The sequence below is a fragment of the Moschus berezovskii genome, chromosome 14 (assembly GCF_049115385.1).
Source record: "Moschus berezovskii isolate FMDL1 chromosome 14, NW_MosBer_1.0, whole genome shotgun sequence".
NCBI lineage: Eukaryota > Metazoa > Chordata > Mammalia > Artiodactyla > Moschidae > Moschus > Moschus berezovskii.
Genome location: NC_142473.1, coordinates 50,198,421 through 50,267,604, shown reverse-complemented (window position 1 = coordinate 50,267,604; position 69,184 = coordinate 50,198,421). Strand labels below are relative to the sequence as shown.

Sequence of the window (69,184 nt, the reverse complement as noted above, 5' to 3'; positions counted from 1 at the left end):
CTGAGACCCAGCCTGGAATCCTCTAGAGTGAATGGCGCAGGCCCAGCCCAGAGCTTCTCTGGAGTGACTAACACTGCACAGCTCAGACTGCTTCACAGCTGCTGGCCCCTCGTAGCTAGCCGCAGTGTCTGAGACACTGGGATGAAGCTTCTCTGAGAATGTGACAAGGCAAACCCGAGTTCACCAGCAATGTGGACCAGGACAAGCACGGGCCAGAGTGTCTTTGGAATGACTGGTACAGACGCAGTACAGGACTTTTCTGGAGTGGTGTGCACAGACATCACCACAATTTAAAACTCCCCTGGAGTCAGCCATTCAAACTTAATCCAAAGCTGTTCTAGAGCGACTGACACAAACCAGGGCTTCTCTTCAATGTGAAACAGACAAACCTCACTCACAGGAGGTAAGTGAAGGATGAGAAGGCAGGGTTCAAACTTGAAATCTCCTGTAAAGAGGATGATGGCTCACCACCAACAAAGGTGTCCTCTTTGACACATTTCTGAGAGATAAGAAAGGTGATCAGAAGTCTCAAATAAAACATATGGGGTTTTATAGAATTTGACCAAAAAAAGTAGAACAAAGGGAATCTGCTTAAGAATAGAAAACAGTGATAAAATGTGTACTGTGCTTTAGACTGTTCAAAGTGTTTGCACATGAACTATCTCATTTCACACCTACAACTATTCTGTCAGGTGGGTAGGGCATTTATAACTGTCATTTTATAGTTGGAAAGAAACATAACTCAAAAAATGTCATGTCAGTAGCTCTGTGTCTCACATCGAAACACATAATAACCAGAACTTTAGCTCCCCCCAGATCCTTGCCATGATAACTATGTGGTCTCAAAGTATCACTTAATGTGGTAGTTTCACAAAGTTCTCTTAGGTGTATTAACTAGCTCTTCCTTGTTGAAACAAAACACAGAATCTCCAAGATGTCATCCCTGAAAGGAGACAATCTGGATAGAGACATGGCTGGTCACACCACCTCAACTGAGAGGAGCAGGATTTCAAGTTTCCCCATAATGTCCCCTTCCCCTGGGAAAGGGACTGTCTTCCCCTCTATCACCCCTTCCTTACTTACAGGGAGAAAGCAATATTACAAACAGAAGAGAAAGGTGAAAGACATGGAAGAGAAAGAGAAGGAAGTCTAGGTCCAAAGAAAGAAATATAGAGAAAGATCAAGGCAAATGAGGGATAGTGTGACATGAAAACTGTGGGAGGGAGGCAGACACAAAACCAAGAATCCTGCTTTCATATTGTGTTTGATGCAGCCCCAGGGTCCTAAGGAGAGGCTTGAGGGGGACTTTTCAGGGGCCAGGAGAAAAGTGAAAGCCAAGCAAATGGGTCTCTTAGCCCCAGTCCCTGCCCTAGTTCATCCTCATTTAACTTCAAGTCTTGAGAGTTCCCGAAAGACTTGATTTGAAATAAAAGGGGAGGAGCTCCTCTGCTTTAAAAGTCAGAAAAACTACTGCTATGCATATGTAAGTTCCCTCAGCATCATTAACTAAGTGTTCAGAAATTCTTTTTGATAACTTCTGAATTCAGAGCCCGAGAAGCTTTTCTTTTCTGAACTCTTGTCACATACTATCCAGTGTCTAAGTAGTGTCATCAGGAAATTCTCAAACTATGTATGCTGCAGTATTCATCTGGTTTCAACTGTCATACGACTTGGCCACACCTCATTGGATTGCTTTCTATCTGCTTAACACTGCTTTACCAAAAGTTTGGATTTAGAGGCTTCTTGTAACTATAGAAACTGTAGTGTATATTTTTATATATGTGTATATAAATTATATATATTTTTATACATGTATATGTAAACTATATAATGGGCTTCTCTGGTAGCTCAGCTGGTAAAGAATCCGCCTGCAATGTAGGAGACCCTGGTTCAATTCCTGGGTCAGGAAGATATGCTGGAGAAGGGATAGGCTACCCACTCCAGTATTCTTGGGCTTCTCTGGTGGCTCAGCTGGTAAAGACTGCCTGCAAAGTGGGAGACCTAGGTTCAATCCCTGGGTTAGAAAGATCCCCTGGAGAAGGGAATGGTTACCCACTCCAGTATTCTTGCCTGGAGAATTTCATGGAGAGAGGAGCCTGGAGGACTACAGTCCATGGAGTTACAAAGAGTCAGACACGACTGACTAACACACATATTATATATAGTATCAATAGTAATAATGGCTAATAATTCAAATGTTTTATAATTTTACATTTATTTCCATATCTCTTAAGTTCAGTTCAGTTGCTCAGTTGTGTCAGACTCTTCACAACCCCATGAACTGCAGTATGCCAAGTTTCCTTGTCCATAACCAACTCCCGGAGCTTCCTCAAACTCATGTCCATTGAGTCGGTGATGCCATCCAACCATCTCATCCTCTGTTGTCCCCTTCTCTTCCTGCCTTCAATCCTTCCCAACATTAGGATCTTTTCCAATGAGTCAGTTCTTCTCATCAGGTGGCTAAAGTATGGAGCTTCAGCTTCAGCATCAGTTCTTCCAATGAATATTCAGGACTGATTTCCTTTACAATTGACTGGCTTGATCTCCTTGCAGTCCAAGGGACTCTCAAGAGTCTTCTCCAACACCACAGGTCAAAAACATCAATTCTTCAAAGTTCAGCTTTCTTTACGGTCCAACTCTCACATCCTTACATGACTACTGGAAAAACCATAGCTTTGACTAGACAGACCTTTGTTGACAGAGTAATGTCTCTGCTTTTTAATATGCTGTCTAGGTTGGTCAAAGATTTTCTTCCAAGGAGCAAGCATCTTATAATTTCATGGCTGCACTCACCATCGGCAGTGATTTTGGAGTCCAAGAAAATAAAGTATGTTGTTGTTTCCATTGTTTTCCCATTTATTTGCCAGGAAGTGATGGGACTGGATGCCATGATCATTGTTTTTTGAATGTTGAGTTTTAAGCCAGTTTTTTCACTCTTCTTTCATTTTCATCAAGAGGCTCTTTAGTTTCTCTTTGCTTTCTATCATAAAGGTGGTGTCATCTATATACCTGAGGTTATTGATATTTCTCCTGGCAGTGTTGATTCCAGCCTATGCTTCATCCAGCCTTGCATTTCGCATGATGTACTATCCATGTAAGTTAAACAAGCAGGGTGACAATATACAGACTTGACCTACTCCTTTCCCAATTTGGAACCAGTCCGTTGTTCTATGTCTGGTTCTAACTGTTGATTCTTGACCTGTATATAGATTTCTCAGGAGGCAGGTCCGGTGGCCTAGTATTCCCATCTCTTTAAGAATTTTCCACAGTTTCCTGTGATCCACACAGTCAAACACTTTGATGTAGTCAGTATAGCAGAAGTAGACATTTCTCTGGAACTCTCTTGCTTTTTCTAACCAATGAACATTGGAAATTTGATCTCTGGTTCCTCTGCCTTTTCTAAACCCAGCTTGAACACCTGAAAGTTCTTGGTTCACATACTGCTGAAGCCTGGCTTGGAGAATTTTCAGCATTACTTTGCTAGTGTGTGAGATGAGTGCAATTGTTCAGTGGTTTGAACATTCTTTGGCATTGCCTTTCTTTGGGATTGGAATAAAAAGTGACTTTTTCGAGTCCTATGGCCATTGCTGAGTTTTCCAAATTTGCTGGCATATTGAGTGCAGCACTTTAAGAGCATCATCTTTTCAGTTCAGTTCAGTTCAGTCACTCAGTCGTGTCCGACTCTTTGCAACCCCATGAATCATAGCACACCAGGCCTCCCTGTCCATCACCAGCTCCCGGAGTTCACTCAAACTCATGTCCATAGAGTTGGTGATGCCATCCAGCCATCTCATTCTCTGTCATCCCCTTCTCCTCCCGCCCCCAATCCCTCCCAGCATCAGACTCTTTTCCAGTGAGTCAACTCTTCGCATGAGGTGGCCAAAGTATTGGAGTTTCAGTTTTAGCATCAGTCCTTCCAATGAACACCCAGGATCGATCTCCTCTAGAATGGACTGATTGGATCTCCTTGCAGTCCAAGGGACTCTCAAGAGTCTTCTCCAGCACCACAGTTCAAAAGCATCAATTCTTCAGCGATCAACTTTCGTCACAGTCCAACTCTCACATCCATACATGACCACGGGAAAAACCATAGCCTTGACTAGACGGACCTTGGTTGGCAAAGTAATGTCTCTGCTTTTTAATATGCTATCTAGGTTGGTGATAATCATCTTTTAGGATTTGAAATAACTCAACTCGAATTCCATCACCTCCACTAGCCATGTTTGTAGTGATGCTTCCTAAGGTCCATTTGACTTCACATTCCAGGATGTCTGGCTCTAGGTGAGTGATCACACCACCATACCATATCTCTTACCAGCTAATAATTTAAAACACTGTTAAAAGGATTTTTACAGATACCAAAAAAGATCGTGATGAATTTAATCCATCATGGAATCCCTAAGAATTTCATGATAAAGAGCTCCATTAACTTTTTAAGATATTAGTGCATGTGAACATGTTCAGTTGCTCAGTCTTTGGACTCTTTGCAAACTTATGGACTGTAGACTGCCAGGCTCCTCTGTCCATGGGATTCTCCGGGCAAGAACACTGGAGTGGGTTTTCATTCCCTCATCCAGGGGATCTTCCCAACCCAGGGATTAAACCCGTGTCTCCCCATTGCAGGCAGATTCTTTACGATCTTAGCCACCAGGTGACCCCAAGATGTTAAGCCAATTAACTGATGGCATTAAGATAAATGCTAACTGCTCATTCAACAAACATTTACTGTTACTTTGTGGGTACTAGATAATGTAATGCGGATATAGAGATGGATACATTTTGGTTTGTGGCTTAAAGAAGTGTACAATTTGCAGGCAAGGACACGTATAAAGATAACTGTGAGACAAAACCATTATTATAATAGGAGTATTTTAAAATACTGGAGGAACACAGGGAAAGAGTAATTAGTTATATCCAGTTAGGGGTGGGAATGATCAGAAAAGGTTTTATTAGGAACTTGACATTAGACTTTGGGTTACAAATAAGTATTTATATGATTTACCTGTGTTTCACCTAAGGCATTTGATGAGCTTTTTCTGAGACCTTTGTTACTATTTTAAAGAGACGCATTCCAGATGACAGTACATATAACTGTGTTTATTTATACCCAACCATGTCCAAAATGATTTAAAGTCACTGATAAAAATATAAGGTAGCTTTGCAATTTGTTTAAAGAGTAGAGATTAAAAATTAGTTTCAAACCATTTGGGAATAAGCCTTAAGTTATATGCCCTAGAGTCCTGGCTCTGTCCTAAGAAATATTTTGATTAAATATGTGAGGGAACCAGACTTTTATGGCACACTGAGTAATGCAAAGCTGTTATAATGGAGTAAAGCTTTAAAAATATCTTCAGTTCAGTTCAGCTCAGTTCAGTCGCTCAGTCATGTCCGACTCTTTGTGACCCCATGAATCACAGCACACCAGGCCTCCCTGTCCATCACCAACTCCCGTAGTTCACTCAAATTCATGTCCATAGAGTTGGTGATGCCATCCAGCCATCTCATTCTCTGTCGTTCCCGTCTCCTCCCGCCCCCAATCCTTCCCAGCATCAGAGTCTTTTCCAGTGAGTCAACTCTTCGCATGAGGTGGCCAAAGTATTGGAGTTTCAGCTTTAGCATCAGTCCTTCCAATGAACACCAAGGATTGACCTCCTTTAGAATGGACTGGTTGGATCTCCTTGCAGTCCAAGGGACTCTCAAGAGTCTTCTCCAGCACCACAGTTCAAAAGCATCAATTCTTCTTACTACACAGCAAAAATAAAAATAAACAAAGCAAATATAACTTGGAAGATAAAATCTAATCTATCAGCTAGGAAACACACACACACACACACAGGCCTTATATGACTATTGGTTCAACTAGACATCCAATAGTATCATCAAACTGCTTTGAAACCTTCAGTTCAATTCAGTTCAGTCACTCGGTTGTATCCGACTCTCCGCGACCCCATGAATCACAGCACCCCAGGCCTCCCTGTCCATCACCAACTCCCGGAGTTCACTCAAACTCATGTCCATAGAGTCGGTGATGCCATCCAGCCATCTCATTCTCTGTCGTCCCCTTCTCCTCCCACCCCCAACCTTTCCCAGCATCAGAGTTTTTTCCAGTGAGTCAACTCGTCCCATGAGGTGGCCAAAGTATTGGAGTTTCAGCTTTAGCATCAGTCCTTCCAATGAACACCCAGGATTGATCTCCTTTAGAATGGACTGGTTGGATCTCCTTGCAGTACAAGGGACTCTCAAGACTCTTCTCCAGCACCACAATTCAAAAGCATCAATTCTTCGGCGATCAGCTTTCTTCACAGTCCAACTCTCACCTTAGGCAACATTAATTATTAAGCACTTAGAGTTAAGAACTCTGCTAGTTGCAAAAGATACAATGATGAATGAATATATTTGTCCTCATGATGTTAATAATTATATAACATAAATAGATGCACACATACACAATTATAAAGATGCTCTAATAGCAGTTTACACCGTGTTAAAAGAGTAAAAGAATAATCCCTTGATCTGGCCTAGGGAGGACAGGGAAACTTCACAAAGAAGATGATGTTTCCACTGAGACTTGCAAAATTAGCAGAAAGTTATACATAGCTGCAGGAAGAGGTTCCCAGAGTAGAGAACCACAGGCAGAAAGGCAAGGAGAGGTGAGAGAACACCATGTGTGCACAGAACAGGAAGTATTTTGGTGTGATTAGAGCATCAGCTCTGTGGGGGTTCAAACTGGAAAAATAAGCAGAAATCAGAGAAAAAGACCTTTTAAGAATTTTACTTATTCCAAGAACAGTACGGAGTGACTGAAAAATAGTTAGCAGGTAAATAACCTTGTTGGAGCTGCTGTCAGATCACATACAAGTCAAGAATGATGGCCTGAAGAGAATGAGATGGAGTCAGGCTCCTGTAAGATTCGAGGCCAAAGGAAATAAGAGCCAGAACCTAACGCCATGGTGATAGAGATGGAGAAGGTGATGTTGAATCAGTGTTCAGGAAGAAAAATAATCAAGTTTGGGGGGTGAATTAAGAATTTTTAACTCAGTTCCCGGGGACACAGCCAGGTGGCATCACTTCCCGAAATGAGGTAGATTAAAGTGGGGAGGAGAGGGTGGTGGAGGTTGGGCAGGAGGAAGAAATGAATCACCAATCTTTACATCTAAGGCTGTACTGTTGATGTATGCAGTCTTTTGTGTCTAAATTCCTTATGAATATGGCTCACTGTGCCTACACACTGCCTATATAGGTATCCCTATTTTCATATCTTCTTCATTCTTCAATTAATAACAAATTACTGGGCATCTGCCTTGCAAGGTGTTGGGATAAAAAGTTGAATAACACAATTTCTGCTCTCAAGGAATATACCCCCTAGAATATGAGATGGAGACATATTCATGATTATTCTAAGATAAGGACTGTGAAAGTGGTATTTCAGGTCTCCAGTGGTGCTAACACCTCAAAATGTTCTGCCCTTCTAGAAGTAATCTTGCTTCTTTTCTCCTTTGCTACCATCCTATGCCAAGAGCTCTAGCTTAGTCTCACCTGTGAGTTCAGATTCATTTCCATTCTCAGAGAGGGGGTGAAAGTGCCACCTAACAGGCAAACCCATGATTTGGAGTCAGATGCCAACACTTGCTGGCTGCCTAACTTTAGGAAAATTACTCCCTTCTTTGGGCCTCAGATTCCTTGGATGTAAACTGAAACTAGTAATAGTCCCTACATCTTCTGGTAGTTGTGAAACAACCATAACACTTGCAAAACACTCAGCGTACTGTCTAGTATTGACTTGGTGCTCAATAATGCTCATTTTTACTATGAAAATAAACAAGATTTCCAAAAAGTTTCTATAAAGTAAGTGATGCCCAGCTTGAGATTTTTAAAATGAATAGGAATCAGGAAAAAAAATTTAAAAGACTTTCTCACTGTTTTTGCTCTTTACCTCCCTCTTTCTTTCACCACCTTGACTTACTGTCTTGCACCTGCTCAGGATTTACTCAAAAATCATCTTCTCAGTGAGACCTTCTGTGACACGCCCCGCACCCTAAATCCTGTCTTCTCCACTGCTTTATTCTCATCATCGAACAGAACAAACATTCTATTCATATAACTTAATATAACCCACATTTCCTGTTAAAAAGTGAGTTATATGAGGGTGGAGATTTTTGTTTGCTTTATTTGCTAGTATATTATATTCAATATCTAGAGCAGTGTCTGGCACACGAAAGATAATATTTATTGAATAAATTATTTTTTCTCTTAGGGATTGAAAATAAAAGGCTATACTGATTTGGGGCAATAGATTATATAAGAAGTAGATTTTAGAAGGTAGATCTAGCTTTAAATCATTATAATTGTAATGATTAGCATTCACTGTGTGTGTATTATAGGCCAGTCTCCATGCTATGTGCTTTAGATTTATTCCTTCATTTAAGCTTATAGTCATTGAAAAAACTTTCAGGGTTCCAAATTTGAAGCTTAGTTATTGATACAATGGTGAAACCTTCTGATTCTTTTTCACAGGATTTAACATGATTCGTCACATTTGCATACTTGATTTTGTCTTTATTAATGTGTAAAATTTGTTTCATATTTCCTGAGAGTCAAGACACAAGATAACCAGGAGAAGCTAATGAAAGGGTTCATACATAACACACCTGGATGCTGTCGATGGTCTGACAGTGTTTTGAGTCTGTGTTCTCTTTGTCTGATCACATATAGCCTCATGCAGAGTATTTAGTCCTGCGATCAAGATAAACCACAGTTCCTACACTGTTCATCTTCTTGTTTAAACTACAATTGTCTGAGTTTAGAAATTATTCTTCCAGTATACTGAACACTCTTCCCAAGTATGAGCTGCTCCAAACTGGGACACATTCATGTTTCCTCCTCAGGGATCATTGGTAATGGTTGACTCACTTTCCTTGACTTTCTCCTTCCCTCTTTCATTTTGCAGAAAACACACACTCACCATCTTTCTGTGCATTAAGACCCTTCTCTTCAGAAATGGTTGGCCTGGCTTCTTTTCTAGCACTACTGACTGTTGAAGAGAGATAGGATAGAAGAACAAAAATGAAGCTGTGTCGTTGACCATCCTCTATTGAGTAAAGAAAAGTTAGGACATGTATAGATATACATGGTATGCCTCAGTTCAGTCTGAAAAAAAAGTTGATATTCTTCAAAAAAAACAAGTGAATCCCATAATCAGACTTGTTTTTACCATTGGAAAGTATAGCTGTTTGAGCTTCACCAATAATAACGAGAGGATGAAGAATGAGACCATGGGAATTTCCCTTTCAAAGGGTGTAATAAAGTCTAAATAACATATGGAGACTGCCTCCTTCCTGGGGTGTGAATGTCCAATGAAATCCTGAGCAGAGGAATGATGTGGGGAAACTGGACAGTTGTCAGTGAGTTTGTTCTTGTGAGCTTCTCATCTCTGTCCTCTCAGCTACAAGCTCTGTTGTTTCTCCTTTTTTTGACCATTTACCTTGTTACCCTGATGGGAAATGTCCTCATAATCCTGGTTACTACAGCTGACTCTGCCCTCCAAAGTCCTATGTACTTCTTCCTCAGGAACTTGTCTTTCCTGGAGATAGGTTTCAACTTGGTTATTGTGCCCAAGATGCTGGGGACCCTGATCATCCAGGACACAACCATCTCCTTCCTTGGCTGTGCTACCCAGATGTACTTCTTCTTCTTCTTTGGAGCTGCTGAGTGCTGCCTCCTGGCCACCATGGCGTATGACCGCTACGTGGCCATCTGTGACCCTTTGCGCTATCCAGTCATCATTGGTCGCAGGGCCTGTGGCCAGCTGGCAGCTGCCTCCTGGTTCTCAGGATTCCCAGTGGCTACCGTGCAAATCACATGGATTTTCAGCTTCCCTTTTTGTGGCCCCAACAGGGTGAACCACTTCTTCTGTGACAGCCCCCCTGTCATTGCACTGGTCTGTGCTGATACCTCTCTGTTTGAACTGGAAGCTCTAACAGCTACTGTCCTATTCATCCTCTTCCCTTTCTTGCTGATCCTGGGATCCTACGTCCGCATCCTCTCCACTATCTTCAGGATGCCCTCAGCCGAGGGGAAGCGCAAGGCCTTCTCCACCTGTTCCTCCCACCTTCTGGTTGTCTCCCTCTTCTACAGCACTGCCATCCTCACATACTTTCGACCCCGGTCCAGCAACTCTCCTGAGAGCAAGAAGCTGTTGTCACTCTCCTACACGGTGGTGACTCCCATGTTGAATCCCATCATCTACAGCTTGAGGAATAGTGAAGTAAAGGCTGCACTAAGGCGGGCCATCCGCAGGACCTTGGGCTTTCAGAAACTATGACCGACTTAGATGGAAACTGAGGGGGTAGAACACATAGACAAAGGAAAGAAAAGCACGTTCCTCAAATACGTCTTTGGTCTCTGTTCTTTCCAAGAGCCACAGTATACACACTGGGACTTTGGACTTTCCATTGGGATCCATTAATGAATGAAAGAACATGAGTGATGCAATAAAGAACTTCAGTAGGCCCAGTATTCTCTGGGACTGGGGTACTGAAGTCTCTGAGGATGCTATATTAGTTTACACAGATTAACAGTCTGATGGTTGACAACTTCATTACTTTTTGTCATTTCTTATTTGCTTTAACTTTTCTTGAACTTCATGTCATTTTATAATTTTCTGCTTTATTTTCTTTTGTATGTCCAAAAATTCCACCAGTAGCTTTCAAAGAGATAAATTAATGATAATTGTGATAATAAATAGTAGAGTTTGCTTCATTCTTTCACTCACTTTTTTTTTTTAAATCTTTGGGTTTAGAATCAAACTTTCAAAAATTTAAGAACTCAAAATGTCAACAAATTTTTATTCAGCATATGTCAGACCTTATTTAGACCCTGAAGACACATGGGTGAATAATACAAATGTCTTGCCTCATGGAATTTATATTCTAGTGAGAAAGAGAGAAAATAAAATACTTTAAATCCTCCATTTACTTGTAAAGTACCCATGTTTAGAAGGGTATGATTTGAGGACTTCCTCTGCTACCATAATTGGTCTGTGCCTCATATGGGGAAAACTAATTCACTACATGGAAAACTGCCTTAATCTCAAACTATCCACCTTGGATATGGGAGTTGCTTGATAGAAAGGTTGTAAAAGAATCCCAAGTTAAGTAGATGTGGACAGATTATGGGAAACTACTATGAATAATCCAAAGATTTTTTGTTTCTAGATTTTTTTGGGGGTAATATTATTATGATTGGATGGAATCAACTGTCCTTCTTAAGCTTGCATATCCTTCAACAAATTTTTCTGCCCCTTTATGACTTTGTCAGTGAACATAGTTCAGTTCTAGACTCTTGGCAAAGAGCAAACTTGGGACATGGGCGCCTTAGCTTTATGTAAAGTATTCATAAGAATTTATTGATAATTCATTCATATATTTATTGATATAAAATGGGAGCGTTTCTCAGGTGATTTTTTTAAAAGACCAAGCAGAAGGCAGCAGAGCATCCTTCCTAATACTCCATTAATTATTATCTTTCTTCTTCTACAAAGGGAGTGCTGGATAAAGGATGGAGTGTGGGTCCAAAGACAAGTACCAAGGATGAAAGTTAGCATATTCCAGTCTTGCATAGGCACCTACTCAGCCAGTCTTAGAAGTAGACAACCAGGAGATTCTCGGTGTCAGTGGAAAACTCCAAACCTGTGTGGGAAGTTCCTTGTGGCTACTTTCCTCAGAGCTCCCTTCACATCCTTGTTCCTCAGGCTGTAGATGAGGGGATTAAGCACGGGGGTCACCACTGCATAGAACACAGACACCAGCTTTTCCTGTTCTTTGTAAGACTTGGGTGTCATGTAGGTGACAATTGCTGACCCATAAAAAAGGATGACCACCACGAGATGGGAGCCACAGGTTGAGAATGCCTTGAGCTTGCCCTCAGCTGACCTCATCCTGACCACAGTCACTAAGATGCGGCCATAGGACACCAGGATTAGAGAAACCGGTATGAGGAGAATCACAACCCCCATGAGGAAAATGGCCATCTCTGAAGTGTGTGTGTCTGTGGATGCCAGGATCAAAATTGCAGGGGCCTCACAAAAGAAATGAGAAATACTGTTGCTGCCTTGGTAGGGCAGTCTTAGTGTGAAGGTGGTGTCCACCACAGACACCAGAATGCCACTGGTCCATGATCCTACAGCCAGCTGGATGCACACCCTCCAAGTCATGGTGCTAGGGTAATGCAGAGGGTTGCAGACAGCCACATAGCGATCATAGGACATCACTGCCAAAAGGGCACACTGTGTACACCCAAAAATGAGGAAGAGTAGAAGCTGAGCTGCACAACGTGTGAATGAAATCACTTTCTTTCTGGATAGTAGGTGGACTAGGGCTTGAGGAACGATGTTGGTAGAGAAACAGAGGTCAGCCAGAGATAAATTGCAGAGAAAAAAATACATGGGTGTGTGAAGCTGAGAGTCAGCCTGAATAAGGAACACGAGAAGCAGATTTCCAAGCACAGTGGCCAGGTAGACACCCAGGAATAAGGTGAAAAGTAGCTGCTGGGTGTGTTGGTCATCAGAGAGTCCCAGAAGGAGGAATTCTGTCACCTGTGTCTGATTTGTCTGTCTCATAGTTTTATCAGTGTGAAGTCACTGTACAGCATATATAGGTGGGTATAGCCTATAAGATTGTAAAATTCAGAACTGGAAGGCTTAGAAATTGCCCCCAATCATACCAACCATTTTAAGAATTTCCTTTATTAGGCTGTTAGAAGATGACTATACTGCTTTTTTGGAATGTTTTCAATGTTGCAAAACTTAATACTTCATAAGATGGTACATTCATTTCTAGTGTCATCTGACAAGCATATTGTAGATCAAAAGAATCATCTTCATCATCTTCTCTACCCAAACATCATACTTCTAATGATAAAAACAATAGATTGAATTCACCTGTAAAGTCATGAAATTTAATTTCTCTTTATTATCAGCAAAAACATTTGAGTCTTATTTTGCTCTTGTGACACCTCCCCCATCTCATGATGGTATAGATTTTTTTTTTTTAGTTTTTCAAACATACAAATCTTCCTATTGTTTCTCCCCTGGAAAAAAAAAAAAAAACAAACCAGTCACTCACCAAGGTATAAGTAAAAGAACCAAAGTACCTTGTAGAATTGATGTTTTTTCTTGGACAAAATAACCTATTTTGAAAGAGCTAAGAAACCAAGAGATAACTCTGCACAGTGTGTTATAATCCTTATGACAGTCCTGTCCCCCACTTCAACTGAAGCTCCTGAATATAAATCTTAGCCATCAGTGAACTTCCAAAACACCATTATAACATAATTTCCATTTTAAGCCAGCACCCTGTCTGGTTTTGTTCAGACTAAACAGCTCTAATCCACCACTTCCAGCCCATAATCTCTCGCTTATTATTGCATTATCATCTGTCTTGCATTTTCTGTCTACTCTTCTCAGAGACTAAAAACTCCTTTGATAACTATGTCTATGGCTTTTTCATTTTTGTGTTCTTTAAAAGACATAGCATAGAACTTTATTCAATAAATTATGTTTCATAAAGTAAATAAAAATAATTTGACCACATAGTTTTTAGTCGAGTTCTTTATAAAGCCTAGAGAGACTTGCAATAGTGTGGGAACAATAATAATTTTTTTTGTGGAGCTGTTGCAAAAAAGAAAGGAAAGAAATTTACTTAAGACTAAAGTTTAGAACCCTATGCAAGTTTTGGGCTACCAGTCCTTTATGTGTTTGGTAAAGGTGATTCAAAGTATTTTTAAAAATATATCACATTAAAAATAAATTTAAAAATACATACATCAAATAGAATGCATAAGATTACCAACGAAACAGTTACCAAAGTGGTTTTTAAAAAAAAAACCACAAAACTATGTGATATAATAATACGTGTGGCTCTTTAACACGTTAAAACTTAGGCAGATCTAATAATCACCTTAGTTTCAAAATGATGAGCTTAAATAAGATTTTGAGGTAACTTCAACAACTGCAATATTATTTTAAAATACTTCTAATTTCTGTTGGTGATAAGGCTATGGATACTGCTACATCCAAACAAGAAAGAAATTTCAGGTAAAGTAAAAACAAAGAAGTAGCATTTATATCTAAATTGAAGAACCCTCATGGAATTGAAGAATTTCAAGTTAGGAAGTTGTGGGCTAAAGGAATTCCCAGGAGTTTTCTCAAAAAGTCATAATTACATTCTACGTTATCAGATAATGGAGGCTTAGGTTTCTGGATGGTTCTAGATGGGTCAATATGATGAAAGATTTCAATTCAACATTGAAATAATAAGTGAACAAATAAAACATTAATAAGAACAATCTCATCTCTGCTTGATGGTCATTTATGGCTTCCTTATCTGAACCCAAGTCATTTCTCTAGCTATTTTTTCTGCCATATACCCAGGACACACTGCATTTTTAAACTTCATTGATTTTTGCTCAGCGTAGTCTATTAACAGGTAAGCCCACTACACAGAGATTACATTGTTTTCCTTGAGCATTCAACACTTTTGCAATATTCAATTACCTGATTTCTGAGCAAATATTATTGGCCAATTACATGCTTAGTAAAGGGGATACAGATAGAAAACCCAAATCCAGAGGCCGTAAGATAGGAGGGACCAAATTATAGTCATGTTTCATCCTTAGTATCATAGTCGTCCCTAGAACAACATAGATTCACAGCATATCGTGGTTTAATGAATGAATGTACTGGGCCAAGTGAGTCTGTATCACCTAACAATTACTTACATCAAACTGATATAGAATTGCTTCTAAAGGGAAATATAGTCTGTTGTAAAAACAGCTGACATAAAAATAAATTTTGAGAACACAAGCTATGTTAAGATAGATACTTTTAGAATTGTCACCCATTTAGTGGAAGTTATTACTTCATAGGTTCATAGTCTCCAGGATATAGTTCAGTTTGGGTCCTTTCTGCTGCTGCTAAGTCACTTCAGTCGTGTCTGACCCTGTGTGACCCCATAGACGGCCTCCTACCAGGCTCCCCCGTCCCTGGGATTCTCCAGTCAAGAACACTGGAGTGGGTTGCCATTTCCTTCTCCAATGCATCAAAGTGAAAAGTGAAAGTGAATTTGTTCAGTCGTGTCCGACTCTTAGTGACCTCATGGACTGCAGCCTACCAGGCTCCTCCGTCCATGGGATTTTCCAGGCAAGAGTACTGGAGTGGGTCCTTTCAGTTCAGTTCAGTTCAGTCGCTCAGTCGTGTCCGACTCTTAGCGACCCCCAAGAGTTCACTCAAACCCATGTCCATCGAGTCGGTGATGCCATCCAGCCACCTCATTCTCTGTCGTCCCCGTCTCCTCCTACCCCCAATCGCTCCCAGCATCAGAGCGATTTTCCAGTGAGTCAACTCGTGACATGAGGTCCTTTAGACTTAACTTATTTCCTTGCCACACATCCTTCCCAGAATAGAAATTAGTGCAACTGTATCAATCATGTGACTAGACCTCAGGGAAAATTAAATGGTAAGCAAATATCTGTTTTGATGCAAAGAAGTAGAGAGCATAGAACTAAACACTTGTTGCAGAGTTCAGTGATGCCTACAATCAGTGGTTAACTTATTGAATGGGCAGTTACAGGATATTGGTAATTTCTGTGCCTTCTTCATCTGCTATAGATTTTTCAAGATCCCGTTTGGGAAAAAATATTATTTTGGAACATTTTCTTTACTGACCCACACATTTTCCCCACCCCCCACTCCCAGCCACTCCCAACAAAACAGACATAGGCACACACACAAATACACACATTCTCAAACATCTAGTCTATCCCAGATACATAAGTGTACCTATAGCATCATAACTCTTAATGAATTATATTGAAATTATTTTCTTTCTCTGAGACTGTAAGATGTTCGAAGGCAGGGACCTCAACTGAATTATCCTTATTTACAGTAAATAAGATAAATCCTGGTACAGAAATAATTAACGCACCTTTTTTGAATTGATTTGACCTGAGCCAAAGTAGCAGGAGACAAAGAGGTCAATGTGAGTCAGAGATGCGTGTGAACTGTCAAATGGTAGCAGCTCTCATGGACCCTGGGAGTGCAGCATTAGAGGGTTACATTCTGACCTTTCTTGATTTGTTTTTAAAAGCATATTATTCTCCCATACAAGCATAGAGAAGAAAATGTTCCCCCAGGTGACTGCAAATCTCCCCCTAGGGTCAGGAAGCCTTTGTAAGAAAATGATGTTTATTGTCAATCTTTCTCTTGTATTATTGTGCCTTTTCCTCAGATTCAACATAAGATTATAAGTTCATTTCTCTAAAAATGACATGTGTTACTGGATGTGGAACAGGACAATAGGGTCACAGAGCCAGCCATTGTCTAATCTGACATTTCTTTTAGGAAGAGGATACTGAGGAAATCTATAGGAACCAACAGCAACAAAAAATACTACATTTATTTTCTGAGCCCAAGATCTTTTGGGCTCAGAATCACCTAGTCCCTATTTCCCATACCTATTTACTGTCTTCCAAGCCCAGCTCAACAGAAGCATGAGAAGTGTAAGAATCCCCGTGGAAGTTCTGCTTATGTTTCCGTCAGGTGAGAACACATCTAACCCACATTTAATCTCGTCACAAAGAATTTGACATTGTAATTGTGGTTTGATAAGTTAAATTTAGTGTGGAAAAAACCTTGCCTAGATCTATGCCAGAAGATTTAGCAGTAAGAATCATACTGTTGGGACAAAATTATTAATAGTTGAATTTTAAAAATCGAATCTATGAAGAGATTTATATCAGTTCACTCCCAATATATGCCAAGTTATCCCCTCTGTTCAATTCACACCTTCTCTTTTCCTCCCTCTAACAATCATATCAGCATTTTCTCATCCAGTGGAGAAAAAATGATCATGTTAGAATGTTAAAGCCAGTAAAAACATCTCACTGTTGAGGGGAAAATTCCTGCAGGTGTATTTCTTGCAGAATTAGAAGAGCAGAGACTGGGGTATTTTGTTATCAAGTTAAATTGCTCAGTAAAATCTCTGAAGTCAAGATCAAGGACAAAGCAGGAAAGGGAATCCCCACATCTCCTTGTGTCCTCCTGCTCTATCCAAAGTTCTTATTGATCTGGGGGCATATTGTGCAACAGTAGTTCCTTTTAAATGAGTTAAACACCGGGATACCAGGAGCAGCCTCTGGAGAGGCTGAAGTGCTCAGGAGAATTTGAACCATTAGGGTGGATCCTGAGCTGCATTCCTCATAAGGAGGACAGAAAATAACATTTAGTAAGCACCCACATCTCTATTTACAAGCCACATTACCAGTTCTTCTAACATGTCTTTTCTTTGGAGAAGTGTTGTATTTTGCAATTAAGTATTGTTTTCTGGAGGAAAACTTATCAGGTTGCAGCCCCAGGTCTATCATAGTCTGTGTATGATTTTGAGGAATTTTATAATTTGCAGAATGCAAATGTAGTATGCCTCCAAAAATAACTAGATCCTTTAATTGTTAACATTTAATAATACTTTCTTTATTTACACATACAGCATTTTAATAATTTCATGGTAAGCTATAGACATGATGCCCAGAATATATAAAGAACTTCTACAAATTGATTATAAAAGTCAGAAAATTCCAGTTTTTAAAACGGGTAAAAGACTTGAATATGTGCTTGCAATATAGAAAATAGTTCATAAGCACATGAACAGCATAATTAGACACAGAGTATATAAATTTAAACCATAGTGAAATACCACTAGCCCTTAATAAAAATCCATAACATGACTGAGGATGTGGTAAAATTTTTATTGCTGATGGGAGCATAAATTGGTACAATGAATTTAAAAAGTCCGTTTGGAAGTATCTTTGAAAACTAACCTAAGCACATGTCTTCCCTCCAACAACCTAGTAAATTTTTTCCTGAATATGTACCATATAGAGATGCATGTTTATATTTATCACGAGATATTTATATGGATGTCATAACTCTATTCATAATAGTCACAGGTGGAAACAATATAAATTTCCATAGACAAAAGAAAAGATATACTGTGGTACAGTCAAGCACTGGAATACTATTAAATAATTTTAAAAGAAAGAACAACTGCTATATACAACCACACAGATGAAACTCACAGCATGATGTTCAGTAAAAGAAGCCAGGCATACAAAGAAGTATGTACTGCATGGTTCCATTTATTTGAAGCACAAGAACAGGAAAACCTAACCTTTGCTTTTAGAATTCCAAATAATGGTTACTGTTGAAGGAGTGTTGACTAGGTGCATTTTGATATGCTGTGCATGTTCTACATTCTGACCTACATAATGGTTATGTAGGTGAACACATACGTAAAAACTTCTTGAACTATACTTAAGATTGGTTCACATTACTGTGTGTAAGTAACACCTCATTAAAAGAGAGGTGAAAGAGAGAGGAGAGAGACAGGAGAGAAAAATAAAGTGATGTATTTAATTAAAGCTGCTGGGGGCAGAGGTGTGAAGTGGCAGAGCAAATCCAAATTCAAAAGAGGAGATCAATGAAATAGACAACAAAATATAAACATGATAAGATTATCAAAATACCAAACTGGTTCTTTATAAAGATTACTAAGATAGTCAAAGTTCTGTCCAAAATTATTTTTAAGAGTGAAACAGTAAAATAGAGGATCCCAAAGGGCCATTCCGCCAAAAGAAATATAAAAGAAAAAAAGGCAAATACTGTCAAAAAAAATTTTTATCTGGACTCTGGAAAATACCAAAAGCTTACAATAAACAGTTGCACATTTAATCAAGAAAAAGACAACTGGAATCCAATTAGGAGAGCTTTGTGCTATTTTAACCAAGAAACTGAAAAGGACAACCTATAGAATAGGAGAAAATATTTGCAAAAAAATATAGCTGATGACTATATACATTAGTATCCAGAATGTATAAAGAACCCATTCAGCTTAAGACAAAAACAAACAACCTAATTTTAAAGTGGACTAAATAAATAAAGCAAAAATGCACAAAGCACTTAAAAGGCATGTCTCCAAAGAAAATGGCTAAGAAGAATATGAAAAATGCTCAACACCATTAGGCATTTGGGAAATGGAATTTAAAACCACAATGAGATATCACTTGACACCCACTAGGATAACTATAATAATAATAAAGACACAAAGGAAGGAAGATAAGAACAAGGATTGGTGAAGATGTGGAGAAATTGGAACCCTCATGCTTTGCTGTTGGGAATGTAAATTTGTGCAGCTGTTGTGAAAAAGTCTGGCAGGTCCTCAATAAGTCAAGTATAGAACTACCATACGTCTCAGCAATTCCACTTCTTGGTAAACACCGAGAGACCTGAAAACAAGAACTCAAACAAATACTTGTGCATAAATATTCATAGCAGCACTGGTCAAAATACCCTGAAGTTAGAGACAACCCAAATGTCCACCAACTGAGGACTGAAGAAGCAAAATGTGTTATAACCACAGAAGGGAATTAAGTACTGATATTTGCGACAACATGGAAGGACTCTGAAAACAGGCATAAGGCTCTAAATACCCTTATCAGCCTATTGTTTGCAAATATTCTTTCCCACTCTGTGATAGATTCCTTTGGGGGAAAGAATTAAGAAGCCCGTATTCCACTCGTTACATCAAAATAAATTCTGGATGGAGCAAGATATAATGTAAGCAAAAATATGAAAATCTTAGAAGAAAGAAATTAATATTTTTTAAAAGCATAATGATTTAAAATATAAATAGAGACCTTTTAAATATTAAAGACTGATTGATTTCGCTAAATTATAAAAACACATGTGTGACATAAAAATCCAGAAAGTAGGTCAACCAACAAACTGGAAAAATACTTATTTCTGAGGGAAAATAGAAGAGTCAATTTTTCAAAATATTCAAGGGTCTTACAAAGCAGTTAAAGATAATTGGGGTTTCCCTGGTGGCTTAGCAGTAAAGAATCCTCCTGCCTACGCAGGAGATGCAGTTTTGATCCCTGGGTCAGGAAGATCCCCTGGAGAAGAAAATGGCAATCCTCTCCAGTATTCTTGCCTGAGAAATCCCATGGACAGAGGAGCTTGGCAGGCTATAGTCCATGGGGTTGCAAAAGAGTCGGAAAGTACTTACTGACTTAACAACAGAAAGAAAGTTGAACACCTAATAAGAGAAAATGAGTAAATAGTCTCTTTACAGAAAAGGAAATGAAAAGGATGAATAAACATATAAAATTATGCTCATCTTCAAATATAATTGAAGATTATATAATGAAATAACAGTTAGGGTTTTTTCCCTAATGGATTAGCAAAATTGAAGAGCATGATAATACCAACTGTAAGGAAAGATGTAACTAAATAGGAACTTGAATGCAATTTTGATGGATGTTTAAATTAATGCAACTGACAATATTTGTTAATATTTTAAAGGAATATACTTTTAGACCCAGCAATTAAGCCTCAGGAAACTCACTCATCAAATATATTTGAAAAGGACACAAAGATATGTATTCAAAAGTATTCATCATAGCACTGTGTTGATCTAAAGATTGGAAATAACCCAGAAGTTCATTAACGTGAATATAGTTAAATAGATTACAGCATATTGATACCACAAAACAAAATCCATTTTTTTTTAATGAGTTACATTTATATGTTCTGTGAAACCTCAACTAAACTACCAATAATGTCTAAGCCAAACCACAAAGCTAGTAAAACTATAGAATTCAAATCAATAGCATTTCCTTAATGTGACAGATGATGTCTTGCTGAAGCTAAATTGCCACTTGAACTATGACTGGAGAACTAACAGCTTCAGGACATTCTCTTGAATCTTATATGCCTATACCTTCCTTTGATAACTAGATTCTTCCATCATTTTTATCTTGCTTTGCTTGACCTTTAGATAATACGTGTGCTTCATTTAGATATATTTACATTTTTTTCATTCAGTTCAGTTCAGTCGCTCAGTCGTGTCTGACTCCTTGAGACCCCATGAATCACAGCACGCCAGGCCTCCCTGTTGGTCACCAACTCCCGGAGTTCACTCAGACCCACCTCTATCAAGTCGGTGATGCCATCTAGCTATCTCATTATCTGTCGTCCCCTTCTCCTCCTGCCCCCAGTCCCTCCCAGCATCAGTCTTTTCCAGTGAGTCAACTCTTCACATGAGGTGGCCAAAGTATTGGAGTTTCAGCTTTAGCATCAGTCCTTCCAATGAACACCCAGGATTGATCTTCTTTAGAATGGACTGGTTGGATCTCCTTGCAGTCCAAGGGACTCTCAAGAGTCTTCTCCAGCACCACAGTTCAAAAGCATCAATTCTTCGGCGCTCAGCTTTCTTCACAGTCCAACTCTCACATCCATACATGACCACAGGAAAAACCATAGCCTTAGCTTGAGAGAATTGTAGCAGTAGTTCCATTTTCACATAATCAAACGAGTCTTAATAGTTTAAGAAACAAAGCTAAAGTTTCATTCTACAAAACTGTCTTTTGATTGTAAATTTTCTCCACAAAAGAAAAGCTTTGACTTTGTGTTCAATAAAAGTATAAAATTTTAATATAACAGCACACCCTGTTCTCATGTGATATCAGACAGCACTAACCAAATTAAACTCTACCACTTAAGGTGATCACACAGCACCTAAACAACCACAAATTGAAATGAAAATGCAAGCCCTTCAGCCAAGTTGCATAACTCAGTTAGAAAGCTGGCATCTGCATAATTCAGTATCTGCTCATTTTCATTTCTATTTAATTATCATACAAATGAAGACACAATTTTTGATGACTTATGAACCTTTGAGACTGTACGTGCTGACATTATTTGAATAAAATTATAAGGTTTAAGAGAGATGATTATGATTTGAAGGCTTTAGTCTGTGATTTCAAATATAACATGAAATGCCCTAGGGTGCCTCAAAGGGTGGAAAGTATTGAGAAAATAACTTTAAAAGGTTAAGGGTTCTTGAACTCCAGGGATTGCCCTATTTACATCACTTTCAGGACCTCACCTTTAAATATTCCCTGGAAGGAAAATCATCTGTTGAGAACTGAGACAGAGAATTGGAATTTGTACCTTGAATTAAGTAAGGCAGAGAAGCTTGGGTAGAAACTCACAGGATGACTCTAGTGCAGACCTTGAGAGACATTGCTTAAAAGCCTACCTACAACTGGTGATGTTCTTCAAGAATGGCTATGCAGGCTATAGGAATCACTCCCTCTGGCACTTGATCCTCATTTCCTTTACCAGTGACTCCTCAGCCTTTTTCTATTTTCTCTCTGCTCTCAGGTGAGAGTAGGAAAGTCTCTGATGGACCTCGGTCTACAGTTCTGCGATATAGGTTGGAGACTGGGTTGTGGGCATGGTGTTGGGAAAGATGAACTCTGTCACCCTCTTACCCATTAATTTTTTCCTTGCTAGACTCCCAGAGACAATTCTATTTCCAGTCTTCTCCTCCAGAATCCCAGCCCCAAATCCTCTTCCAGAATTTCTCCTTCTGGGATGAGGTTGTTTCCAGAGATGTCACATGACTTCCCTCTTGCCGTTGAAAAATAACTCTGTTTGATTCTCCCCTGCCCTCTGCTGTTCCCCCAGCTTGCATTTTTTCCACCGTCTCCTCTTGAATAGGCAGGGAGCTGGAAGGATACTGGGAATCTTGCTCTGAAGAAGCCCTTCAATAGTTTCTTGTCTGTGAACACGCTCTGGGTGTAGGAGATGTGAAGGAACCTGGACTGTATGATATGCTGTTCTAGGAATGCTAGCACTGCCGCTTCCAGTCCCCTCAATGAGTCAGAGCAGATGGAGGAAAGCTGCAGTCAGCACTGTCCTTCCAGTCTGGAGGAGGACACTAGCCTCCTCTGCTGGACCATCACACATATACCTCATATTCCAATATTCTTCTCATACGAGTCAGGCATGGTGACTTCCTATATGACCCAGCCTTGGTCAGTATCCAGTTGGCCCAATACTTACTCTGTGACTGCTTTTGTTATGGTAAAGCTTTGGGGGCTCTGAGAGTGAGTATATAAGAATACAAAATGCTCATGTGAGTCTGTCTGTGATGTGTTGCTGTCTGTGTGTTTGTGTGAAATATTGCTTGTGAAGTTGACTGAGTAGGTATGCATAGCATCGTTATCTGTCTATGACAAGGAGTCAATCCCAAGTTTGCAGTTGTATGTACATAAGATTAAATCACTAAGAGACAATATCTGGAAAGACCATACTGGTTATGATGTTTTTGGGGCCTCAGAGGTATAAAAGATTCACTGCCTGTCTTTTTTGTTTGGGAAAACAGCCAGACTTACAGATCTCCTCCTGTAACTCCTTCCTCCTTTTGCTTTTCTCCACATCTCTGGCTTTCTGTCCTCCATGTTCAGCCTCTCCTCCCTACTTTCTTCTAACTTATATTCCCATTAATATTTTTCCCTTCCATTTTTGCTTCCTCATTTTCTATCTGTACTTAAGAGAATTATTTAGTCAATTTGACAAAGCTATGTGAAAATTTAGAGTGTAAAAGAATAATTTTCCCTGACTTTCCTTGTGATATAAACGATACTACATTCCATCTTATTTGGCTGTTTTTTTCACTCATTTATTACTCTCTCTTTCTGCTTGGAGATTAAACCAAATTCTTCCCCAACCCACATATATACACAAACATATGTTAAATGTACAAATCCTACCTTAGAGAGATAACCATTCTTCATATATACTGTACAGTTTCTACCTGAATTCTTAGTTTTGTTGTGTGTTGTTTATCAAGGTGATAAAGGTATTTTTAAAGGATTCATTGAGATACACACACATGTTATTTTGCAGCCTATTTATTTGATGCAACAGCGTTAGACATCTTCCTACGGAAAATATAGATCTACTTACCTTTTAATGGTTTATTGCATCATCATCATCACCCTAACGGTAGGCAGGCATTTCTTTAATGTAGTTGCCAGACATTGAGGAAACTATTTTCCATTAAGTTATTTATTTAATCTTTATAATCATACAGTGAATTTGTGTTATGTCCATTCTACGTTAGGAAACCGTCACATGCAAGCAAGAGATATTTAAATAGTCCAGGGATACAGACTTAATAAATAAGGGGAAAAGGATCCAACCTACATCTGTGTGACTCAGACATCTTTACTCTTACCTGATTCTCTGTGCTGTATTGATTACATTAAATAGTAAATCTAGAATTTATTTAATATATCACCCATCGTTAGACTTTGTTTTTTTTTTTTCTGGAAACAATTCTATATGTTAATATCATTTGAGACAAGGATTTTGAATATCTATAACGATTTGCAAAATATAAAGACCTAAAATTAGCATTGTTCAGAAAAAAAGATAAGCTTATTTTAGAATTTTGTAATATTTTGAGATTACCTTCCAGAGAGACTTTGGTAAATGTACATGCTACATACTTCAAATCTGTTTGCCCCACTCTCCAATACAGAGTGGGTGGCTTCAATCTATTTTCACCTTTTCTAATCTTTTATACAGGATTATATTCTGAGTTGGCTATTGTCGAAAGTCTGAAAAATGATTGTCCTATATTTTGTTTTATATTTGCTTCCAGCAAGATGACTAGTTCTATACCAATTATTTTATCAAGCCTGAAAGTAGAAGCAATAAAGTGACTTTAGTTTAAAGCATCCTCAGTTAAATACTGAGATTTTCCTATTTTCATATTTTTTCCTATATTGTAACTACATGGCCTTTTAAAGAACAACTTTAAAGCATCACAGTATTAGAAAAGAAGAAAAATAAGCCACCTATAATTCCAGTATCTGGAGTAAACTGCTCTCAACATTTTGGAAAATTGTGTTCAATATTTTCTATACATTTTGAATGTGTGTGTGTGTGTGCACGCTCAGTTGCTCAGTTGTATCTGACTCTTTTGCAACCTCATGTTTTGTAACGCACCAGGCTGCTCTGCCCATGGAATTTTCCAGCCAAGAATACTGGAATGGGTTGCCATTTCCTACTCCAGGGGATATTCCCCACCCAGGGATCGAACTTGCATCTCCTGCATTGGCAGGCAGATTCTTTCCCAGTAGCACCACCTGGAGGATATTCTTTCTCTCTCTCACACCAATGGAAGGTTATTGTCTTCATTATTGGTAATCACTATTTGTAGGGTATAGAAGAAATGGTACTCAGATAACACCTAGACAAGAGAACGGAAAAAAGAAAATGACAGACTTGACTTTGAGCCTGCTAAGAACAGGTAAGTTATTCCCTGTGGAATTTCAAAAATAACTGGAAAAGGAAATATTTCTTTGAATAACTACAAGAACTATGCTATACAGTACATCTCTAGGACTTATCTTGTCTAACTGAAACTTCGTATCATTTGACTAATACTTTCCCATTTCCTCTTCCCCACAGCCACTGACAATTCTCTGCTTCTATGAGTCTGACTATTGTATATTCCTCATATAAACGATATTATGTATTTGTACTCCCGTGTCTGGCTTATTTCACTTAGCATAATGTCTTCTCAGTTTATGCATGTCATCACAAATAGTAGGATTTCCTTCTTTTTAAGGGTGAATAATGTTCCAGTGTGTGTATATCCAACATTTTTCTTTATCAATTTTTTTGAGGTATACTTGCTTTATGATATTATATTAGCTTCAGGTGTACAACACAGTGATTCAGTATTTTTATATACAGATTATACTCTAAACTTACTTTAAAATGTTGACTATATTCTCTGTGCTGTAAAATATATCCATGTAGCTTATTTACTTTATACACAGTACTTGATTCCTCTTAATCTCCTACTTCTGTCCTGCCCCTCCCTTTGTCTTTCTCCCTTTCAGCGACCACGAGTTTGTTGTCTAGATGTGAGTCTATTTCTGTTTTGTTATATTCCTTCATTTGTTTTATTTCTTGGATTCCACATATAAGTGAGGTCATACAGTATTTGTCTTTATCTAACATATTTCACATGATACCTTCTAGGTCCATCCATCTTGCTGCAAATGGCAGAATTTCATTATTTTTATGGCTGAGTAATATTCCTTTGTGTGTATATACTGCACCTTCTTTATCCATTCATCTGTGTTGATAGATATTAAGATTGCTTCTATATATTGATAAGTAATGCTGCTATGATCATCAGGGTGCACTTATCTTTTCAAATTAGTGTTTTTATTTTCTTTGGATATATCCCCAGGAGTAAAATTGCTGGATTATAAGATAGTTCTGTTTTCAGTTTTTTGAGAAACTTTGATGTTTCCCAAAATACCTGCACCAATTTACATTCTCACAGTGTTGAAGTGTTTCCTTTTCTTTACATTTTTACCAACACTTACTGTATATGTTTTGTTTTTTATAATCGCCATCCTAACAAGGATGAGGTAATCATTGTGGTTTTGATTTACATTTCTACGTTGATTAGTAATGTTGAGCACTGTTTCATGTACCTGTTGGCCATTTGTATGTCTTCTTAGAAAAACATCTATTCAGTTCCTTAGTCCATATTTTAATTGTGTTATTTGCTCTTCTGACATTGTGTGTATGATTTCCTTATATACTTTAAACATTAAACTTTTTTCTGATAGATGGTTTGCAAATATTTTCTCCCATTCCATAGGTTACCTTTTCATTTTGTTAACTGTTTCCTTTGGAATGCAGAGGCTTCTAAGATGTAGTTTCACCATTCTACTTTGGCTTTTGTTGCTTGTACTTTTACTGTCATATTCAAGGAATCATTAGTCCAGTTCAGTCACTCAGTCATGTCCGACTCTTTGCAATCTCATGGACCACAGCATATCAGGCCTCCCTATCCATCACTAAGTCCCAGAGTTTACCCAGACGCATGTCCATTGAGTCGGTGATGCCATCCAGCCATCTCATTCTCTGTCGTCCCCTTCTCCTCCTGCCTTCAATCTTTCCCAACATCAGGGTCTTTTCAAATGAGCCAGCTCTTTGCATCAGGTGGCCAAAATATTGGAGTTTCAGCTTCAACCTCAGTCCTTCCAATGAACACTCAGGACTGATCTCCTTTAGGATGGACTGGTTGGATCTCCTTGCAGTCCAAGGAACTCTTAAGAGTCTTCTCCAACACCACAGCTCAAAAGCATCAATTCTTCGGTGCTCAGCTTTCTTTATAGTCCAACTCTCACATCCATACATGACTACTGGAAAAACCTAGCTTTGACTAGACGGACCTTTGTTGGCAAAGTAATATCTCTGCTTTCTAATATGCTATCTAGGTTGGTCATAACTTTCCTTCCAAGGAGTAAGCGTCTTTTAATTACAAGGCTGCAGTCACCATCTGCAGTGATTTTGGAGCCCCCCAAAATAAAGTCAGCCACCGTTTCCCCATCTATTTGCCATGAAGCATTGGGACTGGATGCCATGATCTTAGTTTTCTGAATGTTGAGCTTTCAGCCAACTTTTTCACTCTCCTCTTTCACTTTCATCAAGAGGCTTTTTAGTTCTTCACTTTCTGCTATAAGGGTGGTGTCATCTGCATATCTGAGGTTATTGATATTTCTCCCGGAAATCTTGATTCAAGTTTATGCTTCATCAAGCCCAGCGTTTCTCATGATGTACTCTGCATATAAGTGAAATAAGCAGGGTGACAACATACAGCCTTGACGTACTCCTTTTCCTCTTTGGAACCAGTCTGTTGTTCCATGTCCAGTTCTAACTGCTGCTTCCTGACCTGCATACAGATTAATCAAGAGGCAGGTCAGGTGGTCTGGTATTCCCATCTCTTTCAGAATTCTCCACAGTTTGTTGTGATCCCCCATAATCAAAGGCTTTGGCATAGTCAATAAAGTAGAAATAGATGTTTTTCTGGAACTATCTTGCTTTTTCAATGATCCAGCAGACTTTGGCAGAGGTTTCCCCCCCATATTTTCTTCTAGGAGTTAAGTCTTCGAGTTAATTTTTATATGATGTGAGATAAGGGTCCAATTTCATTCCTTGGTGTGTATATATCCAGTTTTCCCAACAACATTTATTGAAGAGACTGTCCTTTCCCCATTATATATTCTTGACACCTTATTAACCATATATGTGGGGGTTTATTTTGGGCTCTCATTATTACGTTGCATTAGTCTGAATTTCTGTTTCTAACCATTATTTCACTATATGATATGAGAATGTATTTTCTTGTGAATATTTTCTGAAATTTAGAGTCTTTATTTAGAATGGACTCCTAGAGTCAGATTTAGAAATTGGGATAATGTTTGAGGGTGTTAGAAGATATTAGGCTTAGGAGGCCTTAATACTACTCTATTCCTAATCATTCCTCCCCTTAGAATTCTATAAAAGAAATATGAATTAATGAAAAGTAAGATGCCACTTTTTATTAATCAGGCTAGTCCCTAATACCACTGAAGTTCAGAGCTCTGAAGAGCATGGATTGGGCTACATGGTCTAGTCTAAAGTTCTTTAAAGTTCCCTTATGCCTTAAATCCATATTGCATCATAGTATTGCTTTCTGGCAAAGTGATGATAGTACACCAAGGAACTAGTCAAAAATGAGAGAACAGAGCAAGTGAAGTTCTAAAGCATGACCTTGTTCAAGGTCCATTAAGGGACCTTAACAGTCCACTCTTTGGAAGAAGAGAAAAAACAGAAATTAGCATGGCCTTTTAAAGCACAATAACTCTACCTAGTAGTAAACATGGAGCAATCAACATCTTCATGTTACAAATCAGATTTTTACTCCTCCTGGGGAGAAAGGACTGGTAAAAAACAGTTTCTTCCTTATACTACTGAGAACTGGGTCAGAGCATACAAGTATTTGAGTCATTTAATGTATTTAACAAAATTGTTTCTCAGAAATACTATATTAACTTTCCTACTTACATTGTAGAAAAATGCCTTTTTCTCTGCATTTTTGTTAAACAGCTAATGAATTCTGACATTTATTAATTGGGTGATTTAACCTCTTTTTGCCTCAGTTTTCTCATCTGCAAAATAAGACAGTTGTCTACTTCAAGATGTTATCAGGACAATTTTATCAAATAAAACCCTTAAAGTAATGCCTGATATGTGTTAAATGCTCAATAAAATACTAGTTATTATTTTTTGTTGTGATTTTTTCTATTAAAACCTTAGCTAATTTCCCAGGTAAAAGCTGTATCTCTCATTGTTGTAATTGTGCTTAGTCATAATAATATTGAATTTTTTTCTTGTAGTTAGTATTCGCATTTTTTTCTTTGTAAATAGTCTGTTCATGTCCTTGGCCCATTATTTCTTAGACTCAACAATTTTCATAGTGTTTTATATAGAATCATAATGTAATAAAGTATTTTAAGTTTTTTCTGATATCTCCCTCAAATATTTTTCTCAGTTTATAGTTTAATTTTATTAATGATGTTATTATCTCACTGAAGTCTTTCAATTTATGTTGTAAATTCTACACTTTTCCTTCAAGATTTCTTAGAAGTCTTTTGTGATTTTCAAGTCTAATCTTAATCATATTTCATAACCTATTTTTCCTTTTTTGTGTTGTTTTACTTTTACTATTTTATTCTTTAATCCAAACAGAATTTTCCTTAGTGTTGTTATGCTAAGGCTTTATTTTTAAACCCAAGAAAATTTGCTGTTTTTTAAGAGGTCAAATTAAATTTGATGCTTGAAACTGTTTCATGTTTTCAAGCATATATTATAATTTAACATGTAATATTTTGAACAGTTAGTGGTACAGTTGTTACACATGGTGATAATCCTAACAGTATACATAGTCATTTCCTAATAATCTGTGTATAGCCATTTAGTAAAGTTCACATGAACTTTAATATCCTCATATCAGAACATACAAAACCCAAGAAGGTTTTAACAACATCATGTTTTATCTGTAAATAAGTGGTACTGGGGATGGAGATTTGGGGAAAAAATAAAGTGAATTTAAATTATAGCCAACTAATAAGAATAAAATATTCTACTTAGTATCAATTAGAACAAGTTGGATAGCACAAAGCTGCTGCTGCTGCTGCTGCTAAGTCACTTCAGTCGTGTCCAACTCTGTGCGACCCCATAGACGGCAGCCCACCAGGCTCCTCTGTCCCTGGGATTCTCCAGGCAAGAACACTGGAGTGGGTTGCCATTTCCTTCTCCAATGTATGAAAGTGAAAAGTGAAAGTGAAGTCGCAAGAAATATCCAATTAGGTTTTTAAATTGAGCTTTAAATGAGCCTCTTCTACAGGTTGTTGTTTTAAGTCAGTCCAACTCTTTGCAACCTCATGGATTATAGCCTGTCAGGCTCCTTCTGTCCATGGGATTTCCCAGGCAAGAATACTGGGGTGGGTTGTCATTTCCTTCTCCAGGGGATCTTCCCCATCCAGGGATTGAAACTGTGTCTCCTGCGTGGCAGGCAGATTCTTTACCACTGAGCTACCCAGGAAGCCCAATATCATAAACCCAAAGTTTGTTATTTTTGTTTGTGCCAAACAGGGAAACAAGCCTAAACCTCAGTGGGAGAAGAAAACCACACTTTTGTGGCAGAATTTATCTTCCTTGGCCTTTCACAGGACTCACAGACCCAGATCCTGCTGTTTATTCTTTTTCTCATCATTTATCTGTTAACTGTGCTTGGAAACCTGCTTATCACCATTCTCATCTTCATGGATTCTCAACTTCACACCCCCATGTACTTTTTTCTTAGAAACCTCTCTTTTGCAGACCTCTGTTTCTCTGCTAGCACTGTCCCTCAAGTGTTGGTCCACTTCCTGGTGAAGAGTAAAACTGTCTCTTTTGTGGGGTGTATGGCACAGATATGCAGATGACACTACCCTTATGGCAGAAAGTGAAGAGGAACTCAAAAGCCTCTTGATGAAAGTGAAAGAGGAGAGTGAAAAGGTTGGCTTGAAGCTCAACATTCAGAAAACAAAGATCATGGCATCTGGGCCCATTACTTCATGGGAAATAGATGGGGTAACAGTGTCAGACTTTATTTTTTTGGGCTCCAAAATCACTGCAGATGCTGATTGCAGCCAGGAAATTAAAAGACGCTTGCTCCTTGGAAGGAAAGTTATGACCAACCTTGATAGTATATTAAAAAGCAGAGACATTACTCTGCCAACCAAGGTCCGTCTAGTCAAGGCAATGGTTTTTCCCGTGGTCATGTATGGATGTGAGAGTTGGACTGTGAAGAAAGCTGATCGCCGAAGAATCGATGCTTTTGAACTGTGGTGTTGGAGAAGACTCTTGAGAGTCCCTTATACTGCAAGGAGATCCAACCAGTCCATTCTAAAGGAGATCAATCCTGGATGTTCATTGGAGGGACTGATGCTGAAGCTGAAACTGAAATACTTTGGCCACCTCATGCGACGAGTTGACTCACTGGAAAAGACTCTGATGCTGGGAAAGGTTGAGGGCGGGAGGAGAAGGGGACGACGGAGAATGAGATGGCTGGATGGCATCACCGACTCTGTGGACATGAGTTTGAGTGTACTCCGGGAGTTGGTGATGGACAGGGAGGCCTGGCGTGCTGTGATTCATGGGGTCGCGGAGAGTCGGACACGACTGAGCGACTGAACTGAACTGAACTGATGGCACAGGTGGTCGTCTTCCTTCTGGTTGGGTGCACAGAATGTGCACTGCTGGCAGTGACGTCCTATGACCGCTAGGTGGCGGTCTGCAAGCCCCTGCGCTACTCCACCGTCATGACCCAGCAAGTGTGTCTCCAGTTGGCCATAGGGTCCTGGGCCAGCGGTGCAGTAGTGTCTCTGGTAGATACCACCTTTACTTTTCAACTTCCTTACCAAGGGCAGAACATTATCAATCACTACTTTTGTGAACCCCCTGCCCTCCTGAAGCTGGCTTCAGCAGATACTTCCAGAACGGAAATGGCCATCTTTGCAATGGGTGTGGCCATCCTCCTAGCTCCTGTCTACCTGATCCTGGTCTCCTACTGGAACATCATCTCCACTGTGATCCAGATGCAGGCTGGCGAGGGGCGGCTCAAGGCTTTCTCTACCTGTGGCTCCCACCTCATTGCTGTTGTCCTCTTCTATGGCTCAGGAATATTCACCTACATGCGGCCAAATTCCAAGACCATAAAAGAGCGGGATAAAATGATATCTGTGTTCTATACAGTGGTGACTCCAGTGTTGAATCCCATAATTTATAGCCTGAGAAACAAGGATGTCAAAGGAGCTCTCAGGAAACTGGCTGGAAGGAAGTCCTTTTCTCAGAGATGGTGACCTTTAGGTTTGACCTTTGCAGGCATGGTAACATCCTTAAAAGAAAACAGTCAGCAGTTATGAATTATTTCATTTCAGGAAGAAGGATAAAAGTAAGGGACACATTTCAGAAACTGTGCCTATAAACAAAGGGAAGAAATAAAAGGATGAAAAGTTAGGTTACTTCTTGATTATGAAAAGGATTAACTGCTATTTTGAAGGCGCTTTTGGTTAATTCAGTTAACATGGACATGTTTGAAACAGTCACTGTTGAATCTACAAGGTTTAAACTGGATTATCCTGAGATAATATCTAATATGAGTTGAATACATTATTTTAACATCAAAGACATTTCAAGTTTGGATGTCCCAGTCATACAAACCTAGGAATAGTCTGATCAAAACAATCAACATGTTTGGAAGAGTCTTTAATACTGGGATCATTCATAGCCCAGAGCATTCCAGTTGTAAAAAGGTTCCAGAGGTAACACTGCTTCCTAGCTCATGATTTTCTTTTCTGAAAGCTCCAGAAAATTTTTTATTTCATTACCCCAAATTTTATCTACCACAGATTATTAGAGTAAAAAGGGAATTCAGTCATCTAATCCAAACATATGTCTGAGGCTTAAACTACTCTATATTTCTATTAATTGTCCATCATCTGTCTAAACAAGAGTGATATAGCTAGCTCCCTATGCTCTAGGATAATTCCCTTTCATATATAGCTTTTTACTATTAGAAAGATCTTCCTTCAGTTTTCCTATATTTTCAACCAACTCTCACTAGTTTTACTCCTAGAATAATTTTCATTATCCTTCTATACTAAAACTCACTGAAGTCAATTTCTTTATCTACCCAAATTCATTTCTCACAGCCAATCACCCACTTGTTCTTTTAAAATTCCTTTACCTAACATTCTTTGGTACCCTGTATTCATTCGGATCATCTTCCTTTGAATGATCCCAATTTACCCAATTAATATCTCTTCTGAAAGTAAAATAGAATTAGAATTTTAGAAACTGGAGTTTACCAACTCTAGGCTGGTACCTCCATAAGCCTGGTAGGCTGCAGTCCGTGGGGTCGCTACTAGTCGGACACGACTGAGCGACTTCACTTTCACTTTTCACTTTCACACATTGGAGAAGGAAATGGCAACCCACTCCAGTGTTCTTGCCTGGAGAATCCCAGGGACGGGGGAGCCTGGTGGGCTTCTGTCTATGGGGTCACACAGAGTCGGACACAACTGAAGTGACTTAGCAGCAGTAGCAGTAGCAGCAGGCTGGTACTCCATAAGCTTAGCTGCCTCTAACTACATCTCACCGTGGCTCATCTTCTCTAGAAGTCAATTCTGGAGTTCACTTCAAGTTCTCATGAAATCTTAATCTGAATAAACTGGCTGACAACTGCTTGGTTCTTTTACCCAAACTTTAATCAGTTACACATTTAGAGGAGATTCCATGGTAACCATTCCACAGTTACCATAAACATGGGTCAGGAACAACATGCCCCAGATTGATTTTGCAGTAGAATATCTCCCCAGTGAAGAGATATATAGTAGCTGAAGTTCTTATTTCTTTCATTCATGTATCCACGCAATCATTTTAAAACCACTTATTGAGCTCTTATTTCATTTTATCTTATCCAACTCTGGGTGTATCCAATACACCCAAAGAAATGCCTGACACATAATGTGTTTTCATACACATTTTTGCATTTGTTACTATCCTTTTAAAATTACTAGAACTGCACTACAATAGACAAACTCTAATTGGAGAATAAGGATCAGAGAAAACCCCTATTCAAGCTTGTGATAACTGAGGTGATACAGAAAAGGACAAAAAATTAATAGTTGGAGTTTGTGACTTGGCTGCCAATGATGATCCAGATGAAATCTAATTCAGTAACTGGAGGAAAAAAAAAAACAGAAAATGCAGACACTAATTTGGAAAAGTTTTGCCATGAAGGTGAAGGAAGAAATAAGATATGACTGTGAAAGTGGGATTGTGAGCTTTTAATTTTCCTTTTTTTAAATTTATTTAATATTTTTTTAGATTTCTATGCCCCTTCCCTTTTTCTTCAGACTTTACCCCTTACTGACTGCCACTTTCCCTAACACACTGCTCTTTTTAAAGCTCTTGGTTACTTTAATTTTCACACAGAATGAAATATTCAGATACTTTGCACTCTCATAATTCTTTGATCTTCATTTCTTCAGTGATTTCAACCATGGTCATATCTTAAATATTGTCGTTGTCATCCCCACTTTCCAAATTGTGAAACCGCAGAATCCTGAGCAAATAAAATGACTGCTGCTTTAAGGCACTAAGTTTTGAGATGGTTTGTTATGCTGCAACGGATAACTAAAGCTCAGAGAGAATCATGCTCCATCCCATTCAAACAGATGACTGTGGGGCTTTTTCACATTACCAATGAAAACGACTACCTCTTCTGCTATGGAGGGAAATGGGGATAAAGGACCAAGAAGCTTCTAAAGAATAATAATGAAGATGGTGTATCAGCCAGGGTTTTTAGTTGCAAGTAAGAGAAACTGCCAATGTATGATTTAAGCTAAAAAGAAAAAATACTGAATAATATTACAGCCAGAACCACAGGTCTAATTCACTTATCACAGAATGGGTTAGAATCCCATGCACAGAGGAGCCTGGTGGGCTACAGTCCACAGGGTCACAAAGAGTCAGACACGACCAAAGTAACTGCACGGACGCATGCACGCACAGGTCAGCTGAGGACATTACTGCAAATCAGCGCTAGGTGGCGCAGTTTACACAGTCAATACCGTCTTCAGGCTGGCGCAGCAATTCGCTGAACCTGGAAATTGGAATATTGCGGCTTCCTCTACCTCTGATAGAAAAAAAGAAATTGCTGACAACACAACCTCAACCAAGTGATCAAGGTTAACATAAATAGTGTTAAATGCTGTTGACAGTGTGTTCCCTTGAGATGATGTGATGGAAACAGCACTTTATGTCGGAAGATCTTCAAACCCATAATCTCAGTCTAATCAGGAGAAAATTATCAGACAAATTCTCATACATGGGCTTCCTGTAAAATGTATAACCTTTACTCCTCAAAATTTTAAAGGTCCTCAGAGACAAATCTGAGAAACTGTAACAGCCAGGAGGAGCCCAAGGAGACATGACAACTTAATGTAATATGGTATCCTGCGTAGAATCCTGGATCCGAAAAAAAGGATAAAAAACAAAACTTAAGGAAATGCGACGAGTTGACTCAATGGAAAAGAGTCTGATGCTAGGAGGGATTGAGGGTGGGAGGAGACGGGGACGACAGAGAATGAGATGGCTGGATGGCATCACCGACTCGATGGACATGAGTTTGAGTGAACTCTGGGAGTTGGTGATGGACAGGGAGGCCTGGCATGCTGTGATTCATGGGGTTGCAAAGAGTCGGACACGACTGAGCAACTGAACTGAACTGAACGAAATCCAAGCAAAGTGTAAAGTTTAGTTAATAATAAGGTATCATTCTTATATTCTTAATTGTAGCAGATGTGCCATAATAATGTAAATAATAACAATGGACTGTGGATAGTTACTGAAGCCATGAAATTAAAAGATCCTTGGAAGAAAAGCTATGACAAACCTAGACAGCATATAAAAAAACAGAGACATCACTTTGCCGACAAAGATCCATATAGTCAAAGCTATGTTTTTTCCAGTAGTCATGCACAGATGTGAGAGTTGGACCATAAAGAAGGCTGAGCACCAAAGAATTGATGCTTCCGTACTGTGGTGCTGGAGAAGACCCTTGAGAGTCCCTTGGACAGCACGGAGATCCAACCAGTCAATCCTAAAAGAAATCAACCCTGAATATTCATTAGAAGGACTGATGCTGAAGTTGAAGCTCCAAAATTTTGGCCACCTGATGTGAAGGGCCAATTCATTGGAAAAGACACTGATGGCTGGGAAAGATTGAGGGCAGGAGAAGGGGGTGAAGGAAGATGAGATGGTTGGATGCCATCACTAACTCAATGGACATGAGTTTGAGAAAACTCTGGGAGATAGTGAAAACAGGATAGCTTGGCATGCTGCTGCAGTCCCTGGGTCACAAAGAGTTGGACAAAACTGAGCAACTGAACAAAAACAAGGTCAATAATGGGAAAAATTTATGGGGAGATATCTGGGAATTCACTGTACTATCAGTTCAGTTCAGTCGCTCAATCATGTCCGACTCTGTGACCCCATGGACTGCAGCACACCAGGCTTCCCTGTCCATCACCAACTCCCGGAGCCTACTGAAACTCATGTCCATTGAGTTGGTGATGCCATCCAACCATTTCATCCTCTGTCATCCCCTTTTCCTCCCACCTTCAATCATTCCCAGCACCAGGGTCTTTTCAAATGAGTCAGTTCTTCGCATCAAGTGGCCAAAGTTTCGGAGTTTCAGCTTCAGCATCCGTCCTTCCAATGAATATTCAGGACTGATTTCCTCTAGGATGGACTGGTTGGATCTTCTTGCTGTCCAAGGGGCTCTCAAGAGTCTTCTCCAACACCACAGTTCAAAAGCATCAATTATTCAGCACTCAGCTTTCTTTATAGTCCAACTTTCATATCCATACATGACTACTGGAAAAACCATAGCCTTGACTAGACGGACCTTTGTTGGCAAAGTAATGTCTCTTCTTTTTAACATGTTGTCTAGGCTAGTCATAATTTTCCTTCCAAGGAGTAAGCATCTTTTAATTTCATGGCTGCAGTCACTATCTGCAGTGATTTTGGAGCCCCAAAATATAAAGTCTGTCACTGTTTCCATTGCTTCCCCATCTATTTGCCATGGAATGATGGAATGATCTTTGTTTTCTGAATGTTGAGTTTTAAACCAACTTTTTCACTCTCTTCTTTCACTTTCATCAAGAGGTTCTTTAGTTCTTCTTCACTTTCTACCATAAGGGTGGTGTCATCTGCGTATCTGAGGTTATTGATATTTCCCCCGGAAATCTTGATTCCAGCTTGTGCTTCATCCAGTCCAGCATTTCTCATGATGTACTCTGCATATAAGTTAAGTAAGCAGTGTGACAACATACAGCCTTGAGTACTCCTTTTCCTATTTGGAACCAGTCTGTTGTTCCATGTCCAGTTCTAAGTGTTGCTTGTTGACCTGCATACAGATTTCTCAGGAGGCAGGTCAGGTGGTCTGGTATTCCCATCTCTTTCAGAATTTTCCACAATTTATTGTGATCCACACAGTCAAAGGCTTTGGCATAGTCAATAAAACAGAAGTAGATGTTTTCTGGAACTCTCTTGCTTTTTCGATGATCCAGCTGATGTTGGCAAGTTGATCTCTGGTTCCTCTGCCTTTTCTAAATCCAGCTTGAACATCTGGAAGTTCACGGTTCACGTACGCTGTACCATAGCTTCTCATTTTTTCCTTAACTCTAAAACTGACCTGAAAAATAAAGTCTGTTTTTAAAAAAGAAAAGGAACTGATGCTCTTGCTTTTTCACGTCACTAGCTCTTAATTCAAGGTCTAGACTGGGTGTATCTAATTGATTAAGTCCTAACTTCAATGCAGACAAAGGCAGTTAATATCAGATGTATTCAATTTCTATGGATAGAGACAGGCTTTAACTCTCCACAACACTCAACAGAAGACTATAATTATAGAAAGGTTATTCAAATAATCAGAAGCCTAAAACTAACAAATATCCATGACACATAGCCCGTGAAACTAAATCTTATGCCTTCTCACATCTTGAAAGTGAAAGTGAAGTCACTAGTCGTGTCCGACTCTTTGCGATCCCATGGCCAAGGTATTCTCCAGGCAGGAATCCTGGAGTGGGTTGCCATTTCCTTCTCCAGAGAATCTTCCCAACACAGGGATCGAACCCAGGTCTCCCGCACTGCAGGCGGACTCTTTACTGTCTGAGCCACCAGGGGCTCTCTATCTACAAATTCCTGACTGCTTTTTGATTCCAGGAGAAAGGGGAGATGGGTAGGTGGGGCAGTGAAAACGTGTAAGAAAGATTTCGGCCAGTTTTAGATGTAGATGGAGGAAGCCACAGAAGTCACCCTACCCTATGGGTGGCCCTCGGTTCTTGGCCCTAGAGTCGGACTCAAGTCTACAAAGTGGGAGGGGCCTGGGGAAGGGGCGGGTCTGGGAGAGGCCCCACCCCCTGGCCAACTGTACAAACGTGGGCCGCGGGTGCTGCTGGGGGCGCCAGCCAAGCCTGGTGAGCATGCGCAGGTGTGTCGGCCAGCTCCTGGAATTTAAGAAGGAATCGGCGCGGGCGAGTAAGGGTCAAGTGTGACCCACGGTACCTCAGTTCTGGAGTGATTACCAACGCAAGCTCCCTTCCCCGACCGGGCGGGCGACTTGTGCAGCTCCTCCGGCTCCTGGGTGTGACTGTACCCAGCCCTGGCTGGGAGCGGTGCTTGCAGGTATCACGCGGCTCAGCGGGCAGTGAGGAGGCGGGTGAGGAATTGGGAATCCCGCTCGAGGGCATCCACGCGGAACGCACGGGGCTCCTCGGCTTGTTTGTAGTTGCCCGGATTCCACCTCTGCGCGCTGCAGTTTCTGCTGGAGACGCTGGAGGAGGGCGCGACGGCCTGGGCTGTGGAAGGAAGTCCGCGCCTGGGAGAGAAGCAAGCAGGGTATGGGTGGGAAACAGCAAGGCTAGGTTCCACGGCCGGATTCCCTGTCTCCCCTTCAATTCTGCGATGCGGGTGGTCTCCAGGCGCTTACCCTGGTGAATATATCTTGCTCAGCTTGATTTTGGAGTGACTCGTGGATTCCAGATCGAGTGTGATTGGATCGATGAACTGGAAAAGAAAATGGAGAAACATGTTCATTCCAATTTGCTTTGCTTTCTCAGTCATTCCTGGCCACGCGCTGAAAGTAACTTGGTAATTTTATATTTTGTAGTAAATATAATGAGTAATTTATTAATTTCTAGCCTATAAATCCGTACTTTTTGTTCATTTTTCTCACTTTGAGTTAAATGTGTAATTCATCTCATTCTTGTTTGTTAATATGTGTAAGGCTTCGCCATTGCCTAACAGTAGAACTTGAGCTGTGCTATATAGATTTTGAAGTGCAGTGTTTGAAGTGTTTTTGAGTTTGTGTTTTAGAATCTAAAGTTAAATTTCAAAGTAGTTGAGATTGTTTTTTCTTTTTCTCTTTGGTGTTAAGATCTAGTCTTCATTCTGGTAATAAACGTGGTTTGTACAACTTTTATTTACTTTTTGTTTATTGAAGAATTTTTTGGTACCTTTATAAAGTAGCGGCTTTTGTAAGCGTTCTCTTTATTCAGATGCTTATTGACACCCTGCTTTATGCTCCTTTTTACAAGCTAATCTCGGAAGGTGAAAGATTCTCCTTACCTCGGGGTATTGCTATGCCAATGACGTATTCAATTAAAAACAACCCTTCTTACAGATACTACCTATTCCTCATAATTAGCATCTGTTCCAGTTCCCTGACGCTGTAAAATCATTTGAACCTGTGTCAGCTGGCTAGTTAATCTAACTCTCCAGATTCCTGTCACCTGCGCCTTACTGAGCCCTTCCTTCAGAGGTACTGGCTTAGCGCCTTAACTCTTCATCCTGAGTTACACCATCGTCCTTAAAGGTGTCTGTTTAGTACTTTAAACTTCAACAGTTCTTGACTATTCTATTGCTCGTCCCTTAAACAGACCACTTAAGCTATTCGCAGTCACGGCGGTACCTTGGTCCGTTTATTATGCTGAGTGTTCCTCCTTTGAAATCTTTTAGAGCCAGCATGTCATCCTGAACATCTCTAACCTGCCCTCCTAGCTCTGTAATTATTTATACTGAGTAATTTATTAATTTTTAGTCTATAAACCCCTAGTGTATTTTGATGCTTTTTCTCTCTTTGAGTTGAATGTGTAGTTATTCTCATTCTTTTTTAATTATATATGTAAAGCTTCACTATTTCCTAACAGTAGAACTTGAGCTGTGCTATATAGATTTTGAAGTGCAGTGTTTGAAGTATTTTTAATTAATTTGAGTTGTGTTTTAGAAGCAAAAGTTAAATTTCAAAGTAGTTGAAATTGTTTTTTCTATTTCTACGTGGTGTTAAAAGCTAGTTTTCGTTCTGATAATAAGTGTGGTTTGTACAACTTTTGTTTACCTTTTGTTTATTGAAGAGTTTTGGTACCTTAATAAGTAGAGGCTTTTTTAAGCATTCTCATAAGAGCTTGAATAGAAATTACATTCTATCTGGTTGTATATATCAAAGTAAGCATATTCCACTGTGCTGTTAATTTTAGTTTACTTTATTTGCTAAGGACTGAAAAAGTTGACTTAGTCTCCTATTTATATTGTGCTGCTATTGATCACATCTCTTCTTGTCTGAAAGTTTTGCTATATATTTCAGATATGTGATTGGATACAGATAGTAGTAGTCATAATGTCATGAGTTGTGCCTTCAACCGTTTAAAAGTTTCCTCCTTGTCTAATTTCATTCATTTGAGCTTTCAATTAAATATATATCTTAATTCAGTTTATCCCTGCATATTTTATTGTTTACATTTGCTTGTTAATTTTTTAATCATCCCTTTAAGCTTTGGAGTTCTTTTGGATGTCTCTTGAATTTTATGTAATTGAGTTAAATTTTTACTCAGTGCATTTATCATTACAATGGATATTTTTGTTTGTTAAATCTTTTTTTTTTAATGTTCCCTTGGTTTTTGTTTTTAACATGTGATTTGTGAACTGTTTCTTTTTTCTCCTTGTATATTATTAATTCTTAAAGTATCTGGGCCCATAGTTCATTCTTCTGCTGAAACTCAATGAGTGATACCTCTTCAGCACCTGGAACTTTTTTTTTTTAATAAACCCATACATTCCTAAAGTTTTGGAGAAGGTTTGTGTTGGATCTCAGAATCTTTCCTCAGTTGATCCACTTTGCCTTGTGTCCCCATTTAATGGGGATCTTAATGAGTATATAAATGGTTTCAAATATTTCTACAAGACAGTGAAAATATGGTTTAAAGATACAGTTTAGCAAAGGCTACCACTTAGAATATGGTAGGAGGTGACCACAGTGAAGGTGGAAACCCATCTGCCTGTGTGAATCTTAAGCTATTTCAACAGAGCAAGCAGGCCAAGTCAAATAGAAGATAGGGATTGAGTGAAGGGTTACATGTGAAACGTCCATTCCAGTTATCTCCCCAAACTCCCAGCCCTCTTCTCACATGCACAGAGAAGCAGTTTAGCTCCAGCACCTTCCTCCCACAAAAGGTTCTTTCCTAAATAAATTGAATAAACCACCTGAGGAGAGCGAAGACTTTTAGCTTTGGTGTTGACATTTTTCATAGTAAAACCTTTTCACTCTGTTGTGTAGGGAGCCCATAGCTTGACAGCCAGTTCCTCCTCTCACCCTAAATCAAAGCCTGCCAATGTGTATGTCTCACTAATAATTCATATCAGTTCAGTTCACTCACTCAGTTGTGTCCGATTCTTTGCAACCCCATGGACTGCAGCATGCCAGGCCTCCCTATCCATCACCAATTCCCAGAGTTTACTCAAACTCATGTCCATTGAGAAAAAAACATAAAAGCTTTCATCAGTTGTTTTTTTTTAAAAAAACCAAAACACTTCTGTGGAGTAAATCTGGACATAGAAATTAAGGTAAGGTAGAAAATGGTTGATTTTTATCATAAAAGTTCTCATGTGCTTTTTCCTTTTGCCATGTGCATGGATCACTTTGATTTGAAATTTTTTTTCCATGATTTTATTTTTTACCATAAAATTTTTTTCTCCCTTTTCCTCCTTATTTTGGGAGACATTTTTAGACTTTTCTGTCATATCGTTGGTTCAATGAAGTGTCACTTCTGCTTTCTACTGCTTCCAATCAAGATTTTAAGACTGCTAATCTACTTTGATACTTGCTTTCATCTCATTCCTGTTTTACCAACAGGATTTTTAATTCTCTTTTGTTACAGTACATCCTTTTGAATCTGTAGACATCAGGCAAGTGTCTTATTTTTTTAAATAAAGATTGTGTTTTAGAACAATTTTACATTTACAGAAAAGTACAGTTTCTATATACCCAAACCATTTCCTCTATTAGTGACAAATTTGTATGGTACACCTGTTTCAATTAATGGGATAATGAAATACTATTTAATTATATTTCAATGAATGAAATAATATTGATACATTAACTGAAGCCCATATTCTGTTCATATTTCCTTAGTTTTTACCTAATATCTTTTTTCTGATCCGTGGTCCCAGCCAGGATGCCATATATTATTTGTTTTATATCCTTAAACTCCTTGGCTATAAGTTTCTTAAACTTGCCTTTAATGACCTTTACAATTTTGAGGAGTATAGGTCAGGTATTTTAAAGGAAGCCCATCTATTAGAATTTGATTCTTTTTCTCATGATTAGATTGGAGTTATTGGTTTAGAGAAGGAAGATTACAGAGAGAAAAGTGCTATTTCCACCACATTGTCTCAAGGGAACATACTATCAACGTGACTTACCACTGTTGATGTTACCCTTCATCACCTGGTTGAAGTAGCGTTTGTGAGGTTTCTCGTGTGTGCGTGTGTTGCTCAGTCATGTCTGATTGTGTGTGTGTGTTGCTCAGTCATGTCTGATTGCAACCCCGGAGACTGTAGCCCACGAGGCTCCTCTGTCCATGGAATTCTCCAGGCGAGAATGGAGTGGGTAGCTATTCCCTTCTCCAGGGGATTTTTCTGACACAGGGATCGAACACAGGTCGCCTGCATTGCAGGCAGGTTCTTTACTGTCTGAGCCACCAGGGAAGCCCTTTCTCCACTATAAATGCACTTTTCTCCCTCTCCGTAGCGTACTCATTCGGAAGGAAATCACTGCAAAGAGCTCACACTCAGTGGAGGGTTATGTTCTACCTCCTGGAGGGCTATGTAAATATTTGGAATTCTTCTCATGGGAGATTTGTGTATTCTTCCGCACTTATTGATTGATTCAGTCATGTATATTAGTGTGGTTTAAGGGTGTTTATTTTATAGTTTGGGTTATAATCCAGTATTACTTCATTCAGTTGTTCATACTGCTCCAGCTTTGGCCATTGGGAGCTCTTTCACTTAGCTTCTGTGTGCCTTTGACATGCCCCAGTAAATGTGTTTTGTTTTGTTTCTGAGCATTTCTTTACTTTCTGGCACTCTAAGATGTGCCAGACGCATCTTATATTTCCTACTGAGAGGGTAACAGGCAGGAAGTCCAGGGGTCTCCAAATGGAGGAAATAGGCTGCAAGTGTCAGAAATTTTCTCTCTTAAGTGACAGGAGGAAACAAACTAGCTATATTTTTTTTCCTTCTCTATACAAATATAAAAGGAGATTTCTCTTAAAATACTGTGTTGCCATGACACCTGGTTTCAACTGAAGTTAATTACTCTGAAACTTTGAGCTAACCAATGCCCTTTTCTTATGGAAATGTTTGTCTTAAGCTATGTTAATGTACTATGCATTTACCCCAGGCTCTGTCTTCAAGTCGGTTCCCCCTATTGGCTCAGAACCTACTTGACAAACCAGTATGTTATACTCGGACAGTGTTCCCCTAATCTATGTAAACGAAACTATTTGTGTGGTAATCTGCCCTTCTGCAAGATTCGAGTCAATCATTTTATGGCCCAGGATGAATCATCTGGTGCCAAGATTATCCTAAAATGCATTTTATGGATGAGGGGCCTGGTGCCATTCTGAGTTTTAAGACATTCCTTTCTTTCATTAACAGACTGCTAGTGACTATACAACATCCAGCTGAAGACTAGCAGGGGGTTACTCTTTCTGCCTCTTCTGATGTCTGTGTCAGAAGCTTTCCCTATCTCCTTTATACTTTAGTAAAACTTTTATTACACAAACGCTCTGAGTGATCAAGCCTTGTCTCTGGCCCCAGATTGAATTATTCTCCGGAGGCCAAGAATCCCGGCGTCTTTGTTCAGCAACAACCTTTCACTACCCCAGTCCTCAAATCATCCATTTGTCCATGGACCCCTGATTCCTTTTATTGAAGAATGGTTTTAGAAACCAAGATCTGGGAGCTAGGTGTTCCTTCTATGCCTACTCTGCTGACAGAGCAAGGAAATATATGTGTGTATACCAACCCCTATATATTCATATATCTGTAAATATTTCTATATGTAACCTTCTTAAGCTAAACATAAGTTCATACTGATATCTCCAGCTCTAATTTGTTACCACATGGATCATTTGGCCTCCTTCCCTTCGTTATCTGAAAACTCCCACTCAGACATTGAGAAACCTGGCTCTCAGAAACTGCACTCCATTTGCTTATTATTCAGTTCCAACACAAGTGTATATCAGTATCCGAGTTGTTCATTTCTACCTTCATGGAAAATAACTATCAACTGGAGCATGTTTTCTTTTGCCTTTAGTCTTATGGATTCTGCTTATTTCCAAACTCCTTTTTTTCCCCCCTGGAATGTCGTATTCTAAAATGTTTTCTTGTCCTCTCTAGCATTGTGTGTTTTTCCTTCTATCGCACTGTCATTTCAAAGGCCTTCATATATCCTTCCCCTACTTTGTTTATTAATCCTTACTTGAATGTTGACTGGTCTATTCAGGTGGACATTGCCAGTAGATAAGGTCAGGAAATACTTTTATGCATAAACTTTTGGCCAGATTGTAAGGTATACTTATAGGCAGACACATCTGTGTTGTGTATGATAATACATGATAATCTATTGAGTGCTTACTATCTGCTGAGAAGTGAGGTGAGTGTTCTTTTAATCCCTATAATTCAATCAGACAGATTTTGTTACATTCATTTACAGTTGAGAAAACTCAGACTTTGGCCAAATAATTTGCTCAAGTTCATACATGTAGTAACTAGTACAGTCTGGATTTAACCTCATGTCTATGACTCCAAAGTATGTACTCTTAGCCACTATATATTGATTATATCAGGGTTTCATAACTTCAGAATTATTGACATTTGGGGCTGGATAATATCAATAACCTCAGATATGCAGATGATACCACCCTTAGGGCAGAAAGTGAAGAGGAACTCAAAAGCCTCTTGATGAAAGTGAAAGAGGAGAGTGAAAAGGTTGGCTTGAAGCTCAACATTCAGAAAACAAAGATCATGGCATCTGGTCCCATCACTTCATGGGAAATAGATGGAAAAACAGTGGAAACAGTGTCAGACTTTATTTTTTTGGGCTCCAGCATCACTGCAGATGCTGATTGCAGCCATGAAATTAAAAGACGCTTACTCCTTGGAAGGAAAGTTATGACCAACCTAGATAGTATATTAAAAAGCAGAGACATTACTTTGCCAACAAAGGTCCATCTAGTCAAGGCTATGGTTTTTCCCGTGGTCTTGTATGGATGTGAGAGTTGGACTGTGAAGAAGGTTGATCACCGAAGAATTGATGCTTTTGAACTGTGGTGCTGGAGAAGACTCTTGAGAGTCCCTTGGACTGCAAGGAGATCCAACCAGTCCATTCTAAAGGAGATCGATTCTGGGTGTTCATTGGAAGGACTGATGCTAAAGCTGAAACTCCAATACTTTGGCCACCTCATGTGAAGAGTTGACTCACTGAAAAAGACTGATGCTGGGAAGGATTGGGGGTGGGAGGAGAAGAGGACGACAGAGAATGAGATGGCTGGATGGCATCACCGACTCGATGGACATGAGTTTGAGTGAACTCCGGGAGTTGGTGATGGACAAGGAGGCCTGGCGTGCTGTGGTTCATGGGGTCTCAAAGAGTCGGTCACGACTGAGCGACTGAACTGATTTTTTATAAGGGATGTAATGTGCACTGCAGGGTGTTTAGCAGCTTCCCTGCTATATCCACTAGTTGCCAGTAACAGCCCCCACTTGTGACAACCAGAACTGTCTCCAGGCACTGCCAGATTTTCTGTGTTGGCAGAATTGCACCTGAGAACCACTAGCCTAGTGGCTTACAATAAACATGACTCCTGAATGGTAAATTGCATCTGGACCGGGAGAACTGTAAACCAGATGGAAAGCTGGATCTGAACTTCTCTTACTGTAGTGACTCTTACAATCAGGCATGCTCTTTTGGGGAGGTCTGAGGGCTTCACTTGTAGAGTTGTTAGATATTGGTCCTGTGGAAGGAACCTTTCAGTCAAGATGCTTTCTGCCCAACCTACATGGGCCACATTGCCTTGCACTTGAGCTATACTCTGTGAGAACTGCCACTGAAGAAAAATTCTAGTTCCTCAATCCTCTGCTAGCAAGCTTTGTTTACTGTCTAGTAGCCTTCTTAGTTCCGTTCCGTCGCTCAGTCGTGTCCGACTCTTTGCAACCCCGTGGACTGTAGCCTACCAGGCTTCTCCGTCCACGGGATTCTCCAGGCAAGAATACTGGAGTGGGTTACCGTTTCCTTCTCCAGGGGGATCTTCCCGACCCAGGGATCGAACCGGGGCTCCCGCATTGGGGGCAGACGCTTTAACGTCTGAGCCACCAGGGAAATATGACATGTCGTAGACTTGTAAGTCTTGAATGTTGGGTTGAGCCTAAGATCTCCCTGTTGCACATTGCAGACTGGTTCATAGCAAATCCTAACAAATGAAAGCTTTTAATTATTATTGTCTGGGAATATACTTTTTGACCTAGATCTCATTTTTGTCTTTTTTTTTTTTTTTTCAGTTTCTCAGTTACCTGAATATTGGCTATGTGTCTGAAGCTCCTGGAACTTTTCTCACTGCATGTATACATTGTACACAAGTGCTTAGGCCCACCCTGAGAATTATTGGAATCTTCTGGTAAGACAAATTTGAACTGCAGTGGGAGTTCTATGGAGGAAGATGCAGCCTTTGAGCAAGCTGATGACTATCTCAAAACCTTATAACCTGGCTCCTCATGAACAAAGTGAGGTCCTGAGAGCAGATATGTCTTGGCTGCAGGAAACCATCCCTGTCGTGGAGACAGATGACTGTGAGGCCTCTCGTCAGAAATTCAGACGTTTCCAGTATTTGGAAGTGTCTGGGCCTCGTGAAGCCCTGAGCCAACTCTGGGAGCTCAGTCTTCAGTGGCTGAGACCAGAAATTCATACAAAGCAGCAGATTCTAGAGCTGTTGGTTCTGGAGCAGTTCCTGACAATTCTCCCTGAAGAAGTCAGGACTTGGGTGAATTTACAACATCCGAAGAATAGCAAAGAAGTGGTGAGCCTCATACAGGATGTGATTGATGTGCTTGAAGATGAAGGTGAGAATATAGAAAATTGGAGATAGAATAGTTTACCTTCTCCCATATGAGGAAAAAATATCTTAAAAAAATTTTTTATTTGTATATAGTTGATGTACAGTATTATATAAGTTGGAGGTTTATGATATGTTATTGTTCAGTCCCTGTGTCTGACTCTTTGCAACCCTGTGGACTGCAGTATGCCAGGCTCCCCTGAGCTTTACTGTCTCCCGGAGTTTGCTCAAACTCACGTCCATTGAATCAATGATACCATCCAACCGTCTCGTTCTCTCACTCCCTTCTCTTCCTGCCCTCAATCTTTCCCAGCATCAGGATCTTTTCCAGTGAGTCCACTTTTTGCATCAGGTGGCCAAAGTATTGTAGCTTCATCTTCAGTGTCAGTCCTTCCAATATAGTGATTCACGATTTTATAAGATTATACTCCATTTACAGTCATTATAAAATATTGGCTGTATTCCTTCTGTTGTATAATATATCATTGTAGCTTATTTTATACATAATAGTTTTTGCCTATTCTCTACCCCTTTATTGCTCCTCCCCATTCCCTCTTCCTCCTGGTAACCACTAGTTTGTGAGTTACCAGTTTGTTTCTCTTTTGTTATATTCAGTAGTTTGTTGTATTTTTAAAATTCCACATGTAAGTGATATCATAGAGTATTTGTCTTCCTCTGTCTGACTTATTTCATTTAGCATAGTAACTTTTTCTGAAGCTGAATGGTGTCAAGGGCCAGATCATAAAGAACTTTACTATACTAGGAAGGCTGAACTGAGAGCTCAGAGATTGAGAAGGGGAGTAAAACAATTTGTTTTGCCTTTCAAAAATACTCTGTTGGTTTCACTGTAGAGCAGGGGTCAGCAGACCATGACCACAGGCCAGATATTTTTGGAAATAAATTTTTATTGGAACATAGGTACATCCCATTTGTTTACATTTTGTCTATAGCTGCTTTCCTACTATGACTGGAGTTGATTGGTGCAAAGTCTAAATAAAATATTTATAATCTGGATCTTCATAGGAAAAGTTTATCAACATCTTCAATAAAGGATAGCACTGAGAGCTCTGAAAATAGGAAAAGCAGTTAGCAACTATTGCAGTAGATCAGGTGTTAGAGAATGAGGAAGCATTGGGAAAACAGGAGATTGAACCTGAAAGATTTACATATTATCTGTGGAATGGGATAAATGCTCTGGCTTGCATGAATGGGGTGTTAAATAACAGATTTTGTTGGAGGAGAGATTGATATATTATGTGACACATTGAATTTGAGGTCTTTGTGCGACAGCCACAATGAATCATCTAATATGTAATTAACAATTTGGCTTTAATGTTGAAGCCATTTTAGTAGACGTTTAGTAGTTTTTGTTGCTGCTATAACATGTTACCATTAATTTTATTACTTAAAACAATATGAATTATAGTCCTACATGTCTGTAAATTAGTGAGTCTTTCTGTACTAATATCGAGAAGGAAAAATACATAAACTTATAGATATGAATGGGAGTAGAAGAAATACAGATTCTTAGGAAGACCCAGTATTTAAGAGGTGGTATAGCTATAACTCCCTGGAGAATGAGATGGCAACCCACTCCAGTATTGCCTGTAAAATCTCATGGACAGAGGAGCCTGGTGGGCTACATTCCATGTGATCGCAGAGTCGGACATGACTGAGCGACTGAGCACACGCACATAGCTTTAACTACCATTATAGAAAATAAAGATCTAGGATAGAGGAACGTGTTAAACTATATCATGGGAATGCCATTAGTAAAATCTAATTTGTTAGAAACTACAAGACAATCCAGTTTCTAGAACAAAATTCTAAGGAAGTAGGGAGGGGCGTGGAAGAGGGATTTAGAGATTAAAAGAAACATGAAAGATATGTAACTGATCATGTGAATGTGTGGACCTTATAACAAACACGTGAGGCAATTGACTGGATATTTGACTAAGAATTATTAATTAGAAACAGTGATGATATAGGTGTTGGAGTTATATTTAGTCTTTATCTAAAAAGTAAATAAAATGGAGGACTGAGAAAAAGAAGAAAACTCAAAATAAGGTAAGCAGGCTAGAAAGGAGTAATCCAGAAAGTCAAAGAACCAGGCAAGATTGGTGTCTTGAGCTAAGAAAGAATAAATCTGAAAGAAGGGATTGTTGAACACTGTTGGAACAACAAAATAATCTTATAAAAATGAGTGCTGAAAACAATTGATTGAAATTGTTGATTAGATCAGTGGTCCAGCATGGGTCTGTCTGGGCTAAAATCAAGGCTTCAGCAGTTCTTAGTTTCTTTTTGGGTCTTATGCTCCCTTTCCCCCATCTTCAAACTGACCATGGTGAACTGGGTCCTTTCATACTGCCATCTCTCTGACACTCCATTCTGTTGTCACATTGTGTGCTGGCATATAATGCAGTTGCTCACACTGATTCTTTCACTTTCTCTGTCTCACTGACCACAGTTGGGAAAGGTTCTCTGCTTTTCAAGAATTATGTGATTTGTTTGAGACCACCCAGATAATCCAGAATCATTTCTTCATCTCAAAGATCTTTAACGTTACAGAATCCCTTTTGCCATACTATCCAAGGGTTTGGGCATGAACATCGCAAGGGGCCTATTATTTATTCTGCCTATCACACGGGTAAAAAAAATATGAAATATGAGGTGAGAGTGTGATAATGATTATAGACTATTCCTGAGAAGTTTAGTTGGGAAGGAAATGAGAGGTTGCACGGTAATACAGAACTGGGAAAGGCTTTTGGTTTCTTTTAACATGCTGTGGATCCCTGAAGAATCCACTTAAAGGGTTCGCCTTTATTTTTACCTAACTTAGATCTCTCGGGGTGCTTCCATAGTGGCTCAGGCGGTAAAGAATCCGCCTGCAAAGCAGGAGACCTGAGTTCAATCCCTGGGTTGAGAAGATCCACTGGAGCAGGAAATGGCAACCCACTCCAGGATTCTTGCCTGGAGAATCCCATGGACAGAGGAGCCTGGAGGGCTACAGCCCATGGGGTTGCAAAGAGTTGGACAGGACTGAGTGACTAAGCATACACCGACCTCTCAGGGTTGAGAGGCTACTGGCTAGCATTTGTTGAAAACATTTAATGAAAACTGTATTAGCTACTGCCACCTGGGACAGCAAATAAACAGTTGGGACAAACTAAAAGATTGGGAGGAAAGGTGCTTTAGGGAGTAAGGGATTTGAAAGCTCCTACAAATTCTTAGAGATCTAGGAGGCTGGGTATGTGTTCTGAAAGACCTGAGGATTCCCTGATTCTCATCTCTGTCCAGTCTTCAGGCTCTGCTCAAGCAGAGGTGATAACTATCGGGCTAAGTGTTGAAGGCATTCCCTATGCAGACAGCCCTTTGCAGACAAAGGCTAGGGAATGGTTTTGAGTTTTTACCCCCTCCCACAGTTCAGTTTAGTTCAGTCACTCAGTTATGTCTGACTCTTTGCGACCCCATGGACTGCAGCATGCCAGGCTTCCCTGTCCATCAGGCTTCCTCTCCCTGGTTTCAAGCATTTAAGGGAATCTCTGTGGAATCGCTAGCTAACCACTAAGCTGACGAAACACACTTACGTGGACACAGAAAACAAAGAATATAGGCTTTATAAAATTTTTAAAAAGTTGAAGATTAGCAATATTGATAAAAGTTTAGCTACAATGATCAAGGGAAAAAAGACTAAAATCACTGATATCGGGAATAAAGGTAGGGAGATTTTATTAAACTTGCATAAATCAAAGAGGACACTGTGAAAACTTAGATGAAATAGAAAAATTTCCAAAATGACCAAAACTGACTCTGAACCCATCTATAACAGCTGAAGAGATTGAATCAGTAATTTTAAAAATGTCAAGCAAGTAAAAAATCTTTTTGAGGAAGTGGGGATGGAGAAAGTATGAATATATCTAATCCCCAACATCTTTGAGGAAGTAATTGGTTAGGTAAAATATTATTAGCTCCCAGTAGAATTACAGCCTGTGATGGCTAAGCCTTAATTTGTATTTAGTTTTGATCAGATTAAAGTTATTTTTTTGATCTGTTATAACCACAGATGAGGCATCAAACTCTTCTCTCTGATCAGTAGTTGTCCACCCCTGGTAGAATATCAGAATCACTTTTAGACCTTTTTAAAACTATAAGATCTGGGACTTCCCTAGTGATCCAGTGGTTTAGACTCCTCGCTTCTACTGCAGAGGGTGTAGTTTCCATCCCTGGTTCAGTGAACTAAGATCCTGCATGCTGCATGGTGCAGTCAAAAAGTAAATAATAATTAATTAATTAAAAATCTGGGTTCCACCATTGGAGATTCTGGTTGCTGGTAGAATTGACATTTTTTTCAAGCTTCTGAAGTAGCACGGTGAAACTGCTTAATTATTAGAAGTTTCTCCAGGGAAAAATGTTTCTCCTTAATGTTTTATTCATCTTCAGGTATAACCTGCAAGGATTCTGTCCTACATCAGAAAGGGAGCTTCAAGAAAGAGAAAATGGAAGCTGACTTGATAACAGGCAAATCCCAGGTAAATTAGGATTCCAGTCTTTATTGAAACATCCTGCCTTTTCTCTTTTGGTCTTTGAACTTTTGCCAAACATAAGGGCATGACTGTTATTCTCCCACAGAACACTAGACCCATTTTAGTTGATGATAACTTTTTGGAAAATATTTAATCTTGTACATTCTCTGTGCATCTATGCCCTCAAGATTGTAGATGATAACTGAAATTGTAGGCATAGAGACTCCCCAGGGAATGTTTAGAATTCAAAGTGAAGAGAACCAAAGGCAGAATCCTGAGCAATGTCAATTAATAGGCAAGAGCAGAAGAAACCTCAAAGGATACTGAAATGAAGGGACCAAAGTTGTAGAGGAAAACCAGATCAATATGATGTCACCTTGAAAGCAAAGGATGAGCATTTTCAAGTATATTTCATATTTCAGTTCTTCAAAAGTTCAGGAAAGTACAGCTGAGTAGTCTCTGTTCTCTTAGCATCATGGAGATATACACATGCATGGGAATAGAAGCCAGATTGTTGAGGGTTGAGGAGAGGAAAAATGAAGAAGTAGCAGAACACATGTAGACAACTTATTCACAAAGACTGGCTCTGAGGTAGAGGAGGGTTTGTGTGATTTGTATTTCAGTGTGATTGATGGTGCCTAGAAGGACAAGGTTAAGAGTGCTGAACAGAGGAGTGCAACAACTAATGGGCTGAGGCCTTTATAATAAGTATTTTTGCAGTATCTAACATTTCTAAGGACTGGGAATATGACAGTAAACAAACAAAACACCTGCCTCTGTGGAGATTAGATTCTAGTAGAAATAGACAAATACAAGCAAATAAGATAATTGCAGATAGTAATGATTACAGAGCAAATAAACATACCCAGTAGGCTGATTAAGAAGAAGGCTCCTTTGTTGGGTAATCAGGAAAAAAAAAAAAAACGTATTTAACAGAGTGACGTTGGGCTCTGAGACCTGAAGGATGAGGCAATAAAAGGTTGCATTTCCCAATTAGAGATGCTCCCTCTTCTGCTAGCAGAGCATACATCTTCATTACAAATTTCCCACAATTCTACCTTACACTCTTCCTGTTCTGAACTCCTTTTGTGTAAGTTACCTATACTCTATAGTAATAATTTTTTGTTCCACAGTTATTCCAACTGTTTTTTTCTCTTCAATTAAAATATAAGCTAATCTAGAGTTAGGACGGCTCTTCGTTTTCCTTTTGCAGCCCTCACAGAGTACCAAGTTGATAGGCCCCCCATGTAACTTGATTTTTTTACCACTTAGAACTCCCAACACTGTCCTATCAATTATTTTTGTATATTGTGACCACCTACCTTATTCTTTCCAAATTCATTTATTGTCTAGTAATACTGATATTTTGGAAGAACTTAATGTTTTAGGAACCTTAATTAAACAGGAACTTAATGTTTTAGGAACCAGTGGAATTCAAAGATGTGGTTGTGGAATTCAGCAAAGAAGAGTGGGGGCAACTGGACCCTGCTGTAAAGAACCTGTACAGGCATGTGATGCTGGAGAACTATAGGAACCTGAATTCACTGCGTAAAGGTGGTATCTGTGTATTTACCTGATCTGCCCTTTAGTAGTCTCTTCATGAGGGCATGTGTGCGTGCTCAGTCGCTTCAGTCGTGTCCAACTCTTTGCAACCCTATGGACTGTATGTAGCCTGCCAGGCTCTTCTGTTCATGGGGATTCTCCAGGCAAGAATACTGGAGTGAGTTGCCATTCCCTCCTCTAGGGGATCTTCCTGACCCAGGGATCCAAGCCTCATCTCTTATGTCTCCTGCATTGTTGGGTGGGTTCTTTACCATTAGCGCCACCTGGGCAGCCCAGTAGTTTCTTCATCTTCTGTTAAAAACTGTAGGACTGCTGAAGCGGTTGAGGGCATTTGAGTTTGGGTTTAGATTTTCTAATAACTTTTGGGAACAATAGCAGATGTTCTTGCTAAATGTGATTGGAAGTCCTTTCTGATGTAGAGCTAGAAATACACAGGTTCACTGGCCTTATCTTTTAGCAGCTCAGAGACTACTACTTTGGGATAGAATTCTCTTTCCTATAAAAATGTCTGAAATGTCTTTGTTTCCTTTTCCCCATGAAAAGAGCATCTACTTTCCAAACCAGTTGAGACCTCCAAGTTGGAGAGTAAGAACGAAAGTTGGATCATGGAGCAAGAAATCCCAAGAACAGCTATTTTTGGTAAGAATCAGGCAGATCTGAGGCATTTGTAAGAAGCTGCTATTCATTACGGAGAAGGCAATGGCAAGCCACTCCAGTACTCTTGCCTAGAAAATCCCATGGATGGAGGAGCCTGGTAGGCTGCAGTCTGTGGGGTCACTAAGGGTCTTGACACGACTGAGCGACTTCACTTTCACTTTTCACTTTCACACATTGGAGAAGGAAATGGCAACCCACTCCAGTGTTCTTGCCTGGAGAATCCCAGGGACGGGGGACCCTGGTGGGCTTCCGTCTATGGGGTCACACAGAGTCGGACACGACTGAAGTGACTTAGCAGCAGCAGCTATTCATTAAATATGCAGATAATGCATTTTGAATTGGGTTTGAGTTGATAGTCAGGAGGTGACAACAAACCAGCTAAACTTTGAAGAAAAAAAGTCATTGTTTTTCATTCATAGACCTTTTTTTTTTCTTTTGTGAACAGGCACAACAGTGATTTGGGTTGGAAACACAAACTCCTCATTTTTTTTTAATTGATGTGTAGTTGATTTACAATGTTGTGTTAGTTTCTGGTGTACTGAAAAGTGATGCATTTAGGCAAGTATATATATCAAAATATATCCTCAGTATCAAAATTATTATATCTGTTAAGGATTTTGTAAGATGGCCAGATATAAAATAAAAATATTAGTAGGTTTTCTACATCTTAGAACTAAGTGACTTGAAAATAACAAAATACATGAAAGTGATTTTTTTAAATAGGAGTAAAGAAATTACGTGAAAAATGAGTTGTACAAAGGTAAGGAGAACATACACTTAGTAGGGAAATGCAGCCAGGAATTTTGCTGTTCAGTAAATACTGCTAGAACAATTACGGTTTTGATCATCTATTACTTCTAACAGATCATCCTAAAACTTAGTGACTTAAAACAGTTATCTTAGTAATTCTTAAAATTTTGTGAGTTGACTTAGGAATTCTTACATTCCATATGATGTTGGCTGAGGATGCCGTGTTCTGGCAACTTGACTGGGATGGAATGGCCAAGATGACTCATCACATAGCTGGAGGTTGATGCAGGCTGTCAGGGGAATTTTGCTGGTCCTATGGACCAGAATACCTGTACCGGGCCTCCTGAGCGGACTCCTCACAGCACAGCAGCCATACTCTGAGAGGAAACGTGTTGAGAGGAATTGGAAGCTGTCAGTCTTCTAAAGGCTAGGCCCAGAAGAAGCCTAGTATCACTTCTGCTACATTCTGTTGGCTAAGCAGGGACAGGATGAGCCCAAATTCCCAGGGAAGAAAAAAACACTAAAAACCATTGCACTTCTCTATGAAGAGCATATCAGAGAACGTGCCATAATTTTGATCTGCTGTAGTTTGTCCTCTGACCACAAAGTGACTTCATTTTCCTCGTTAATTACATTTACTCTCTCCTCAGATGTCATCTCATTATGGCATCAAGTTTGAAGTCCAGAAACTCATTCTGTGAATTAAGTCCAGGTTTGGAAGAGAGTCCTCTCGCTCTGAAAACCTGTGACTTCAAGGAACAAGTTATCTGCTCCCACACATCCAACATACACTGGTGAGGCAGAGATAGGAAAACTGCTGTCAATATTCCCAGTATATGCCTAGGCTCCACCCTAGGAGACTGTGATTTAATAGTCCACTTTCTAGCATGGGCATTGTATAGAAAAATGATGATTTCTCCTAGAAATTAGACTAAAGGAGGCTGAATTGATATATACTTGACAAAGTTGGATGTATCAGTGGGAGCTGCTTTGAGGTAAAAGTCATTTCATCAAGTAAAACAGTATTACCTATGGACAGATTAGATGTGAGAGATAAAGAGCCGTGATTATTCAAGTTTTCTTTATAAACTCCAGTGTAAATGTTAAAAGACCAGTGACTCATTGAACAAGAATGAAGATGTCAAGGGAAGCTGTTTCCACATGGCGGGAGATAGTCTCTCATTTGTTGAGTTTTGGAAGAGAGTAGGGATAGTCAAGTGGAGATGTCCTAGAAACTGTGAAACTGCAAAGCTGAAAATCTTCCTTAGCTACTGATAAATCGTGGAAGATAACAATGTTAGACGTATCTGAAATTATGTGGAAAAAGAGAAAGAAAGGTCATTTAAATTTAATTTTTAAAGAAATGCTAGGATGCACAGTGTACTGGGTATATATACACAGAAACTAAGTGAAAAAGGAATTTTGAGAAGGGAAGTGAAACTTTATCAAAAGACATAGAGAAACTAAAGAGAGGTGAAAAGGGAAAAACCCAACCTGAATCAGGTAAAGTTTTGAGTCCTAAGAAACATAGAAAAATGTCTGAACACTTTTAGAATCAGGAGTGATTTTTGTGCCCAGAATAAGAATAGTTTCTGTGCTATCATATATTTCAGTTCTTTCTGCCTCTGTTAAATACAGGGAATAATTGCTGCTGTAAGGATAACAGGGGCAGTATGATTGCAGGTTCACTTTCAGATGGTTAAGGTACGGGGCCTATAAATTTAGACATGTTCCTAAAGAAATGATTAAATTGGTATTTTAGAAGGGCTTATTATTTGAAACAGCTTGGGTTAAAACAGACAAGTTACTGGAGAAAGCAAGATTAGGTATAACTCTGACAGACTAGTTATGAACCAGTGATGGCTTGAAATGTGATATGCCGTGCCATCTCAGTATATATACTGATATTCTGCCAAGTTCTGTGTATTCTCCATAGTATTCCTAAATAGCTCTCCTCATATTTTATGATCTCCTCATCCTCTTTTTAATATTTTTATCTCATTTATTTCTTCGATAATCCTTGTTTTCTAACCCACCTCACATTTCAATTCTATATTTAAAGATCCATAAGATATGTATATATCCTTATGTGGCTTAGCATTCCTTTCCTAATTAAGCAATTTTCCTTCCGGTTCATGGCATTTTTTTGTTCATTTTTAGACAGAGAGAGAATTTCAGAAAATCAGGAATTAGTCCCAAAACAGAGAATTTCTGGAGAAGAATCATCCCATGCAGTGATTATGACAAGACTGACCGAAGGTGGACATTTTCGTTTAGATGCCTGGAACAGTGATGACTGGTTGTACAGGAATCAGGAACCCTGGGACATAAATTTGCCACAAGAAGTTTTCATTCCTAACATAGTCTACACTGAGGAGGGAAACTTTGAATATAGTGAAAATAAGGTAAGCTCAGATGTTAAGTCAGTTAAGTCACTTTTTGATACACAAGAGGGAATTCCTATGAGAAAGGATTACCTGAAGTGTGACCAGCTTAAAACTAACTTTGAATTTAATTTAGACTCAGTAGGCAAGCAGCATTCAGAGTATAATAAGTGTGGGAGTGCCTTGAGCCTGAGTGCAGATGTTCAGCACCGCAAAAGTCAGAGCCCAGTGGATTTCTATGAATGCTATCAGTGTGGAAAGGCCTTCAGCCGCAGTTCCTCTCTTGTTCGACATGAGACCATTCACACGGGGGAGAGGCCCTATAAATGCAGTGAATGTGGGAGGTGCTTCAACCGGCGTTCAAACCTTACTAAGCATCAAAACATTCACTCTGCGGCAAGAGCCTGGGAAGGCAGTCAGTGTGGGAAAGCCCTCAGTGAGCATACAGACAGTAATAAAAATCCAGGACTCCATTCTGCAGATAATCTCTATGCGTGTGTTAGGTGTGGAAAATCCTTCACCCGTGGGTCCTCACTTACTCGACATCAAATGATTCATACAGGAGAGAAACCATTCAAATGTAACGAATGCAAGAAAACCTTTAACAGAAGTTCAAACCTGCTTAAACACCAAAAAATTCATACTTGAGAGAAGTTCTGTGATAGCAGCAATATGGGATTTCTTCAGTCAGAGTGCAAAACTCATTCAAAGTCTGTGAATTTCTTCTGGAAGGAATCCTGTGCATATAGTAAATGGAAGAAAATATTTCTCAGAGAATATTCTTTAATTGATATGACTGAATTAATACTGGAGGTAAATTGGATAGAAATCTGAGGGAGCTTTTCCAGGTTTCATATGAAGCCATAAGGGTTCGGAATTAAACACAGCAACATGGTAGTGTTTGTCATTATTCAGATGTCCATTTTTCATCATCTCTCCCTAGTTCATAAATGAAACCTATGGAATACTTACATTCACATGATCTATTGATGAAGTAGATATTAGGGTGGAGCCAAGCAATACCCTTGGAGTTGACATCTAATAAAACTCAAACTTTCAGTCCTTATAAGAAGGTCACAGCAACCAGGAGTTCATGAAAATATAGATGGACACTTCTAAGGACTGACTCTGAATTAACGCAAAGACCACAAAGACCGCCAGTTATTCCACCCGTGGTGATGTCCTTGGGTGTCCTGATGCAGAGTAGGGACTGGAACTGGAAGAGTATTATCAGCTGCAGTGGTGGGTAGATATGTTTTTAATCTATATGTATTTTCAGTATCTGCATTTGTTAAAGTACTCTGGGATCTAGGCTTGAGAGACATCCATAACCCTAATGCTGTCATTTATCCCAAACATTAAAAGGTCAACAGAGTCCTACTCTGTGTACCAGAATTGCTGCTTCTATAAGCTGCCTCAGGATCCCAGAGGATTCCTGAACCAAGATGCTTATGTTAGTTTGCCCCCAAAGAAACATACTGGAGACATGCCCAATGAATGTTGATGGTGGCTTCTGTCAGGGTTCATAGTTTATCCAAAGGTGGAAAATGTATTCTGGAGTGAACCCCTCCCTACAGTGAGTTAATAAATGTGAAAAATTACTCTGTTCATTTGTTCATCCTTTACACCACAAGCCTTTAAGACAAATCCCTACAGAAGTAATTGATAGGATTCTCCACAGGTTGTCTTTTATTTATATGAATTTCCCAAACAAGCAAAAGACTCCAAACATAAGTTCTTGAGGTACATAGTTCAGTATTCATCAAAGCAATGACACGTTTAATATAATGGATTATGACATTCTCACTTTAGGCATTCTGAATCTAATAGTTTACCTTTTTAAAGAGGTAAACACCTATCCTACTCAAACTCTTCCAGAAAATTGCAGAGGAAGGTAAACTTCATAACTCACTCTGTGAGGCCACCATCACCCTTATACCAAAACCTGACAAAGATGCCACAAAAAAAGAGAACTTCAGGCCAATATCACTGATGAACATAGATGCAAAAATCCTTAACAAAATTCTAGCAATCAGAATCCAGCAACACATTAAAAAGATCATACATCATGACCAAATGGGCTTTATCCCAGGGATGCAAGGATTCTTCAATATCTGCAAATCAATCAATGTAATACACCACGTTAACAAATTGAAAAATAAAGACCATATGATTATCTCAGTAGATGCAGAGAAAGCCTTTGACAAAATTCAACATCCATTTATGATCAAAACCCTCCAGAGGGCGGGAATAGAAGGAACATACCTCAACATAATAAAAGCTATATATGACAAACCCACAGCAAACATTATCCTCAATGGTGAAAAACTGAAAGCGTTTCCCCTAAAGTCAGGAATAAGACAAGGGTGCCCACTCTCACCACTACTATTCAACATAGTTTTGGAAGTTTTGGCCACAGCAATCAGAGCAGAAAAAGACATAAAAGGAATACAAATTGGAAAAGAAGAAGTAAAACTCTTACTGTTTGCAGATGACATGATCCTCTACACAGAAAACCCTAAAGACCCTACCAGAAAATTACTAGAGCTAATCAATGAATATAGTAAAGTTGCAGGATATAAAATCAACACACAGAAATCCCTTGCATTCCTATACACTAATAATGAGAAAATAGAGAAATTAAGGAAACAATTCCATTCATCGTTGCAATGAAAAGAATAAAATACTTAGGAATATATTTACCTAAAGAAACAAAGGGCTTCCCTGGTGGCTCAGAGGTTAATGCGTCTGCCTCCAATGCGGGAGACCCGGGTTCGATCCCTGGGTCGGGAAGATTCCCTGGAGAAGGAAATGGTAACCCACTCCAGTATTCTTGCCTGGAGAATCCCATGGGTGGAAGAGCCTGGTCCATAGGCTACAGTCCATGGGGTCGCAAAGAGTCGGACACGACTGAGCGACAGAACAGAACAGAAAGATAAAAAAGACCTATATATAGAAAACTATAAAATATTGGTGAAAGAAATCAGAGAGGACATTAATAGATGGAGAAATATACCATGTTCATGGATTGGAAGAATATTGTGAAAATGAATATATTACCCAAAGTAATTTATAAGTTCAATGCAATCCCTATCAAGCTACCAACGGTGTTTTTCACAGAGCTAGAACAAATAACTTCACAATTTGTATGGAAATAAAAAAAACCTCGAATAGCCAAAGCAATCTTGAGAAAGAAGAATGGAACTGGGGGAATCAACCTGCCAGACTTAAGGCTCTACTACAAAGCCACAGTCATCAAGACAGTATGGTACTGGCACAAAGACAGAAATACACATCAATGGAACAAAATACAAAGCCCAGAGATAAATCCATGCACCTGTGGACACCTTATCTTTGACAAGGGAGGCAGGAATATTCAATGGAGAAAAGACAGTCTCTTTAACAAGTGGTGCTGGGAAAACTGGTCAGCCACTTGTAAAAGAATGAAACTAGATCACTTCCTAACACCATACACAAAAATAAACTCAAAATGGATTAAAGATCTAAATGTAAAACCAGAAACTATAAAACTCCTAGAGGAGAACATAGGCAAAACACTCTCCGACATAAATCACAGCAGGATCCTCCATGACCCACCTCCCAGAATATTGGAAATAAAAGCAAAAATAAATGGGACCTAATTAAAATTAAAAGCTTCTGCACAGCAAAGGAAACTATAAGCAAGGTGAAAAGACAGCCTTCAGAATGGGAGAAAATAATAGCAAACGAAGCAACTGATAAAGGATTAATCTCAAAAATATACAAGCAATTCATGCAGCTCAATTCCAGAAAAATAAACGACCCAATCAAAAAATGGGCTAAAGAACTAAACAGACAATTCTCCAAAGACGACATACAGATGGCTAACAAACACATGAAAAGATGCTCAGCATCACTCATAATCAGAGAAATACAAATTAAAACCACAATGAGGTGCCATCTCACGCCAGTCAGAATGGCTGCTATCCAAAAGTCTACAAGCAATAAATGCTGGAGAGGGTGTGGAGAAAAGGGAACCCTCTTACACTGTTGGTGGGAATGTAAACTAGTACAACCACTATGGAGAACAGTGTGGAGATTCCTTAAAAAACTGGAAATAGAACTGCCATACGACCCAGCAATCCCACTCCTGGGCATACACACCGAGGAAACCAGAATTGAAAGAGACACATGTACTCCAGTGTTCATCGCAGCACTGTTTATAATAGCGAGGACATGGAAGCAACCTAGATGTCCATCTGCAGATGAATGGATAAGAAAGCTGTGGTACATTTACACAATGGAGTTCAGTTCAGTCACTCAGTCGTGTCCGACTCTCTGCGACCCCATGAATCACAGCACTCCAGGCCTCCCTGTCCATCACAAACTCCCGGAATTCACTCAAACTCATGTCCACAGAGTCGGTGATGCCATCCAGCCATCTCATTCTCTGTCGTCCCCGTCTCCTGCCCCCAACCTTTCCCAGCATAAGATTCTTTTCCAGTGAGTCAACTCGTCGCATGAGGTGGCCAAAGTATTGCAGTTTCAGCTTTAGCATCAGTCCTTCCAATGAACACCCAGGATTGATCTCCTTTAGAATGGACTAGTTGGATCTCCTTGCAGTCCAAGGGACTCTAAAGAGTCTTCTCCAACACCACAGTTCAAAAGCATCAATTCTTCGGCGCTCAGCTTTGTTCACAGTCCAACTCTCACATCCATACATGACCATGGGAAAAACGATAGCCTTGACTAGACGAACTTTTGTTACTCAGCAATTAAAAAGAATGCATTTGAATTAGTTCTAATGAGGTGGATGAAACTGGAGCCTATTATACAGTGAAGTAAGCCAGAAAGAAAAACACCAATACAGTGTCAGTTCAGTCGCTCAGTCGTGTCCGACTCTCTGGGACCCTGAGAATCTCCCGGAGTTCACTCAAACTCATGTCCATCAAGTCGGTGATGCCATCCAGCCATCTCATTCTCTGTCGTCCCCTCCTCCTGCCCTCAATCCTTCCCAGCATCAGACAATTTTCCAGTGAGTCAGCTCGTTGCATGAGGTGGCCAAAGTATTGGAGTTTCAGCTTTAGCATCAGTCCTTCCAATGAACACCCAGGATTGATCTCCTTTAGAATGGACTGGTTGGATCTCCTTGCAGTCCAAGGGACTCTCAAGAGTCTTTTCCAGCACCACAGTTCAAAAGCATCAATTCTTCAGCGATCAGCTTTCTTCACCGTCCAACTCTCACATCCATACATGACCACGGGAAAAACCATAGCCTTGACTCGACGGACCTTTGTTGGCAAAGTAATGTCTCTGCTTTTTAATATACTATCTAGGTTGGTCATAACTTTCCTTCCAAGGAGTAAGCATCTTTTAATTTCATGGCTGCAATCAGCATCCTCAGTGATTTTGGAGCCCCAAAAAAGAAAGTCTGACACTGTTTCCACTGTTACCCCATCTATTTCCCATGAAGTGATGGGACCAGATACCATGATCTTTGTTTTCTGAACGTTGAGCTTCAAGCCAACTTTTTCACTCTCCTCTATATTAACACATATATATGGAATATAGCAAGAGGATAACGATAACCCTGTATATGAGACAACAGCAGACACTCGGATGTGTGGAGCAGTCTTTCGGACTCTGTGGGAGAGGGTGAGGGTGGGATAATTTGGGAGAATGGATTGAAACGTGTATTATTATTTTTATTTTATATTGTACTATATTTCATTTACAGTGTTGTGTTTGTTTCAGGTGTATAGCAAAGTGATACAGTCATATATATATATTTGAATTAACAAAAGCAGTTCCCGTCTTTTGATGGGGTGCTCATGGTTTATAACATAAATGGCATTATTTTGAGAGAGGGATAACTTAGGTATGGTATTGGGTTTTTTTTTCTTTTTGCAGCCTGAGGCAGTTGTAAAATAATGTAGCTTTTTACAACTGTGTATTCTATAGTATTTTTTCATTTGGTGGAATTTTAACTGTTAATGTTTTTGGTATTGTGCTTTGTACCATTTATTAAAAAAAGAAAGCATCTAAGGCAATAATAGCTATCCAAAAAAACAGGAACACTTGTAATAAAGATGTTTCTAAGAGTGCTACTTGCAGCTACATTGAAAACAATGTTAAAACAGTGAATGGTAGTGGTACCCATGTGGCAACGCAAGTAGACAAATTTAAAAGCATATTTGTAATAAAGCTGTGTCTGGTAACAGTCCTTATTTGCTGTCTTGAGAACCGTATTATATCATTTAATGGAATTTATACCTATTCAAATCATGTAAAAAAGTGTTTAATAGCTATAATAAAGTAAATAGATGTTACTGTGAAGGCTATTTGCTGGCTGCATAGAGAACTGTATTATATATCAGTGAATGGAAGAGGCACCCACTCTGCAGCACATGTTGAGAAATGAAAGAACACTAATGAGAAGACATTTCTAAAACTGCTACCTGATGCTGTATTGAAAACATTGTTTATATGAAAGAAAAGACCTGTCACCCATTCTGCAATTCATGCAGAGAAGTGTTTAAGGCCAATTGTAATAAAAACGATTTCTAGGGGAAAAAAAAAAAGCTGTTTTGAGTAATTGAAAGATAAAAGTCTATTTTCATTTTTTATCTTTGTTTCTCAGGAGCTATTTGGGCCTACGTAAAATGCTTATTTTTTCTCCTAGATCTCTAAGCTTTCCAAAAAGTAAAAGATATGTATACTATTTACTAAGTTAAACATACTTAACTTTAAAGAAAATCATAGATTTAATAAGTGAATTTAGATATACAACATACATCCCACTTCCCTCAAAAAAATACCTTGAACAAGTAGGAATATGTTTCTAGATGAGAAGATTATTGTAGAGATGTTGAATCTCCCCACATTAAACTATTAAATTTTAATTAAACATTTATTTGGGAAGACTTCTTTCACAAAGTGATGTAAGGTTTATTTTGTAGAAGTAGCAAGTTAAAATAACTAAACCTTTTTATTGAAGAGGTGACAATAGGAACCTTAGTAACATAGTATGGTACTAACCTAGGAATTGAAATCTCTAGACCTAGATGTTTGTAAGAATTTAGTATATCATAAATTATCACTTCACATTGGTGTGGAAAAAAAATAGTTACTATTACATTTATATCATGCAGGTACATTCATTAGGTGAATTTATAATGTAGGTTGGTATTTATTAAAAGCAAAAATTAAAAGTTGAACATCAATGAATACTGGTCTAAAAAGGGAACTCTCAATTCATGGAAAAAGGATAACCAATAAACAGGGGAAATACTGTTTTTACTAATAATAAAAACAGCATTTGGTGCTCATAAAATATGAAAGGAATAATAAAGCTTAATTTTAACAGGACTGTCAAGAGATGGCAACTATAACCAGTGGCATAATGGTTAACCAAATGGCAATTAATAACCACTAACAACAGTGTAAATAATTACTACCTTTCTGGACAGCCAGTTTGACAACATGTATGAAGAACCTTTAAAAAGAATACATTGAAAGGAACAGGTCAGGAGTTAAGGATTCAGGAACCTCAAGAATGCATGACTTTACCTAGAGGGCAGGAAGCACAGGATCACAATCTACAACAGAAAAGCACAGAAGAGTTGCAGAAAGGACCAGGCATCCAGCCTATAAAGTAAGGGAGTAATTGCAGAGCTCAACCTGAGATAGCAAAAAACAAGTATGATTCAAGAACCACCCGACTCAGCAACAGCAACAGGAACAGCAGCAACAATCAGTGAGGGACTAGGTCAGAGATGAGCTAGGGGCAAGCACATCACTCAGGCTCTCTGATATCTACTTAAATATAACAGTAATCACTTAAATATTTGTCCATCTGCTTCATATTTAGGGAGCTGTGATCAAGTTTTCATTGGCACAGATTCCTCTGGATCAGAACACTGATAACTCCTACCTTCCCATAACTTACTGCAGTAATTATGATCCTTTGTCTTTAACACATGCCCACCACCTGTCATCTGCCTTTCTTGAATTATATGATTACCATGAAGATCAAGAAACCCATTTCCACTGCAGCAGTTTTCACCATCATCTCCAGCCTAGATAGACACTGCAAAACTCTTTAAGAATGTCTTTGCACCTTTTTCAAAACATCTCTTTTCTTTGGAGAAGAGAGTAATAATCCAACATTCCATCACCCTGTACTTCTGAACACTGTTCCCTATGGTATTTGACAAGTTATTAGAAGTAGGCCCAGTTTGATTCCAGGTTTTAATTAGTTTAACAGAATAGGTTGTTTTCTTGTGTTTAAAGCAACACATTAAACTCCAGGCCCCAGATGTTTGCACCCATGACAGTGAATTCATCCCAAATGTAGTTTACATTTGGTCCATCTTAAAATCTACTCCCACATTTTCTCTTGTGGCTCTTGCTAATACAGAGATCTTGCAGTTTTTACAGTGCTAACAGGTATCTCCTCTAGGAGCAGGGAATACTCTCGTTTTTTCTGTCATGGCTAAGTTGAGATCTAAGTCTCATTACAGACCTGGAGCCAGTGACAGTGGTGGGGGTGAGTACTGGAGAGGTGGTATCAGCTTGTGAGGCAAATGCTCCAGGTGTAGTCAGGAGTAAGCTTGAATGGAGTGGAGGTGTGACATGCTCAAATAAGTAGATAAGGGATACTGTTTCATTGAAGAGAGGTTCTGAGGAATGGGGTGGCTGTCTTAGCCTCATCGGTGTCTACCCAAGTGCCTGTCCATTGTTCTTCACCGGTGTTCTTAACCGTATCTCATACCAAGTTCTGAATTTAATTGGTGCTGCAATTCTGCAACCATTTCAATCAGAGTAGGGTTCAATCCTTAGTCATATTTGCCTTGCAACTGTTGAAAATCAGAACTACTTCAAAATTTCCATAGGGTCCTTCTGGTGATCCTCTTCTGGTTCTGAATTGTATGCTCACAGCTCTTGGTTGCTCTTGTTCTCTGTTTATTCTCTAAGGTGACAGAAAATCCAGATGGCTCCACATCTTTAAAATCATTGTTTTCACCATAGCAACTGAATGCCATGGCCACTTGATCTCTCAACACCTTGCCCTCACCTGCACTTTTATTCACTTCTACCACTGGTGATAATTGGAGAAATCTCTATGCCCTAAAATTATTTCCCCCCCAGCAAGGAGGTTATCTTTGTGCTGCTCATAGCAGCCCAATGAACCCCATTTAAAGGATCTATTTTGTATGTCCAAATTGGTCCCAGTAAATATTTCAGTCTGGGTCCTAGCAGGAAACAGATTCTAATTTTAGAATAATTTGATGACAGTTTGACAATACAGGACTATTTATTTAGGAAGTATGGACAGAGTTTAGAGAAACCTCAAGAAATAGGGGAGTATTCCAGGGGTAGTAACAAGGGGATATCTTATCGCTAGGCCTGCCTAAAGAGGCAAGAGGAAGGAGAAGCTAGGAGGAGATCATGTAAAGAAGGCACTTTGGTAAGAAATGTGACTTCAGATCTAGAAAAGTAACCCGTCAAAACCAGCCCTCCAGTCTGTCGGGGCTCCCCATTGCCAAGCCTAGTCAAAGCTGGAGTGCTAGGGGAGCCTATTGATACAGTCCATTTAGGTCAGTCTTCTCATGTTAGAGAAGGATAAAGAGTGGATTTAGAAAGGCAAACGGAAGACATCCTAGCAATGGACCAGATCCAAAATGGTCTGATAAGAGACTTTTAGTGGACCTCAGTCTTTCTTGATATATATATATATATACACATATCTGTGATATATATATAGGATGTCCAGATCTCCTTGGACTGGCTTCTGTACCCAATTAGATTATCTGAAGCATAAATAGAAGTGTTTTTGGTTTTGAGATACAGTTGACATATAACAGCTTCAGGTGTACAACATGATGGTTCGTTATTTGTATATATTTTGATGACCACAAGAAGACTAGTTAACATTTGTCACTGCATGTAACAATTTTTTTTTCTTACAATGAAAAACTTTTAAATTTACTCTTAGCAACTTTGAAATACACAATACAGAATTATTAACTATCAGTTCAGTCGCTCAGTCATGTCCGACTCTTCGGGACCCCATGAATCTGTCCATATTGTACATTATATCCCCAAGACTTATTTATAACTGGAAGTTTGTGCCTTTTAACCACATTCATTCATTTCATCCATTCCCTGCTCCCTGTCGCCTGATAACCACCAATGTGTTCTCTGTATCTGAGTTTGTGGAGTTTTGTTGTTGTTTAGGAGTGGTTAATTTTTTTTTTCAAGATTCCATATATGAGTGAGATCATACAGTATTTGTCTTTCTGTGTCTAACTTATTTGCCTTATCATAATGCCATCAAGACTTCCCAGGTGGTGCCAGTGGTAAAGAACCCCTCTGCCAGTGCAGGTGATATAAGAGACATGGGTTCAGTCTCTGGGTTGGGAAGATCCCCTGGAGAAGAAAATGGCAACCTGCTCCAATATTCTTGCCTGGATAATTCCATGGATAGAGAAGCCTGGTGGGCTATAGTCACTGGGGTTGGAAAGAGCTGGACACAACTGAGTACCACACACAATGCCATCAAGATCTGTGTGGTTGCAAGTGGCAAGATTTCCTTCTTTATGGCTGAATAATATTCCATTTTGTATAAATATACACATCATATTGGACACTTAGGTTGCTTCCATGTCTTGGGTATTGTAATTAAAACTGCTGTGAATATGGGAATGCAGGTATCTTTCTGATTTAGTGTTTTGTTTTTTGGCTAAATACCAAGAATTGGAATTGCTGAATCATATGGTAGTTCTATTTGTAATTTTTCGAGGAACCTCCATACTGTTGTCCAGCAGTAATGGCTGTACCTATTTACATTCCCACCAGCGGTGCACAGGGGCTCCCTTTTGTCCACATCCTTGCTAGTACTTGTTATTTCTTGTCTTTTAGATAGCCATTCTAATAGATGTGAGGTGGTATCTCATTGTGGTTTTGAAGACATCTCCTTGATGATTAGTGATGTTAAGCACGTTTTCATGTACCTTTTAGCTATCCATTTGTCATCTTTGGAAAAACATCTGTTGGTGATCCTCTGCCTATTTTTTCATTAGATTGTTTGTTTTTTGCTACTGAGCTGTGTTTATTTTTGATATTAACCCCTTATCAGATTTATATATATATATATTTTTTTACAATTGTTGTCTCCCATTTAGTAGGTTGCCTTTTCATTTTGTTGATGGTTTCCTTGGCTGGGCAGCAGCTCTTTAGTTTGATGTAAAATCCAAAATATCATCTTTAAATAAGTCAGATAAAACTGTGAGATGCTTAAAGTATACATACTGGTGATTTGCTGCCTATACGTTGTGAAAGGATTCCTCCCATCTAGTTAATTAACACATTATCTGCAGGCCAGCCAAACTGCTTGAAGGTGTTGTCCATACTGGCTCTGTACTGATGATTCCACTAACATATACTAGTCCTTTTTTCAAGTTTGTGTGTTTCTTTGAATTAAAAAAAAGTATTTCTGTCGTTCACACTAAATTATGACTGGATTATGAACAGTGGTCCTGATATCTTCATGAGTGAGTGAGTGAAAGTCGCTCAGTCATGTCCGACTCCTTGTGACCCCATGGACTATATAGTCCTTGGAATTCTCCAGGCCAGAATACTGGAGTAGGTAGCGAGTAGGTAGCCTTTCCCTTCTCCAGGGGATCTTCCCAACCCAGAGAATGAACCCAGGTCTTCCACATTGCAGGCAGATTCTTTACCAGCTGAGGCACAAGGGAAGCCTGATTATCTTCATAGATGTGATCTTTAAAGTTAGTAACTTAGCAACACTAGTTGAGCTCTGTCGATTTTCTCTAAGAACTCTTTGATATCCAAGTTGATTTCTCTTGCTCTTATTACTTCATTTTGATGCTGTAATGGCTGAAATAGGTTATTTATTACAAGAAAGATCTACTTTTGTTTGTCAGAGATAACTAGGTTACTGTTCTAGGAAGTGAAGAAAATCATGAGATATCACTTACTAAATAT

The 69,184-nt window shown here is 39.2% G+C and overlaps 4 protein-coding genes across 6 annotated transcripts; 3 read left to right on the top strand and 1 right to left on the bottom strand.

Moving 5' to 3' along the window:
• Positions 1 to 9,346: 9,346 nt before the first annotated feature.
• On the top strand, positions 9,347 to 10,321 carry OR10A4 (olfactory receptor family 10 subfamily A member 4). Its single transcript, XM_055423466.2, has one exon. It carries the CDS (start codon positions 9,347 to 9,349, stop codon positions 10,319 to 10,321), a length of 975 nt encoding a protein of 324 aa, XP_055279441.2.
• Positions 10,322 to 11,668: 1,347 nt separating this feature from the next.
• OR2D2 (olfactory receptor family 2 subfamily D member 2) lies at positions 11,669 to 12,616 on the bottom strand. Its single transcript, XM_055423467.2, has one exon. The coding sequence runs from the start codon at positions 12,614 to 12,616 to the stop codon at positions 11,669 to 11,671; it is 948 nt and encodes a 315-aa protein (XP_055279442.2).
• A 12,567-nt stretch (positions 12,617 to 25,183) lies between these two features.
• OR2D3 (olfactory receptor family 2 subfamily D member 3) lies at positions 25,184 to 32,163 on the top strand. The gene is given in 3 exon segments (XM_055422392.2): positions 25,184 to 25,217; positions 30,434 to 30,733; positions 31,520 to 32,163. Coding segments are annotated over 3 exon segments (978 nt in total).
• A 6,180-nt stretch (positions 32,164 to 38,343) lies between these two features.
• Positions 38,344 to 66,839, top strand: ZNF215 (zinc finger protein 215). Of its 3 annotated transcripts, none has more exons than XM_055423458.2 (6): positions 38,344 to 38,557; positions 46,769 to 47,326; positions 51,760 to 51,848; positions 53,264 to 53,396; positions 53,949 to 54,044; positions 56,973 to 66,839. In XM_055423458.2, the coding sequence occupies exons 2-6, from the start codon at positions 46,927 to 46,929 to the stop codon at positions 57,842 to 57,844; spliced, it is 1,590 nt and encodes a 529-aa protein (XP_055279433.2). In that variant the 5' UTR covers positions 38,344 to 38,557; positions 46,769 to 46,926; the 3' UTR covers positions 57,845 to 66,839. The 3 variants fall into 3 exon arrangements, with proteins under 3 accessions (XP_055279433.2, XP_055279434.2, XP_055279435.2); XM_055423459.2 differs by having other exon boundaries at positions 38,344 to 38,761; XM_055423460.2 differs by lacking the exon at positions 38,344 to 38,557 and adding an exon at positions 38,770 to 39,022.
• Positions 66,840 to 69,184: the final 2,345 nt, after the last annotated feature.

What these genes read in the sequence shown, in the direction of transcription:
- OR2D2 (XM_055423467.2), bottom strand. Translation starts at nt 12,616, where the DNA reads ATGAGACAGACAAATCAGACACAGGTGACAGAATTCCTCCTTCTGGGA.
- ZNF215 (XM_055423458.2), top strand. Translation starts at nt 46,927, where the DNA reads ATGCAGCCTTTGAGCAAGCTGATGACTATCTCAAAACCTTATAACCTG. An exon ending in TGATGTGCTTGAAGATGAAG is followed by an intron (nt 47,327 to 51,759) that starts GTGAGAATATAG and finishes ATTCATCTTCAG; the next exon opens with GTATAACCTGCAAGGATTCT. An exon ending in TGATAACAGGCAAATCCCAG is followed by an intron (nt 51,849 to 53,263) that starts GTAAATTAGGAT and finishes TTAATGTTTTAG; the next exon opens with GAACCAGTGGAATTCAAAGA.
- OR10A4 (XM_055423466.2), top strand. Translation starts at nt 9,347, where the DNA reads ATGTCCAATGAAATCCTGAGCAGAGGAATGATGTGGGGAAACTGGACA.